Source organism: Lactuca saligna, chromosome 2, assembly GCF_052625555.1.
Source record: "Lactuca saligna cultivar CGN05327 chromosome 2, ASM5262555v1, whole genome shotgun sequence".
In the NCBI taxonomy this organism is placed as follows: Eukaryota; Viridiplantae; Streptophyta; class Magnoliopsida; order Asterales; family Asteraceae; genus Lactuca; species Lactuca saligna.
In genome coordinates this window covers 42346679-42418767 of record NC_136418.1, presented here as the reverse complement: position 1 = coordinate 42418767, position 72089 = coordinate 42346679, and positions in this window count along the sequence as shown.

Here is a 72089-nt window from a genome sequence, read left to right as displayed (position 1 = left end):
TGGCGGTCATGCACCTTTGAAATGTCGCAGGTGCATTGCATAGTCCAAATGGCATGCGTCTATAGGCGAAGGTCCCACTGGGGCATGTAAAGGTGGTCTTTTCTTGGTCCATTGGGTCTATAGGTATTTGGAAATACCCGGAAAACCCATCTAAGAAGCAATAGTAGCTATGGCCCGATAGTCTCTCTAACATTTGATCTATGAAAGGAAGGGGAAAATGGTCTTTGCGAGTAGCATCGTTTAGCTTGCGATAATCGATGCACACTCGCCAACCGGTTACCGTTCGCGTTGGAATTAACTCGTTCTTCTCGTTGGTAATGACCGTTCTGTCCCATGAGATAAGGATTCGTCTTTTAAAGATATCCCAAAACAGAGGGTACTCGGCGAGTAGCAGAAACAACTCGCCGAGTAGATCAATATTTATCCGTCTTTAGATTAGCAGTCGTATTTATCTTCTGGCATATCATCGTGTACTCGCCGAGTATGGTCGATCTACTCGCCGAGTAGGTCAGTCTTTTCACTCTTTAATCTTCACTTGCTTTCCCTTTTCTCCTCTTTGCCTCCAAGCATATCTTCTGGACTGAAAACACAATTCAAAGCATTTTAAGTACCTTTTGTCCATATTATTTTCATAATTAACCAAAAATAACTAAGAATATATGTTAAATAACTAACTAATTATGCACATATCACCATCACTCGACGGGTTACCACTAATCACGAATTGCGGGGCAACCCGATCCAACTCGTTGAGTCCTCTTATGGACTCGGCGAGTTTTCTCCATGGCAACACTCATTTGACCTTCCAAGGTCAAATCTGATTCTCTAACCTATAGATTTGACCTTTTAACACCCAAAAGTCATGTAAAGGTTCAATATTTATTTCCATGCACCACACATCAAGCTCTATTTGATGGAATTACTCTTAAAATGAAAACCTAGATTTGAAACCCCAATGGTACTGCACAAAGCTAGATGATTGGGACTCTCTGGAACTCTCAAGGTCCAGATCCAAAGTGTATTCCTTAATGGGACTTTACATGCTCCAACACTCGATTAAAAAGGGGGTAAGGAAACCCTAGATTCATGGAATATACTATACATACGAGAATAGGCCTTAATTTATACCTCAAACAAAAACCCTTGATGAAATGATAGCAGCTCCGAGCCCCCCTCCAATCAGCCTAGCTTGAATCTCCTTTCCTTCCTTAAAAATGGTGTAATTAGCTCCCTTCTTCTTTCTCTGTGCTCTCAGGTTCAATAAGGTCTCTCAAGTGTGTGTGTGTGTGTGGCCGCCAGTGAAGGCCATAAGGACACTTAAATAGGGCACATGCCCAAAGATTTAGGGTTTCTGTCCACAACGCGGACTTGTCGAGTCGACTTGCCGACTTGTTGAGTCCATTCATTAATCTGAATCATTAGTCGTGATCCTACTCGATGAGTTTTGGCATCAACTCATCGAGTCCCTCTTCTTAAGTCAAAAGTAAATACTTAAATTATGATACCTGGAATCCGGATGTTACAATTCTCCCCCACTAGAATCAGACTCGCCCTCAAAGTCTCACTCTGCAAACAACTATGGATGCTGCTCCCGCATCTCCGTCTCCGGCTCCCAAGTCTGCTTGGTCCCTCTCCGATGTTGCCACTGGACCTGAACCAGGGGCACCTCTTTGTTCTTCAAAACCTTGATCTTTCGATCCAAGATCGCGATCGGCCTCTCAGTGTAATTCAGGCTCGTAGCCACCTGAAATCCTCTAGCGGCACTACCGCCATCTCATCGGCTATACACTTCCTTTACTGGGATACATCAAAGGTATCATGGATCTGACGTAACTCCTCGGGTAGCTCTAAAGGATATGCTACCTTGCCCAATCTGGCGATCACCCTAAAATACCGATGTATCGGGGCCCCAGTTTACCCCTCTTCCTTAATTGGATCACTCCTTTCCAGTGAGATACCTTCAGGAGTAAAAAGTCTCCAACCTGGAACTCAAGCTTGAATCACCACCTACATGTATAACTCTTATGGCGGCTCTAGGATGTCAGTAACCTGTATCTGACTTGTTGTATATGCTCACTCATCTTAAGCACTATCTTAGTCATACCCTATAAGGTCCTGGGGATGCATCTTACCAGTGATTAATAGGAAACACAATCACAGAAACAAGAATAAGAGTAGAAAAGAAAAGAAATCAATCTTGCACACGTTCTATTACTAAAAACATCTGGTACAACTCAATATACGACCGTGAACTATTGGGCATCAACAACAAAACACGACTGGCTAACCCTTTATATATAGGGAACTACGAACGAAAAGAGTTTACGGTCGTAAGGTGTTTAGGACCGTAAACTCATTACAGACGCGTAAACACACAGTAAACCTACCCACCATACTCTATCAATACGCAACCACTATTACAATGCAAAGCCTAGACCAAAACACCAATTGGTCCTTTCAATCTCCCCCTTGGTTTGGTGCTAGCTTGAAGTTAACCTTTATTGACTACCATAATGTCTTCTTTCCCCATCGCCCCATTCCACATACGCTTATTAAGAATCTCAGCAATCATGGTTGTATATACTTTTGCAGCATCCTCAAAAATATCCTCCGCAACCAATATCTGAAAATTGCTCAGGTGATGAATGTCCTACTTTCGGAATTGTAACAAGTCCCTTCGGTCATAAAGATGGATGCATCCATTCTTGAGCTTGATTACAGCAGCTGATGTAATCTCATCGAAGACCCAACACTCCATTGAGCCATGAGATCCATCTTGATAGTTCTGAAGCACAGGGAACTGTTTAACCTGTTTAGTTGCAGGCCACATCACAACTTGCAAAGGTTTGTCAGTTTTAGGATCAATAATATCAGGATGCTCGAACATGATGGACTCAACAGTTTTCATGGTAGGAAAACCCTTTTTAACCTGATCCTTAAGGAAGTTCTTGAACTGGGTCACATGTGGATTGTATGTGAGATTCGAAAAAGGAGCTCGTGACAATTCTGTCAAATCTACCCTAGTCCATGAGTTGAAATCATGACTATCTTTGTAAAGCTCAGAGTTGCCACTCTTTCTTAGCACAACACACATATGGAAAGGATCATGAAATCCCTAAGAAAAAATTCCAGATCTATCACCAAATGTATCGCTGAATTGAACAACCTCAAGATCAGTAACTATAATTGTAGGTTCACCCCATGAAGCATTCTGATTAGGGTTTCTTTTAGACAACAGTTTTCCCTCCTTAGCTGGTTCTTCCTGCACATCACGTATTATTGCTGAAACATAAGGAGCTTTGGAAGGCTCCTCCTTAGCGCGATTAACAACCCCTGATGTCTGACCAGTTGGCATGGTAACCGGAAAGGCTTGAGTATGTAGATTAATTTTGTATTCATCAGGAGACGTTTGATATTTTCCACCGAAGGCTTCCTCAAGCTTCTTCTTCAGCTTAAAATAACTTGAAGTCAACAGATTGAAATACTCTTGCAGGTCAGAAATCTGCTTTGACTTTAGAGCTTTGTCCTTAAGAAGATCAGCTACTTGCACACCGAGCTTTGAATTCTCAGATTGAAGTTCAAATACTTGAGCACTAAGCTTTGTATTTTCCACTTGAAGATCCGAAACACAAATATCAAGCTCAATATTCTTCTGACTGAGCACTGAGATCTCCTTCTGCAACCCAGGGATAGTGAGATTGTCTCCTCCAGATCCGTCATCACCAATAGAAATACCTTTACCATGAGGGGGAGGCATCAAAAATTGCTCCTCAGCCAAATGCATGGCTAACCTTGCGGAAGCAACATCCTGATCAGGTCAAGGAGGAGAAAACCTTGGTGGAAAGGAAGATCCACCAACTTCAAAAGTGGTGTCTGGTCCTACAGTAAAGAGCTTGTTTGTAGTAAGACTAGGAGTTGTGGTAGGTGGTACTGGAAGGCCACTAACAAGATTTGCAATTAGATCACTCTGCCTTGGATCCCTTCTTCTTCTTTTCAATCGGGGTTGACCAGTCTCCATTATTTAAGATCACTCACAAATGGCTCTATAGTAGGAGGAACAGAAACAGGAGCAGGAAATCCAATAACCGTCTCCATTGGAGTGGATGTATTCACCATTTGATTTGTGGTAAGAGGTGTAGTTTCAAGAACTTCATAAGCATCCTTTGTCTATGTTGTTGGAGGAACAACTTCCTCGACGTTGTTGAAAATCGTGTCAAGGTTCTCATTTGTCACAAAATTAGAACTACTTGCAAAAGATGCAGAAATATTATCATTGTCAAATCCAGTAAGATCAAGATCATCAAAAGAATCATTTTTATCTCCCTTAGCTTCCGTCTCAGTTTCCACATTCATTCTTCATAATCATTTTGAGCATGAGCAGACACTAAGCCATGTTCTTCCGCCACATGAGCTTCAGGAGTCGGAATCTCTTCTTTTTCGATATTCTCATCATCAGATACTGTAATAACATCATCGTTTGGAGATGATTTCTCAGAAGATGCAGGCTCAGAAGATGCCTTGTCAGAGGTTCCATAAGATTCTGAGGACTCATTCAGTTTGGCAAACTTTCCAGACTTCTCCAGAGGATATTTTCCTTGAAAAATAACTTTTCCTTTCCGGTTCTTCTTGATGAGCCCTACAGTGTGAGGACCCAAAGATTTCATATCAAGAGTATCGCCTTCCTTCGCCATATCCGGAAATTATGTATTGATAAACAGTTGAATGATCCTGGGATACAATAAGAAAGTATCCCGGGTTGAGGCTCTGATGTTTACAACACACTTATCCAAGATAAATCTTGAAAAGTTGAACTTTACTCCAGCAGCAAGGGAAACAATCGCTCTAGTATTCCTCAGAGAAATTTCATCAGCTCCTGATCTTCTTCCTGCAATGCAACTAACAAACACATGTGCCAAAAATCTCCAATATGGAGGTAAGAGCTTCTTCAAAGTTGGAGGTGAAGTGCCATCATATCCCATCCTCCTTAGAATTTTCTGAGCATCCTCAATTCCAATCTCTGTGGGAAAATTTGGTTGATCGTTAATCAGCAACACATCTCTGATAAAGCTCTCACTGATTACAATCTCGTGTCCTTTTATAGCAACTTTAATAACAACAACACCAACATCTTCCATTTCTATCTTAGCAGTCGCCTAGAACTCTCTGAACAAATTCTAGTAAACAACTGGATTCACAGCTATAGTTGATGCCAAACAAGATTCCATAAGTCTGTGGATCATCGACTTGAGGTCCGAGTGAACTGCTGGAGGATCCGCCAAAACAATAGCTAGATTATGCATGTCCGCAAATTTGAGGTTCGCCATTGACCTGCACTAACCATGCCAAGTAAGACAAGAAAAACCAAACAAGCAACAAAAGTTTTAAATGATTTAATTTTGATCCTAACAATGAAACAACAATTTTAAAATTAGGTCAAAGTCAAATTTTTCCGTCAACATCGGAGTTTGCGGTCAGCAATAATGTTTACGGTCAACACATAAGTTTGCGGTCAACAAGGGCTTATGGCCGTAAACCATTGACCGTGTACCATTGACCATCTGTGGAGTTTACAGTCTCAAGCATCTTACAACCATAAGCTTCGGCCGTAAGCTTGGGCCACAAGCTCCGACAACCTTCTTTTTTCGATTTCTGCCTCAAAAACGCGGTGAATCATGCAACAAAGATACATATTCCTGGTCTAAAACTCATTACCTTCGAGACTATTGGATTAATTTCGCAAGATTTGAAGAAAAAAATTTCGAAGACAGAGAGAATGGGAGGGTGTTTGCGGCTGAAATCAGGAAACTGATGAAGATTCCGACGGTAAACTCTTATTTATACCCCTTTTACATTTACCTGATAGCCACACAGTATAAAGCAGGGTCCAACACAGTCCAAAAATTTTAAAAATTTAAAAAACAATTCTTTTAGAGGATTAATATTAAAACTAAAATTAAAAATAAAATAAAATAAAGTTAAGTTTGCAAAATTTAAAATTAAAATAGTTTGTAAATTTTTAACAGTTAATAAAATAAAATAAAAAATAAAAAATAAAAAATAAAAAATAAAAATAAAAATAAAAGTTAAATTAATATAAAATAATTTAACTCCGACTAAAATGCACATCTTAAAATTTAATTACTAAGAATGTATTTGTGACACTGAGATCAAAGTTGTTGGACATCCTTATTCCACTTGTCGGTATCCTTCTCTTCACATCTTTGTCTGATCGATAGCAAGTATTGTGGTCCACTTACACACGAATAATTTGTGACGATTTTAGGACAATTTACCAATGACATGACACATACTCATATAGATGATTATAATTCTTTACTATTATGATTGACCCTAATTCTTAAATAAAATTTTCTTATGACCATTTAACTTACTACGACCAGGGATATTATTGTCCACATAAATTGAGCAGCGAGATCTACAGACAACCTGTATGTGTTCAATTTTAATTGTAGTAGAATGTGTTTTCCACTTCCTGGCATGCCCCAACCATCAAGGACTTCCAAAATACTCCTTACACCGGGTGATCAGACAATTACTAAGAGAGAAGATAGATTTAGAATGCATATGTTGTACATCCAGGTCGGATCTCTTCCAATCACGCAAAGGATGAAACATCTGGCTAACTGAAGTTTCAGAGGGATTGAGAAGAGAACATTGCATATACTGTGTACCAGGTCGGATTTTGAGTCACGCAGAGGAGACAGTATATGGCTAACAGATGGAAAGAATTGCATAGATAGAAGATGCAGAGAGATAGAGTTGCATATGCTACCGTCCAGGTCGGATCTCTCTATCACGCAAAGGAGGCAACATATGTCTAACAGACAGAGAGAAAGAAAATAACCTTCTACAGACCTAGTTTATCGGAATTCCCCAGTCACCCCATCCAACTGGAATTAAGGACAAAATCCGCACATCGAGGAAAAGTGAATCCACAGTTTTAGATACGGGTTATTTAGTGTGACCGATAGATTCCCATGTATATCTCCTGCTCAACTTATCTGAGCATCGTGGTGTCAGGCTAAACGGATCTAACTAGGTCAAAGTTTGTCAAGTCCTTAAATTCATTAGGTTCAACTTTCCCTAGTCAAGTCCATTTAAAAATTTTCGTGCCTACCAGCGCATCGAGCACAGATCGTAGACGATTCAACTTGGATACGTTATAAAGATTCAGATTGCCCGTTATCACTTGCTAATTTCATTTCCCATCACAACACCTGCAAACAAGACTAACAACAACATTTTTAATTTTCTAGATTTTTTAATGTTTTTGGATTTTTTTTTAAATTTTTTTCTATTGTTTTTGGATTTTTTATTATTTCTCCCCCTAAATTTGTGCATGGGTGAGAATAAAATAAAATAAAATAAAATGAAAATAACATGCACAAATTTAATCTATCCTACCAAAAAAAATTAAAAAAATGAAGAATTAAGAAAAAAAAACAAAACAAAAAAAACTTAATCCTCAAAACGAATCATTTTCAGAAAACCCACAAGCACATCGAAATGAGCTTTGTTAAATGGCTTTTTGAACAAATCCACAACATTATTAGTAGTAGGGACATGTTGCAGTCGGATTAGTGAACGTTCATAATAGTCTCTGATAAAATGAATTATAATGTCGATGTGCTTGGTTTTAGAGTGTTGGACTGGATTTTTGGCAATTTGAATAACGGCATCATTATCACAGTAAATAGGGGTTTCTAAATAATTCAAACCGTAATCTAACAGCTGATGTTGGATCTAGATAACATCAGAACAGCAGGCCGATGCAACAATGTATTCTGCCTCCGCTGTGGAAGTTGAGATAGTGTGTTGCTTCTTGTATTGCCACGAAACTAGTTTGTCACCTAGGTATTGACACCCTCCTGAGGTTGATTTCCTGTCAAGCTCACAGCCTCTATAATTACTATCAGCAAAAGCATATAGATCAAATTTAGAATTCTTCGGATACCAAAGACCCAATTTTGGGCTCCCTTTGATATACCGAAAAATTCTTTTGACAACAATAAGATGTGAAAGTTTAGGATTAGCCTGATAACGTGCGCATTGACAAACTACAAACATGATGTCAGGTCGGCTTGCAGCAAGATACATCAGCGATCTGATCATTGATCGATAGTGGGTCTAATCTATGGTTTTCCGTCAGCATCTGGAGTTAGAAGAGGTCTTTCAAACATTGGTGTTGAAGCAGATTTAGCATCGTGAAACCTGAACTTCTAAAGAATATCCTCCACATACTTAGCTTCATGTAGTAGGATTCCGGTTGAATTCTATTTAACCTGAAGCCCCAAAAACATAGTCATTTCTCCCAACAAACTCATTTCGAACCGCTTCTTCATTACACCTTTGAATTCTTTGCAGAGTTGCAGACTAGTCGACCTAAATATAATGTCATCAACATAGATTCGCACAAGTATCTGATCATTGCCGACATGCTTGATAAACAAAGTCTGATCGATAGTGCGACGAGAGTAACCATGCTCGATCAAACGCTTTGTTAGAGTTATGTACCACGCTCGAGGAGCGTGATATGACCCATATAATGCCTTGTCCAACTTGTAGACATGATTAGGAAATTTTGAGTCAACGAACCTAGGAGGTTGATCAACGTAGATTTCTTCCTTCACCTTGCCATACAAGAAGGTAGTCTTGACGTGCATTTCATACACGGTAAAGTTCATGTAAGAAGCATATGCTAGGAAGATACGAATGGCCTCCAGGCGAGCTACTAGAGCATAAACTTCAGTATAATCAAGGACCTCGACTTGTCGAAACCGCGAACCACCAATCGAGATTTATTTCGCACAATAACCCCTGAATCGTCCTGCTTATTGCGATAAACCTATCGTGTGCCAAGAGACTTCTTGCCCTTTGGTAACTCAACTAACTTCCAAACACCGAGTTTTTCAAATTGATGCAGTTCCTCATGCATTGCATCTACCCAACTGGGCTCATTCGGATCCATTTCAACATTCGTGGGCTTTATTTGAGAGATAAAGCAAGAGTAAAGACAAGTATTAACATCTCCACTCTGACTCTTGATTTTAACACCATCGCCCAACTGACCAATGATGTTATCGATCGGATGATCGTGTTGAATCCTTGAAGGTATCTCTTGGCTGATATCATTGAGAGAGACAGGAAGAGTGTGAATGTTGATACCTCCTTCATCTGCTGATTGAGCCGCTCCCGAAGGCTTTGCTACAAACTCATTTGAGATAAGTTCAGGAAAGAGTAGTTCCATAAAGGTTGAAGAGGCTGCGGAAGCGTCATTAGGCATGAACTCTCTTTCCATAGGAGTAGATGGCGTAGCTTCAGCATCAGGAGTATCATTTTGGGCTGGAGATTTAGGACTATCATGTTGCACAGATGACTCCCCCTCAGGTATAGCAGAGGACTTCCACTCAGGAATAGTAGAGGACTCCCCTCTGACGAAACACGGGGCTTCCCCTTGGATGATGAAGAGGATACAAATAGAGGGTTGTAGACAACTTCTTCGTCTTCATCTTCATAAATATTCTTCAAACCATAAACAGATCGAGATGAGCCACTCAAAGACACATTTATTGATTTGAACAACAATGTGTAATCAAACAACCAATTCGGACCCACTCTAGCATCCGTCTCATTTTCTTCCAACTAATGCATGTCATAAGATTCCACAATCTGTTTTGTCTTCTTATTGTAGACCCTACAGGCAGTGCGAGCAACATACCCTACAAAGTAATAGTCATTGACATTGGCATTAAACTTCGGGTTGGTATCGAAGTGAAGAAGGGTGCAAGGAGAGCCAAATACACATAAATGACTGACTGATGGCTTATGACTAGATAAAATTTCATACGGGGTCTTCATCAACACGTGATTCTGAACATAGCAGGCAGTGTTTATCGCCTCAACCCAAAAGAAAACTGGCAGTTTTGAATCACACAGCATTGTCCTTGCGGCGTCTTTTAACGCTATGTTTCTCCTTTCGGCAACACCATTTCGTTGGGGTGTGTGAGCATAGCTGTGTTAATGCATGATACCCTTTTCTGCGCAAAAGTGATCGACCACAAAATTCTTGAACTCTGTTCCGTTGTCGGTACGAAGCACCTTCACCCGATTGTTAGTCTACTTCTCAATTAATACTATGAGTTTCTTAATCAAATCAACAACTCCAGCTTTGTTGGATAGAAAGAAAACCCACGTAAACCGAGAGAAATCATCAGTCACAACCAGGCAATAAGAATTTCTGCTGATGCTGAGAACATTTACTGGTCCAAACAAATCCATATGTAGCAATTGAAGCACCTGGCTAATTGAGTTGACCTGTTTTGGTAGGTGTGGTTTTTTATGATGCTTTTCTTGGGCACATGACACACACTTTTCTAAAGTGATGAAGCCTTTGACAGGCAATCCACGGACAATCTCATTTTTCTCAAGACGATTCAAGTTCTTGGCATTGGCATGACCTAGTCTTCTGTGCCACAACATTGCAGTTTGTTCGGAGATCTTGGAGAAAATGCACGTAACTTGTTTTGGAAGATTGCTATTCATATCGATGATATAGGCATTCCCATCCCTTTTAGATTTTACAAGTATCCACTCTTCTGGGATGAAAAATCCTGGCTTGAGAATCATGCATTCCTTATCAGGGAAATGCGTAGAATAGCCCTTGTCATAGATCTGAGATACACTTAACAGACTATGCTTTAGTTCGGGAGCAATATTAACATTTTTGAAACTTAAAACCCCATTTGTGACAGTTCCTCTTTGAGTGATCTTTCCACCTTCTCCACCCGCAAAGGAGATGTATCCCCCATTAAATGATTGAATGTTGTGCAGTTGGGCGATATCTTGTGTCATATACCGGGAACAACCACTGTCGACGAACCAGGGTCTGACGACATTCCCCCATAACTCTCCATGCAAAATGTGCAGGTTTAATTAGATTTGGGAACCCAGGTCATTATTTTCTTGGGTGGTCCCGATGCTTTTTCAGATTGATAATTTTCAGATTTTTCAAAGGACACAAAAGATGAATTGGAAGCCAGTTTGGGCAGCCATTGATAATTGGATTTTCTAATAGTCCCGGGTGATTTTAAGATTGAATGTTTTTCAGTTTGCTTGAAGCATGTGGGTTTTATACCAGAGTTGGTTGAAGACCCACTGTTCTTCTTGACGAAACCGACCTTGGCTTGACCATGCTCGGTTTTGGCAAACTTCCTGGGACTTTGTGATGAAAAACCTTTTTATGTTTTTGAAAAACGGCCCGTTTTCTACTCCGATCATCTTTCCAAACATCGTTCCGGGAACGATTTCTAGAGGAATTTCTAGTTAAAGACCTTCCTCTGAATTCGTTTTCTCTTCTTGGAAATTCAAAATGTACAAACATACGATTTTGATAGTTTCTAGCTATATGGTCACCAACTCCACAATTGAAACAAATTTGTTTGTTATTGTTATAACTTGTACTACATTGATCAGATTTGTTTTCCATCCCAACATCCTTAGTTCTCTCATATGAACATGAAAAAAGAATTAGTTTGTGAGGCAAGTGAGGGTACATTGGATGGAGAAGATTGTGAAACTGGTGGTTCTTCAAACTTATTATCACACACATCAGAATTGTCAACCAAATTGTTCAAAGTAGACACTTTCAATCCATTCAAAACAGTAGCAGAAACAATCGAAACACCACCACAAAAAGCATTGTCATTTGAAACATCAGAAAAATATTGTCTTTATTCAAAACTAAAGCTTCAGGTTTAGACTTGATTTTATTTTCGGAAACAGATCCTTCAACTTCATGCTTTGACTAATTCAAGGATTGATCTGCATGAGAAGTAGAAATGTTAGTACTTGCAACATTAATAAGTCCTCCCGAAACAAAACCAAATGGCTTGCCATAAACCATGAACAGTTCATTGGCAATCTCTTCTTTGGACAATGGCATATGTTGATATGAATGAGTGAAAGGAGGAGGCACTTGATTATAACCTATACCCTTTGATTGATGTCGTTTAAATTGGATGCAGTGGTCTATCATATTTGCAACTACCTCAATCGAGACATCAAATTTCCTAAAATCAAAATCAACGGTTTCAAATTTGCCATTTAAAGATTCAATTTCAGCCACTAGTTCAACGTTCTCTTTCATTAAATAATCATAATTTTCGCATTTATTACTGTAGTCTTCCTAAAGTCTCCTAAAGTCTTTTATTTTAGATTCCAATTGGGCTTTAAGTGGTTTTTGAACTTTTCTGGGTTGGTAACCTTCATATCTAAGGTCTTCTACTTCCCTTTTTAGTGAGTCGTTAAGTTCACGGAGAATCTTAAGGCTTTCTACTTCACTAACTCATGTCTCAATTTTCTCATGCAGAGTTTTAACATAATCAATACAGGCTTGAGAGCATGATGGTAAACTTACCTCGGTTGTATTAGGTTCTTGAGAAGAAGATACCATCAATGCAAACTGCAGCTCCAACATTTTATCTCCAGCTACCACAATCTCTGCCAAAGCATCATCACTAACCTGTGCCAGGTGGGCATTTTCAGGACCAGACGAGTTTAGGGCATGCATCTGATCCTGCCAATCGAATGACTGTGCAACCATAGCCTTCTCGTTGTTTATTTGAGCACCACTTCGATTGTTCCCAACTGCAACTATTATCCTATCATTATTTAATCTTCTATCTGGCTGTGGACAATATCGAGCAAATTGCCCTGGCTCGTGGCAGTTGAAACATCACAAATTTTCTTTGTTGAACCTAACTTTCTTGTCAGCACTCATCCCCCAGTTGTTCTTTCCAGTCTTTCTGGAAAACTGTTTCACCTTAAAAACTGCCATGGCAATTTGCCATGTAATATCCATCTCCTCAACGTATTAAGGGTGAATCTGATCAAGATCGGCAAATGATAGTTGGGATGGAAGATCCCCGGCTACGAGTTCATTGTAGCAATTGACAAGCCCTGAAGCAAGCGCGAGATTTTCATCACCCTCCTTTCCTCTTGAAGAAAAGGCCACATTTGAGGACGAAGCAGCTTGAGTAGCCACGAATGATTGGTTTTGTGAAAAAGGCATGGCTGATGCAGAGGAAGCTGATGGAGTAGGAAAAGTCTGAATCTGAGATTGCGGAGTAGTAAATGATTGACCTACAGAAGGAAGAGAAAAAGATGAAAGAGCATTGTTAGTAGAGATTCCAAGGTTCGCAACTGAGTATGAGTTCACATGGTTGATATCTCGCTACTTGTCATCAATATCACTGGCCTTGATGACAGTCATCACTTCAGCAAGAGAGACACGGCTAAGATCCTTACTCTTCTTGATGAAAGCTACATTCATGTCGCAATATTTTAGGATAGCACTCAATAGATTCTTGTTTATCTCCAACTTTGTGTAGAAAATCCCAGCTACAGTCATTTCAGTTTTAAGAGATGTGAACCGCTGCAGCTGTGCTTTAAGAGTCTCTCTAGGAACATAGTTGAACATATTGAACCGTTGTCGCAGCATATCTTGGTGACTCTCCCGCATGTATTCATTCCCTTCATAGACCTCTATTAGGGCTTCCCACAAGACCTTAGCAGAAGTATACTCCCTGAAACCTTGAATAATATCAGGAGATAGTGCCATGGTCAAGGTAGCCAAAGCCTTTTCTTACTCTTCAACATGCTCGAAGTCTTCATCAGTGTAGTTTTCCATCTTCTTGTCAACCACTTGCCCTGCAACTGTAGTGGTTATTCTGACTGGATCTTTGATTATGCATTTCCAGATTTTGAAGTCTTTCATTTTTATGTATTTCTTAATTTTTTACTTCCATTATAGGAAGCCTTCAACGGATAAAAGTCTAGGAATTCGGGTGGTTGTGCCCATAACTGAATCTAGCTCGTGATGATTTGTTTGACTTTGAGAATCCATTACTTTTATTTAATTAATATGAGATAGAAATTAAATTGTTTATGATTTAATTAAGTTCTGGTCAAACACAGCTAAAAAACAATTTACTGTCGTAAATGTTGTTTATGGTCAGATGACAGTTTACAGCCGTAAACTCCGAGTTTACGATCGAAAGGAGTTCACAGTCTTAAGCTTACGGTCCAAGAATAATCAGTTTTCGGTTTATGAATATTCCTTATTCACAGCTCAATAATGCGATTTACAGCCCAAGAATCTTAAAGAGTTTGCGGTCGTAAATAATGATTACGGCCGTATACTCTGGCCGAAAGCTTGAATTTTGCAGTTTTTTGACTAGACTAAAAACCCTTTTTGCAGAAATCATGAACTTTAGTCTTAAACCAATGAAAAATCGCTCCAAGATCGATTGTAGAGTGCATTTGACGCTTGTTCCTCTCTGATACCCATTGTAAGGTCCTAGGAATGGATCTTACAAGTGATCAATAGCAAACACAATCACAGAAACGAGAATAAGAGTAGAAAAGAAAAGAAATCAAGCTTTCACACGTTTTATTGCTGAGAACATCTGGTACAACTCAATATACGACCGTGAACTATTGAGCATCAACTAAAAAACAAGACTGGCTAACCCTCTATGTACAGGGAACTACGGCCGAAAAGAGTTTACGATCGTAAGGTGTTTACAGTCGTAAACTCATTACAGATGTGTAAACACACAATAAAACTACCCACAATACTCTATCAATACGCAACCACTATTACAAAGCAAAGCCTAGACCAAACCACCAATTGGGCCTTTCATACCCATCACTCGCTACCCTACCTCTCCCTAACATATGGGAGTCCGAAACCTCCTCCCATATAAAAGCTCAAAGAGAGGCATACCAATACTCGAATGGTGGCTGTTGTTGTAAGAAAACTCAGCCAAAGGTAGGAATGTGTCCCAACTTCCCCCGAAGTCCATAACACATGCTCAAAGCATGTCTCAAGCGTCTGTATCGTTCATTCACTCTGCCTATCCGTCTGTGGGTGGTAAGCAGTATTGAAGTGAAATCTCGTACCCAACTCCTCATGGAACTTCTTCCAGAACCTGGAAATGAAACATGCATCTCGGTCTAACAAAATTGAGATTAGAACTCCATGCCGTGACACCACCTCTCTCACATATATCTCTATCGGCCTCTCCACTGAAGAGCTCTCACTGATAGCAAGAAAGTGAGCGTTCTTCATCAGCCGATCCTCAATCACCTAAATTGCATCAACACTCCTCACGGTCATCGGCAATTTGGTGATGAAGTCCATAGAAATATCTTCCCAATTCCAGTGGGGAACGTCTAGTGGCTGCAACTTGCCATGCGGACGCTGGTGTTCGGCCTTAACCTAACGACATGTCAAGCACCTCTCTACTACCCACGCAACATCCGTGTTCATACAGGGCTACCAATAATCTCTCTTCAGGTCCATATACATCTTAGTGGCCCCGGGATGGATCGAGAACCTCGATCTTTGTGCCTCCTCCATCAGTATGCTATGTGCCCCACCCATAAATGACACCCAAATCCGACCATGAAAGGTCATAAGCCCTTGAATATCGATAAAAACTCGGATACCTGCCCAATCATCTGCTCTCTCTTGTGGTTCTCCGGTGTCACAGTCTTTGTCTGGGTCTCTCGAATGGTGTCCAACACCGAAGTCATCACCGTCATCCTCATACCTATATCTCGAATCGGCGCACTCTCCCCCCTGTGACTCAGAGCATCAGCTACCATGTTAGCCTTGCCCGGGTGGTACAGGATATCGCAGTCGTAATCATTTACCACATCCAACCATCTCCTCTGGCACATATTCAGGATGGGATGATCAATTAGATACTTCAAACTCTTGTGGTCCGTGTATATCGTACACTAAACCCCATACAAATAATGACGCCATATATAAAGGGCGAACACCACTGCCCCCAACTCTAAATTGTGGGTGAGATACCTCGTCTCATGAGGCTTCAGCTGCCTCGACGCGTATCATATCATGTGCCCTCTCTACATAAGCACCGCACCCAACCACGATATAGATGCATCTCAATACACCACGAAATCCTCCTTTCCATCCGAAAGGGCAAACACCCGGGTTTCACATACTCTATGGTGAAGAGTCTTAAAGGAGGTCTGCTGCTAAGGACCCAGAGTAAAAGCAACGCCCTTCCAGGTCAATTTGGTGAGGGGAGCAGCAATCTTAGAGAAATCTATGATAAATCTCCGATAGTAGCCGACCAACCCTAGAAAACTCCCGATCTCAGTGGGGGAACTCGGCACCACCCAACTCATGACAACCTCAATATTGGCCGGATCCACCAATATCCCATTCTGATTAATGAGATGCCCCAAGAACTGGATCTCTTGTAACTAGATTTCACACTTGGAGAATTTGGCATAAAGCCTCTCCGATCTCAACAATCCAAGGATCTCCCTCGGATGCTCCTCATGCTACTCTCTGGATCTCGAATACACTAGAGTATGTTGATGAACACAATCACTGATCGATCCAACATCGACCTGCATACTCGGTTCATGAGATCCATGAATGTTGCTGGTGTCACCACAAACTCGTAATGCCCATAACAAGTCCTGAACGTCGTCTTCTGGATATCATCATTACGCACCGTCATCTGGTGATATCCATACCTCAAGTCTATCTTGGAAAACCAAGACGCTCCCTACAACTGAACAAACAGATTGTCGATCCTCGGTAGAGGATAACAGTTTTTGACCGTCAACTTGTTCAACTCCTGGTAATCAATGCCCATCCGGTGTGAACCATCCTTTTTGTTAACGAAAATGATCAGCGCTCGCCATGGCGAGATACTTGGTCAAATGAATCCCTTCCCCAATTGCTCTTGAAGCTATGAGGATAACTCCTACATCTCCGGTGGCGCAATGTGATAGGGTGCCTTGGCAATAAGCGCTGTCCTAGGAAACAAATCGATGCGGAAATCCACCTGCCTCTTGGGAGGCACACTCGACAACTCGTCGGGGGAAAACATCCCGAAACTCTCACACTATTGGTACCTCACTGACAGAACTCGGCCTCTCTACGATAACTCGTGTATCCATCACATAGCCTACAAATCCTCTATAGCCCTGTTGTAGACTTTGTCTCGCTCTGGCAGCCGAACAAAATGCTTACCCAGACCGGGTACCCTCTCCATACACCGTAAGTATACCCCCACTAGGGTATTGTATGCTCACCAACTATCGCTCGCAGTCTATAACAGCTCCAAATCGGCTCAACCAGTCCATGCCCATGATGAAACAGACATCCCCCATCGAAATCGACACCAGATATATCGGGAACTCAACACTGAAAATCTCAAGTACACATCCTCAAATCACATTAGTAGCATAAACTGCTTTCTCGTCAACTATAGAAACTCGTAGTGTTCGACTCAACGCCTCTTGTCGGATACTGATGTGCCGGCTAAACGCTAATGAAATGAAAGATTGACTCACACCAAAGTCAAATAACACCAAAGCAGGTACCAAATTCACAATAAAAGTACCTCTGCATACCACAATATAAGCACAATATCTCAGTAATACTAAATAAAAGAATACATACCAGCCACGACATCAGGCGCTGCGTGGACCTCCTCCGCTATCAACTAAAAGGCTCTCCCGTGAGCCTTCGGTGCCTCGGCCTTTGCTGACCGGGCCTCAGTAGCTCTAGCAGAAGGTGCAAACGAAGCTGGTTCAGAGTGAACCATACTCTCAGATGCTCTGGACAAGAGCAGGTGTAGAAGCATCCCTCAATGTTAGAGATCCACCTCATCGCGGCTATTGGATCCTGAGTCCCATTAAACTCTAGTGGCTTTGTGTTGCTGAACTCTCAGTACAACAACGAGTCTCCCTCCTATGGCCTCGTGGCAGTGGCAGCTGCAGTGGTTGCAGCAGCAACCGCCTCATTAATGGCATCACATCTCTCGTCAAACGTCTCAATCAGCATGGTCTTGATAGACCCAAACATCTCCAAGATGGCCTCCCGGATCGCCGCGGCCACCTCATCGTGAATCATCCAATAAATCTCCTCTTCGCTAACGTTGCTGTCCCCTGGTGACTCGCTCGAGTATACTCGCACTTGATACTCAACCCTACTTGTTCCTTAGTACCCTTAGGATTCTTACTTGGGTTGCTTAACGATCCGGTGTTTCCAGTAGTACGGACCCTATACTACCTTCCACACCGCATTATTAGTCACCCTAAGTCCTCCTCCCAGGATCCAAGATCATAAGTACACTATATCTCACTGAACACAGGCTACCCTCCAGTAGGCCACTTATAATCGCCTCGCTGCTACCTACTCACTCTCGAAGTAACTAATAGCAGAAGTAATCTTCTAGGCTAAGCCATCATAAATCAATCCACTCTAGTCCTAGATATGAATTCCTAGCCTACTCTAACATGCATAGCATATCACATAATATCTCGTAACACATAATGTAAGGGTATTTTGGGAAATCACCATTCGGGCGTTGACTGATCGTACACACTGCTCCATTCTGCTTTTCTCAAAAATCTTTTACTCATTTAGTAAAATTGTTTCTTTTATGAAATTTTTTCTCAAATACTCAGTTTGAGTTCAGATACGCCTGAAGGTGCATCCGACTCCCTCAAACCAAGGTTCTGATACCAACTTGTAATGACATGAATTTTCAAAAGAATTTTTCATTTTTAAAACATAACATATCTAATAAAGTAATACATAATGATGATATCTTTAAAAACATGTCCAGAATGTCAAATACATAATACATAATACTCTACCAGTGTGTACAGATCATGCCGACGCCTTCCCGCGATCCTCGCTGGTACCTGAAACACATATCACATAACACGGTAAGCATAAATGCTTAGTGAGTTCCCCAAAATACCACATACAACACATAACCCACTTGAGGCTATAATTCGGTATGACCCTCCGGTCAACGTGTCTCAGTCCCGTAGCTCGTTGGACCTTCCAGTCTGGTCTAGCTTGTTGGATGCTCCAGTCTGGTCTAATCGAGGACCCTCTGGCCTCATAAGTCATTGGACACTCTTGACCGGTCTATATAACACATAACATATATTTAATACATTGCAGATAATCTTATACACATAACGCATAAGACCGTCTGGTCTACACATAAATACCACTCTAGGTAATGTGTAGTGATAAGACTCACCTCGTATGATGTCTAGTATGCTCTCATTCTCAATATCACTGATCTAGCCTCCTCCTATCAAAATGATGATATCTTTAATCAATACTCTCTTTATGTTCTCATCTCTAAAGAATTGGTATAAAACCATTCTACCCCTCCATGGCCTCTCTTGAATTAATTTGACCAAAACCCTCCAATCAACAATCCAACTTTGACCAGACTCGTCGAGTGCACTCGGCTGACTCGGTGAGTCCATGTGTATTCTATGAATCCTTCTAAGGCCTTACTCAACTCACAGAGTTAATCTTTCACTGGATGCATTACCACTGATCACGAATCGCGGGGCAACCCGATCCGACTCGTCGTGTCCTCGGATTCTCTAACCTATAGATCTTACCTTCTAACACCCAAAAGTCACGTAAAGGTTCAATCTTTTATGTCCATACATCACACATCAAGCTCTATTTGATGGAATAACTCTTTAAATGACAGCCTAGATTCAAAACCCCAATGGGAATGCATAAAGATGGATGATTGGGATTCTCTGGACCTTTGAAGGTCCAGATCCAAAGTTTATTCTCAATGGGACTTCACAAGCTCTAATACTCGGTTAAAAAGGGGGTAAGGAAACCCTAGATTCAAGGAATATACTATACATACGAGAATAGGCCCAAAATCATACCTCAAACAACAACCCTTGATGAAATGATAGCAGCTCTGAGCCCCCCCTCCAATCAGCCTAGCTTGAATCTCCTTTCGTTCCTTGCAAGAATGCACTAAAATGGTGTAATTAACTCCCTTCTTCTCTCTCTATACTCTCAGGTTCAATATGGTCTCTCAAGTGTGTGTGTGTGTGGCCGCTAATGAAGCCCATAAGGACCCTTAAATATGAAACAGGCCTAAAGATTTAGGGTTTCTGTCCACAGCGTAGACTCGTCGAGTTGACTCGCCGACTCATCGAGTCCATTCATTAATACGAGTCATCAGTCACGATCCTACTCGATGAGTTTTGGCATCAATTCGTCAAGTCCCTCTTCTTAACTCAAAGGTAAATACTTAAATTATGATACCTGGAAATCCGGATGTTACACGTGTCAGGGAGATCATCTGCGAAGGTGGTCGAGATTGTCCAGGGTCAGATTTCGAAGATGTTTGGGTTTATTAAGACCGCCATGTTGGGTTATTTTGATGACATTTATGCAACCGTAGCTGAGACGGCTGCCACAATAGTTGTAACAATGGCAGGGGGAGGATCTGGCCGAGCTTTTCAGTACCTAGACTTCAATAACACAAAGCCCCCGACATTTGATGGGGCTCAGGATCCGATCAGAGCCAGGAGGCAGATGTCTGGTGTAAAGGGCTGTTTCTTCACGTGTTCATGTCCTACTAACTAAAATGTCAGATGTGCTCTGAACTTGCTGAGGTCTGGGGTAAAGGACTGGTGGAGGTCGATAAATGGGTCGTATTTGGATGACCAGTGAGCTACATTTACTTGGGAGAAATTCAGGGATATGTTCTGTGCTCGTTACATTCCATGGGACGAGCGGGAATGGTTAGCTCAGGAGGTTTTGGAGTTAAGACAAGATGGTGAGATGGTGATAGAGATCACACATATGTTCACAAATATGGCGATGTTCTGCCTGGAGTTTACCTCTGAGCAGCTTCAGATGACACGTTATCTAAGCATGCTCAAGATAGGCATTCTTCAGTTTGTTGCTACCCAGCGATGTGATACCTTGTTGGAGTTACAAGAGGCCGCTAGGTGGCGGCAACTTAGGATTAAGTTGTAGGTGAGAGACCATATGCAGGCCCCAATAAAGTCACAGCCAATGCCAAAGAGGTTTAAGACCGCTGAGTCTAGGTCAAGGGGATAGCAGGGGCACACTTGTGGGAAGTGCAGAAAGGTTCATTTGGGGGTTTGTTGAGCAAGGAGAGGGTGCCACAAATATGGAAAATAGGGCCATCTTGCGATGGATTGTAGGTAGCAGACTCTAGATCCTAGAGTCCAAATTTGTTACCATTATGAGTAGGTGGGCCATCTGAAGGCCCAATGTCCTCTAATAGCTTCCTAGCCAGCGCAGGCTCCCGTGCCGGCTACACTAAGGATTATTGACTAGCGACAGTGTAGAGCGGAGCCCCCCGAGAGCTTAAGGACACACCTTCCAGATCGTAACAGAGGAGGTCAGGGCAGCGCTAGACGTGGTTGCTGGTATGTTTCTATCCCTAATCTTACTGATTATGTCTGTTTTATGCTTATGTATTTGTACCTATGACTAGGTACGTTTTTAGTGAACTCCTTACCTGCCTTGTTATTATTTAACTCGGGGGTGAGTTGGTCATTTGTCTCTCAAACATTTAGTAGGGAGTTCAGGGTGTCAGTAGGAGAGCTAGAGTGTCCGTTGTGAGTCTCTATCGCCAACAAACATGAGGTTTTCACTTCTTTAGTATATTGGGATTGTGAGTTAGAGATATTCGGGATGTTCTTCCTGATAGACTTGATTCTGATTGCCAAGGTGGATGTGTGTATGTTCGTGGGTATGGACTAGCTTAGTCGCTGCGGTGCCATGATCGATTGTGAGGGTCAACGAGTGGTGGTTTGAACCCCAAGTGGGGGAGAATTGATTGTCTAGGGCCAGGGCACCAGATTGGGATCAGGGTTTTCTTCCACTTCCAGGGCTCGACAATACATATAGCACGGGTGTGCGGGTTATCTAGAGTATGTGGTGGATATGCGGGTCAGAGATCAAATTTCGATTTCACAGTTACTGGTTGTTAGGGTGGTTGTCAACGTGTTCCTGGAAGAGTTACAAGGAGTGCCTCCGGAGAGGTAGGTCAAGTTTAGGATCGACCTAGTGCTAGGTACGGCCCCTATTGCCAAGACATTGTACCGTTCGGCACCACCGGAGATGCAGGAGCTATTATCATAGTTGTATCAACTATTGGGCAAGCAGTTCATTCGTCTGAGCAGTTCTCCATGGGGAGCACCGATCTTCCTCGTCGGGAAGAAGGATGGTTCACACCGGATGTGCATTAAGTATTGTGAATGGAACAAGTTGATGGTGAAGAACCATTATCTATTTACAAGGATAGATGATCTTTTCTATTAGTTGCGGGGGGAAACTTGGTTCTCCAAGATAGACCTGAGGTTCGAGTACCATCAAGTCAGGGTTAAGGAGGAGAATGTGGAGAAGAGTGTGTTTCAGAATCGTTATGGACATTACAAGTTTGTGGTGATGCCATTTGGGCTCACCAACGCACCAACAATATTTACAGATCGGATGAATTCGGTCTGCAGATCGATGATCGATCACTCGATCATTGTATTCATAGACAATATCTTGGTGTACTCCAAGACCCGAGAGCAATACGAAGAGCATCTACGGGAACTATTAGGAGTTTTGAGGTGAGAATAGTTGTATGCCAAGTTCTCGAAGTATGAGTTTTGGTTACGATTGGTTCATTTCCTTGGATACCTCGTTAACCAAGAGGGAATTTTGGTCGACCCGGCCAAAATTGAGGCGGTTATGCAGTGGGAGGTTCCGAAATCTTCCTCGGATATCAAGAGCTTCTTAGGAGAATTGGCTGGGTACTACCGGAGATTCATACAAGATTTCTCCAAGATTTCAGTACCCCTCACTCGTCTGAAAAGGAAGGGGGTCGATTTCCGGTGGGACCCCAAGCAGCAGAGGACGTTTGAGACCCTCCGATGGAGACTATGTGAGGCTCCTATCTTGAATCTCCTAGAGGGAGTTGAGGATTTTGTGTTGTTCAGTGATGCATTCATCATGTGACTGGGAGAGGTCCTCAGGCTGAGTGGATGGGTGATAGCCTATGCATCGAGTAAGCTGAGGTTGCACAAGACAAGATACCTTATGCATGATTTGGAGTTCGGAGCGGTGGTATTCACTCTCAATATTTGGAGACATTACCTCTATGGGTTCTGTTGTACCATATACACAAACCACAAAAGCCTGAGACACATCATGGATTAGCCGAACCTGAAGAAGAGACAACGTAGGTGGTTGGATGTAGTCAAGGACTACGATTGTGAGATCTTTAACCACCGAAGTAAACCGAATGTGGTTGCGGATACTCTGAGTCACAATTCAGCTGTGCCTTTGACTCTAGTGACCTGTATAAGGATATCAGTGGATTCTCCACTTGTGATTTTGATCAGAGAAACTCAAGCTGAGGGTATGCGTCAGGAGAATTGAAAGCTGGAGAAGATTAGGGGTGAGAGCACCGGGTTTGTGCATGATAGGCGGGGGCTATTGACCCGCTATGGTCGGGTCTAGGCTCCAATGTCTAGTGGGGTAAGAAAGACAGTATTGGAGGAGACTCATAAGTCTTGCTTCTCTATTCACCCAGGGGCCAAAAAAATGTATTGGGATTTACGTTTGAGCTATTGGTAGCTACGCATGAAAAGGGAGATTGCATGGTACATTGAGAGGTTCTAGACCTACCGGATGGTCAAGGCCGAGCATCAGAGGCCACATGGTCAGCTATACCCCCTGAAGATTCCCATATGGAAGTGGGAACATATCACGATGGATTTCATCATTAATCTTCCGAGGATGGCGAGGGGCTTCGATGCTATTTGGTTCATGGTGGATCTATTGACCAAGATCGCCCACTTTTTAGTGATACGGGATAGTTCATCGGTCGAGAAGCTGGACGCCTTGTATATCAGTGAGATCGTTGCTTGCCATGGGGTGCCGATCTCTATTGTATCAGACCGCGATGTTCGGTGCACCTCCAGTTTCTGGAAGAAGTTCCACGAGGAACTGGGCACTCAATTGCACTTCAATACAACCTACCATCCACAGACAGATGGCCAGAGTGAGTGGACCATACACACTCTCGAGGATATGTTGAGAGCCTGTGTCCTTTTCTTCGGTGGGAGCTGGGACTCCTACCTACCTCTTGTAGAGTTCTCCTACAAGAACAACTCTCATTCCATTATTGGTGCCCCACTATATGAGTTGTTGTATTGTAACATCTCAAAAATACAGGGCAAAAATTTCATTTTTAATTACGTTATTATAAACCAACAGTATAATAAATCATCCATAATATCATGTCATGTCAAAACCAAAGTAGAAGTAATTAAAACATGTTATCATAAAACAATATCAGAGTGTAATCCCAAAGATCTCATGTACGCAAAACCATAGTGTGATGCACTGCAATCAGGCCGGCTCCTTTCCTTTAAAAACGAGTACCTGAAACCAAAGCTGAAAACCTTAAGCACAAACTTAGTGAGTTCCCCCATCGTACCACATACCAGATCACTTTGGGCCTAGAAACCCTAATTGGGTTCTAATTGGACCCACACAAAAAAAAAACTTAACATTTTGGGCCATAATGAGCCTAAAATGGATTAGTTTACCCTAATGGGCCTTATTGGACCATAACAACTCCAATTAACCCTAATGGACCTAAAACCCATCCCTTTATCTTATGTTGGGCCATAAGGACTTCCATGGGCCCAATGGATAGAAAATTTATAGTTAGACATCATAAAAACCGAGCAAGGCCAAGGTTGGGCTCAAAACCATTTCTCACCTTCACAGACTGGTCCGAAATTGTTTCATGTAAAACAGTTTTAAAGGTAGAAAAATTGTATGAAAATGTGAGAGTAGTCATTTTAAAGGTAGAAACCTTAAATTGTTTCATGTAAAACAGTTTTGAAAAATATTATCATTTAGGAGGTCAAAACAGTTCGCGATTGGCCTAAAACGTTTCTGTCAAAAGCTGATTTTTTAGTTTAGTTCATAGATCTTGGAACACAACACTTGTTTCTGCTATTTTAAGTGTATAAATCCCAGATCTACAAGCTTACATGTATTATATGTGATAACACATATTTTTCTCAAAGTTCTTATGAAGATCCAAGTGGTAAACTTCATATTCTTAACATATTCTTAGACTTAGGAAGTAAGCAACACATAATCACCAAATGCTTCAAGAAAACACACATAAGCATGCATATACACATAAATCTACACAAAGCAACTTGTATTCTCCCACAAAACTAAGTAAAAATCGAAAATACGGGGTGTGAACTCACCTTTGCTTTGATGTTTTGGTTTTTGATGAAGAAGTGAAGAGATTTCGATCCTAGATGTGTTATTGAGTTTATTTTCGAGCGCTAATGTGCTCTAAGAGTATGATTCACGAACACATGCATCTAAGAGGAGTAAATGAGTTTAAAGATGAACTATGACACTTGGATTGCAAGATTTTACCACAAAATGAAGCTTGAAGTGATTCTCTTGGAGATCTTCCTTATACTCATGGTTTTCTTGAGGAAAGATGGATGGAGGAGTTTTAGATGATCTAGAGAAGTATTGTTGAGTTTGAAAAGAGAGAGGTTGGAGAAAATGAGAGTGTGGCCAAGAATTACAATGAGATATGGGAGGGAGATAAGTTGACTCTTTAAGGAGTGTGATGTGAGAGGTGCATGGATACATGCACTCTTGCATGGATATCCAACAATTATGTATGAGGTATCACCCCATTTTCTCTCACTAGTTTTTTTTTAATTGATGTTAGGTCAAGAATTGCGCCAAGATTAAAAATTATGAGAAAAATTTGTGAACAAAGTAGACAAAAATTCCAAATTCCAGGATTTACGGATCCAAATTTCGACTTACGATGATTTTTCTACAAATTTTCCAACAACTAGGTCAGAAAAGCCCAAAACCATAAAAATGTGTGTTTTCACAAAAATCAAGCCAAAGATGATATTTTTGACAAAAATCGGTTTAAAATGTTATTTTTACCACAAACTAGTCATCAACACAAGTTTTGAACAAAATGGAGACTAAAGTGTTATGCTTACAAAAACTGGGCCTTAATTGTAAATTTTTGGCTTATTGGGTCAAGAACGTCATTTTTAAAACGTGGGCTTTTATGCTATTTTAGTGAATACCTGAACGAAAACCAATGATAAACTAACAAACGTATTAATTTGATCATTCTCTAGGTTATTCGGCCTTAGTGGCCCATCTTTATGTGTGATAGGTCATGTATACTATTTATATGTTTATTGGGCCTCATTGACCCATTAACATGTGTGACGGACCTTGGATACTATTTTTGTGTTATTTGGGCCTGTAAATACCTTACATGTGAAATGGGCCTTAGTTGTCCTTTCATATATATTTCGGGCCCATATTATATAATCTTATTCCAATTGGGACTTCAAATGATTTACATGTTTAGCGATGCCTTAGTGATTCACTTACATGGTTCATTGGGTCTGGAAGGAGTTTATACTTTTCTTCGCGTAAATTCGATTAAGGATCTAGTGAGTTTTGTCGGATGGCACGTATTAAGTGTATGATCGTAGGTTGTAGTTTTAACCAGAGTCTCTTGGGGGGAGATCGGGGATTTGTGTATAGATCTATACGGGGATGACACCCCACACCTGAGTTGTTTGCTACAGTTAGACTAACGCAGTCTACCGTGACGAAAACCTTATAATCAAAAATCAAAACCGGCGTCCAACAATGCCAAGATAGGCGAAATTGTCATTATTTAGTATGGTTATGACGACTCAAATAGAGGAATTAACGTTATGAAGTGTATGGGAGACCATTCTCTTTTCTCTTGGATTACTCGGAAACATTCTCGTACTGGTGCTGAACCTCGGCGGTTGGTATGGCAGCTTTCTCTTTTACAGACAACATCGGGTTGTCTGGAAACATTCTCTTTACATTCTCATTACATTCCCTCAACATTCTCTTTACCTCTTTTAGTCAAATAAACAAAAAACATACATGCATTAATACAAGATCTGATACAAACATACTAAACAGTTTGCAGAAAATATCAGTTTTTTTGGTGGTTTTCAAAGTTATACAAATCATTTTCACAAACATGCTTATGAACTCACCAACATTATATATGTTGATGTTTTTCAAAATAACTTGTATTATGAGGAAACCGTTGAAGCTGGATGAACGAAACAAACTAACAAATATTGTGTTATATTTTGTCTTATCATACTCTTACTATTTTGGCATGTAATATTCAAATACAATACTCGATGTAAACAATAAATGTTGTTATATTGCATGTGTGATGATGACGTAGTTATGTTTAAATTATATAATCTGTAATGATACTACAACAATGAAGTCAAGCTCAATCCCCTAGACGTTTCGGCCGTCTGGTTTGGGGGTGTGACAAATCCTTAGAAAACAAATCATTTTAAACAGTGAGTTTAAACTAATGATATTCCTAGTATTTTGATTCGAGTTAATCAATACTTGTAATTGTGGCTAATTAAATTATTAATTCAATCAACATCTTGTATAGTTGTTCATCACACAAGCTCACACATAATTTACTTATTTTCTAATTAACCCTAGGTTAATATTCACTAATACTAGGCATGCAATATTGTTTTCATATAAATCATATGAAGCAAGCAATTAAGAGGATGTTCGTGCAACTTAATAGACTTGACAATTAACGGAAAATAGTTATTGTTAACACATAAGGATCGTTTACAAGCTTAACAAAACAATTTCACCAAATCAAAAAATCCATGCCATAAAATCAATCCATATTAACATGCTAATCTACCCCAAACAGAAGTGATGCGTTTTTAGCTCATATCTATAGCATCTAACATCTCAAAAACGAAATCTAATGATAAATACATAAGGTAAAAAATAGATTAAGAAAAGAAAATGTGTTTTGCCTTTTGATCTCTTACAAATTGGTCTCTAGGGTTGATCTTTGAGTTCCAGAGGTCCAATAAACCTTTTATTCGCCAATTAGTCGCAGAGAGGTCAACGAAAAGGTTCTTGTTTGGTGAATTAGTGCCCATTATATAGATTTCGGAAAACAGGGGCAACTCACAGAATCTATAAACCAACTCGATGAGTCCATCACGTAATATCCATGTATGGAAAGTCTTGATTGGTTCGCGAATTTTCCTGAGTACTCAACGAGTTGAGGGACCAACTCGCCGAGTCCTTCACCTTTTTTAGCTCAATTTCTTCTTTCTTCAATTCCCGAGCTTCCGATTGCTAATCCCGATTCCTTTTTAACTTGAGCATGTCTTTTAAGCTGAAAATACAATTTAAACGTAATTAAGTACCTTTTGTCCAATAATCAAGACAAAATAGCCAAAAAGTATTAAGATATTAGAAAAAATATATAACTAAATATGCACATATCACAGTAATAAGTCCAAACATTGCTAGGGAACTTCAGCAGTTGAGATAGACGATCTCAAGCGTACACGGGGTGATTCAACCCATACCAAAAGCATCTTCAACAAGTCATAGGATCTCGAGATTTTCTCCTGTGATAGCGAATACCGACATTCCTAAGCCCTTTCAGACTCCTAGCATGAAGCCTTACGATGGAACTATAGATCCTAATGAGCATGTAGCACTAAACCGAGAAAGCATGGAGATCATTCCCATACCACTGCACTTGAAGGAAGCATGCATATGCAAAGGCTTTGGTTCAACCCTCGCATGGTCAACTCTTAAATGGTTGCTAAATGTTCTGTCACACCACTAAACCGGACCGATGGAAATGTTCGGGGGTGGAGGACATCATCTACAATATCATAATAATGAATAATAGTAATGAAAGCAACAACAACCATTTCATTAATAATAAAGTGTTTAAATTGTATTCGAATTACAACTTAATTGACTCCAAAAGTAAACAGTAAAACAAAAACTTGAAGCTACTATGCTCCATCTTCTTGAACACCGTGTTTGTACCTATCGACTATTTTCCTAAGAATACAAGTAGTTTTGAAAAGGTGTTAACGTATACGTTGCTGATTTCATAAGTATTCGGTATGTAAAAGTATGTTATTTTACTCTTTGTAAACATAAGTGTGTTTATCTAGAAAATCCAATATTTTCTGTAAAATTGAATTGTGAGTTGTTTATTTGTAAAGTAATTATGTTTATCCAAGAAAATCCTATATTTTCAATAAAACTGAATTATGAGAAGTTTGTTTGTAAAGTAATTACGTGTATCCTGGAAAATCCTATATTTTCCATAAAATTAAACTATGAAGCCTAAATTAAATTGAAAACTGTAAAGTGAAATATGAACTGTAATCTAAACTGAAAACTATAAACCGAACTAAAAACTATAAACCGAACTGAAAACTATAAGCCGAGCTGTAAGCCGTAAACCAAACTGAAAACTGAGTTACAGTATAATATAATCCAAGACTGAAAAGAACATGTATTATCAATACTTAAAATAGTTATAACTAGTTTTAGTTATAAATAAAATAATTTGAAGACCTGTGTTTTCTTGTAAAAATTCATGTATAGTCATTTATCATGTGAGTTTTCATAACCGTGCTATTACTGAATTGCCTGCCTCGACATTTTTCAGGCGTCGAAAAGGTATGACATTTGTCACCCATAACCTGGAGGTCGTACTATAGCTAATAGCCAGGGTGCGGGATCATCAGTCCTGTATAGATATATACATAAGTATCACGCTCCCCATTAGGAGACTCGGGTTATAAAGTTGACTTCCATGGATACCTAGATAGGTATGACGAAGTAAAGGTCTCACAAATTTCCAACGAGTTATGTGTTTTTGTAATGAACTGTAAAACCCTTTTTGTTGTAATGTATGTATTATCCTTTCATTGTGTTTGTAAAATATAAAAATAAACTTATTTTCATATAATCATTTCTTTGTTCCGAAAATGATAAGATAATGAAAATGTTTATGAAACTATACCTACTATAGTTTAAATTATATGTTTTTACGAAATAAAAACCGTTACGTTTTAACCTAATTTACATGTAATTATTTGCACTGTTTGGTGTTGACGTTGTTTTGCATATTAGTAATCTTTATGTAAAATGCATAAAAAAGCAAGAAATATAAATAATATTTTGTATAATTACACAAGTTTCCTTTTGTTTGACTTGTTTCCCCCCTTAAAACATAGAAAACTTATCGAAAAGTGTAGGGGTATGAACTCACCTTGAGTGTGATAGTTAACGGGCTTGAAATGGAGACTTCAATTACGATAGACGTATCCTAATGTTTAAACACATATTAATGTGCGAATGTTTGATAACAATCATAAGAGGTGATGAAAAATACATAGATTTTAATGGAAGCTGACCCAAAATTTATACTTGTTAGGAAGGAGGAAAATGTCTCCCGGAGTAGTTTACACCTTGTAAATGAAAGGTAATGTGTTGATACTTTGAGATGGTGTAACAACCCGAAATTTCCGTACCACTTCTTGTAACTCTTTCGTAGGTCAATTCAAGAAACCAACCGTCGTTTTCAAATTCGATTCCGATTTTCTTAATTAATTAAGTCATTAACTTGTACGTATCTAAAATGACTTAATGGGCATCTTAATACATTTAGAAACCATTTTAACACCCCATATTAGTGATCGGAATATTAGTGATCGGAATACCATTTAGAAACCATTTTAACAGACTATGCTTTAGTTTGGGAGCAATATTAACATTTTTGAAACTTAAAACCCCATTTGTGACAGTTCCTCTTTGAGTGATCTTTCCACCTTCTCCACCCGCAAAGGAGATGTATCCCCCATTAAATGATTGAATGTTGTGCAGTTGGGCGATATCTTGTGTCATATACCGGGAACAACCACTGTCGACGAACCAGGGTCTGACGACATTCCCCCATAACTCTCCATGCAAAATGTGCAGGTTTAATTAGATTTGGGAACCCAGGTCATTATTTTCATGGGTGGTCCCGATGCTTTTTCAGATTGATAATTTTCATATTTTTCAAAGGACACAAAAGATGAATTGGAAGCCAGTTTGGGCAGCCATTGATAATTGGGTTTTCTAATAGTCCCGGGTGATTTTAAGATTGAATGTTTTTCCGTTTGCTTGAAGCATGTGGGTTTTATACCAGAGTTGGTTGAAGACCCACTGTTCTTCTTGACGAAACCGACCTTGGCTTGACCATGCTCGGTTTTGGCAAACTTCCTGGGACTTTGTGATGAAAAACCTTTTTATGTTTTTGAAAAACAGCCCGTTTTCTACTCCGATCATCTTTCCAAACATCGTTCCGGGAACGATTTCTAGAGGAATTTCTAGTTAAAGACCTTCCTCTGAATTCGTTTTCTCTTCTTGGAAATTCAAAATGTACAAACATACGATTTTGATAGTTTCTAGCTATATGGTCACCAACTCCACAATTGAAACAAATTTGTTTGTTATTGTTATAACTTGTACTACATTGATCAGATTTGTTTTCCATCCCAACATCCTTAGTTCTCTCATATGAACATGAAAAAAGAATTAGTTTGTGAGGCAAGTGAGGGTACATTGGATGGAGAAGATTGTGAAACTGGTGGTTCTTCAAACTTATTATCACACACATCAGAATTGTCAACCAAATTGTTCAAAGTAGACACTTTCAATCCATTCAAAACAGTAGCAGAAACAATCGAAACACCACCACAAAAAGCATTGTCATTTGAAACATCAGAAAAATATTGTCTTTATTCAAAACTAAAGCTTCAGGTTTAGACTTGATTTTATTTTCGGAAACAGATCCTTCAACTTCATGCTTTGACTAATTCAAGGATTGATCTGCATGAGAAGTAGAAATGTTAGTACTTTCAACATTAATAAGTCCTCCCGAAACAAAACCAAATGGCTTGCCATAAACCATGAACAGTTCATTGGCAATCTCTTCTTTGGACAATGGCATATGTTGATATGAATGAGTGAAAGGAGGAGGCACTTGATTATAACCTATACCCTTTGATTGATGTCGTTTAAATTGGATGCAGTGGTCTATCATATTTGCAACTACCTCAATCGAGACATCAAATTTCCTAAAATCAAAATCAACGGTTTCAAATTTGCCATTTAAAGATTCAATTTCAGCCACTAGTTCAACGTTCTCTTTCATTAAATAATCATAATTTTCGCATTTATTACTGTAGTCTTCCTAAAGTCTCCTAAAGTCTTTTATTTTAGATTCCAATTGGGCTTTAAGTGGTTTTTGAACTTTTCTGGGTTGGTAACCTTCATATCTAAGGTCTTCTACTTCCCTTTTTAGTGAGTCGTTAAGTTCACGGAGAATCTTAAGGCTTTCTACTTCACTAACTCATGTCTCAATTTTCTCATGCAGAGTTTTAACATAATCAATACAGGCTTGAGAGCATGATGGTAAACTTACCTCGGTTGTATTAGGTTCTTGAGAAGAAGATACCATCAATGCAAACTGCAGCTCCAACATTTTATCTCCAGCTACCACAATCTCTGCCAAAGCATCATCACTAACCTGTGCCAGGTGGGCATTTTCAGGACCACACGAGTTTAGGGCATGCATCTGATCCTGCCAATCGAATGACTGTGCAACCATAGCCTTCTCGTTGTTTATTTGAGCACCACTTCGATTGTTCCCAACTGCAACTATTATCCTATCATTATTTAATCTTCTATCTGGCTGTGGACAATATCGAGCAAATTGCCCTGGCTCGTGGCAGTTGAAACATCACAAATTTTCTTTGTTGAACCTAACTTTCTTGTCAGCACTCATCCCCCAGTTGTTCTTTCCAGTCTTTCTGGAAAACTGTTTCACCTTAAAAACTGCCATGGCAATTTGCCATGTAATATCCATCTCCTCAACGTATTAAGGGTGAATCTGATCAAGATCGGCAAATGATAGTTGGGATGGAAGATCCCCGGCTACGAGTGCATTGTAGCAATTGACAAGCCCTGAAGCAAGTGCGAGATTTTCATCACCCTCCTTTCCTCTTGAAGAAAAGGCCACATTTGAGGACGAAGCAGCTTGAGTAGCCACGAATGATTGGTTTTGTGAAAAAGGCATGGCTGATGCAGAGGAAGCTGATGGAGTAGGAAAAGTCTGAATCTGAGATTGCGGAGTAGTAAATGATTGACCTACAGAAGGAAGAGAAAAAGATGAAAGAGCATTGTTATTAGAGATTCCAAGGTTCGCAACTGAGTATGAGTTCACATGGTTGATATCTCGCTACTTGTCATCAATATCACTGGCCTTGATGACAGTCATCACTTCAGCAAGAGAGACACGGCTAAGATCCTTAGTCTTCTTGATGAAAGCTACATTCATGTCGCAATATTTTAGGATAGCACTCAATAGATTCTTGTTTATCTCCAACTTTGTGTAGAAAATCCCAGCTACAGTTATTTCAGTTTTAAGAGATGTGAACCGCTGCAGCTGTGCTCTAAGAGTCTCTCTAGGAACATAGTTGAACATATTGAACCGTTGTCGTAGCATATCTTGGTGACTCTCCCGCATGTATTCATTCCCTTCATAGACCTCTATTAGGGCTTCCCACAAGACCTTAGCAGAAGTATACTCCCTGAAACCTTGAGCAATATCTGGAGATAGTGCCATGGTCATGGTAGCCAAAGCCTTTTCTTACTCTTCAACATGCTCGAAGTCTTCATCAGTGTAGTTTTCCATCTTCTTGTCAACCACTTGCCCTGCAACTGTAGTGGTTATTCTGACTGGATCTTTGATTATGCATTTCCAGATTTTGAAGTCTTTCATTTTTATGTATTTCTTAATTTTTTACTTCCATTATAGGAAGCCTTCAACGGATAAAAGTCTAGGAATTCGGGTGGTTGTGCCCATAACTGAATCTAGCTCGTGATGATTTGTTTGACTTTGAGAATCCATTACTTTTATTTAATTAATATGAGATAGAAATTAAATTGTTTATGATTTAATTAAGTTCTAGTCAAACACAGCTAAAAAACAATTTACTGTCATAAATGTTGTTTATGGTCAGATGACACTTTACAGCCGTAAACTCCGAGTTTACGATCGAAAGGAGTTCACAGTCTTAAGCTTACGGTCCAAGAATAATCAGTTTTCGGTTTATGAATATTCCTTATTCACAGCTCAATAATGCGATTTACAGCCCAAGAATCTTAAAGAGTTTGCGGTCGTAAATAGTGATTACGGCCGTATAATCAGGCCGAAAGCTTGAATTTTGCAGTTTTTTGACTAGACTAAAAACCCTTTTTGCAGAAATCATGAACTTTAGTCTTAAACCAATGAAAAATCGCTCCAAGATCGATTGTAGAGTGCATTTGACGCTTGTTCCTCTCTGATACCCATTGTAAGGTCCTAGGAATGGATCTTACAAGTGATCAATAGCAAACACAATCACAGAAACGAGAATAAGAGTAGAAAAGAAAAGAAATCAAGCTTTCACACGCTTTATTGCTGAGAACATCTGGTACAACTCAATATACGACCGTGAACTATTGAGCATCAACTAAAAAACAAGACTGGCTAACCCTCTATGTACAGGGAACTACGGCCGAAAAGAGTTTACGATCGTAAGGTGTTTACAGTCGTAAACTCATTACAGATTTGTAAACACACAATAAAACTACCCACAATACTCTATCAATACGCAACCACTATTACAAAGCAAAGCCTAGACCAAACCACCAATTGGGCCTTTCATACCCATCACTCGCTACCCTACCTCTCCCTAACATATGGGAGTCCGAAACCTCCTCCCATATAAAAGCTCAAAGAGAGGCATACCAATACTCGAATGGTGGCTGTTGTTGTAAGAAAACTCAGCCAAAGGTAGGAATGTGTCCCAACTTCCCCCGAAGTCCATAACACATGCTCAAAGCATGTCTCAAGCGTCTGTATCGTTCATTCACTCTGCCTATCCGTCTGTGGGTGGTAAGCAGTATTGAAGTGAAATCTCGTACCCAACTCCTCATGGAACTTCTTCCAGAACCTGGAAATGAAACATGCATCTCGGTCTAACAAAATTGAGATCAGAACTCCATGCCGTGACACCACCTCTCTCACATATATCTCTATCGGCCTCTCCACTGAAGAGCTCTCACTGATAGCAAGAAAGTGAGCGTTCTTCATCAGCCGATCCTCAATCACCTAAATTGCATCAACACTCCTCACGGTCATCGGCAATTTGGTGATGAAGTCCATAGAAATATCTTCCCAATTCCAGTGGGGAACGTCTAGTGGCTGCAACTTGCCATGCGGACGCTGGTGTTCGGCCTTAACCTAACGACATGTCAAGCACCTCTCTACTACCCACGCAACATCCGTGTTCATACAAGGCTACCAATAATCTCTCTTCAGGTCCAAATACATCTTAGTGGCCCCGGGATGGATCGAGAACCTCGATCTTTGTGCCTCCTCCATCAGTATGCTATGTGCCCCACCCATAAATGACACCCAAATCCGACCATGAAAGGTCATAAGCCCTTGAATATCGATAAAAACTCGGATACCTGCCCAATCATCTGCTCTCTCTTGTGGTTCTCCGGTCTCACAGTCTTTGTCTGGGTCTCTCGAATGGTGTCCAACACCGAAGTCATCACCGTCATCCTCATACCTATATCTCGAATCGGCGCACTCTCCCCCCTGTGACTCAGAGCATCAGCTACCATGTTAGCCTTGCCCGGGTGGTACAGGATATCGCAATCGTAATCATTTACCACATCCAACCATCTCCTCTGGCACATATTCAGGTTGGGATGATCGATTAGATACTTCAAACTCTTGTGGTCCGTGTATATCGTACACTAAACCCCATACAAATAATGACGCCATATATAAAGGGCGAACACCACTGCCCCCAACTCTAAATCGTGGGTGAGATACCTCGTCTCATGAGGCTTCAGCTGCCTCGACGCGTATCATATCATGTGCCCTCTCTACATAAGCACTGCACCCAACCACGATATAGATGCATCTCAATACACCACGAAATCCTCCTTTCCATCCGAAAGGGCAAACACCCGGGTTTCACATACTCTATGGTGAAGAGTCTTAAAGGAGGTCTGCTGCTAAGGACCCAGAGTAAAAGCAACGCCCTTCCAGGTCAATTTGGTGAGGGGAGCAGCAATCTTAGAGAAATCTATGATAAATCTCCGATAGTAGCCGACCAACCCTAGAAAACTCCCGATCTCAGTGGGGGAACTCGGCACCACCCAACTCATGACAACCTCAATATTGGCCGGATCCACCAATATCCCATTCTGATTAATGAGATGCCCCAAGAATTGGATCTCTTGTAACCAGATTTCACACTTGGAGAATTTGGCATAAAGCCTCTCCGATCTCAACAATCCAAGGATCTCCCTCGGATGCTCCTCATGCTACTCTCTGGATCTCGAATACACTAGAGTATGTTGATGAACACAATCACTGATCGATCCAACATCGACCTGCATACTCGGTTCATGAGATCCATGAATGTTGCTGGTGTCACCACAAACTCGTAATGCCCATAACAAGTCCTGAACGTCGTCTTCTGGATATCATCATTACGCACCGTCATCTGGTGATATCCAGACCTCAAGTCTATCTTGGAAAACCAAGACGCTCCCTACAACTGAACAAACAGATTGTCGATCCTCGGTAGAGGATAACAGTTTTTGACCGTTAACTTGTTCAACTCCTGGTAATCAATGCCCATCCGGTGTGAGCCATCCTTTTTGTTAACGAAAATGATCAGCGCTCGCCATGGCGAGATACTTGGTCAAATGAATCCCTTCCCCAATTGCTCTTGAAGCTATGAGGATAACTCCTACATCTCCGGTGGCGCAATGTGATAGGGTGCCTTGGCAATAAGCGCTGTCCTAGGAAACAAATCGATGCGGAAATCCACCTGCCTCTTGGGAGGCACACTCGACAACTCGTCGGGGGAAAACATCCCGAAACTCTCACACTATTGGTACCTCACTGACAGAACTCGGCCTCTCTACGACAACTCGTGTATCCATCACATAGCCTACAAATCCTCTATAGCCCTGTTGTAGACTTTGTCTCGCTCTGGCAGCCGAACAAAATGCTTACCCAGACCGGGTACCCTCTCCATACACCGTAAGTATACCCCCACTAGGGTATTGTATGCTCACCAACTATCGCTCGCAGTCTATAACAGCTCCAAATCGGCTCAACCAGTCCATGCCCATGATGAAACAGACATCCCCCATCAAAATCGACACCAGATATATCGGGAACTCAACACTGAAAATCTCAAGTACACATCCTCAAATCACATTAGTAGCATAAACTGCTTTCTCGTCAACTATAGAAACTCGTAGTGTTCGACTCAACGCCTCTTGTCGGATACTGATGTGCCGGCTAAACGCTAATGAAACGAAAGATTGACTCACACCAAAGTCAAATAACACCAAAGCAGGTACCAAATTCACAAGAAAAGTACCTCTGCATACCACAATATAAGCACAATATCTCAGTAATACTAAATAAAAGAATACATACCAGCCACGACATCAGGCGCTGCGTGGACCTCCTCCGCTATCAACTGAAAGGCTCTCCCGTGAGCCTTCGGTGCCTCGGCCTTTGCTGACCGGGCCTCAGTAGCTCTAGCAGAAGGTGCAAACGAAGCTGGTTCAGAGTGAACCATATTCTCAGATGCTCTGGACAAGAGCAGGTGTAGAAGCATCCCTTAATGTTAGAGATCCACCTCATCGCGGCTATTGGATCCTGAGTCCCATTAAACTCTAGTGGCTTTGTGTTGCTGAACTCTCAGTACAACAACGAGTCTCCCTCCTATGGCCTCGTGGCAGTGGCAGCTGCAGTGGTTGCAGCAGCAGCCGCCTCATTAATGGCATCACATCTCTCGTCAAACGTCTCAATCAGCATGGTCTTGATAGACCCAAACATCTCCAGGATGGCCTCCCGGATCGCCGCGGCCACCTCATCGTGAATCATCCAACAAATCTCCTCTTCACTAACGTTGCTGTCCCCTGGTGACTCGCTCGAGTATACTCGCACTTGATACTCAACCCTACTTGTTCCTTAGTACCCTTAGGATTCTTACTTGGGTTGCTTAACGATCCGGTGTTTCCAGTAGTACGGACCCTATACTACCTTCCACACCGCATTATTAGTCACCCTAAGTCCTCCTCCCAGGATCCAAGATCATAAGTACACTATATCTCACTGAACACAGGCTACCCTCCAGTAGGCCACTTATAATCGCCTTGCTGCTACCTACTCACTCTCGAAGTAACTAATAGCAGAAGTAATCTTCTAGGCTAAGCCATCATAAATCAATCCACTCTAGTCCTAGATATGAATTCCTAGCCTACTCTAACATGCATATCATATCACATAATATCTCGTAACACATAATGTAAGGGTATTTTGGGAAATCACCATTCGGGCGTTGACTGATCGTACACACTGCTCCATTCTGCTTTTCTCAAAAATCTTTTACTCATTTAGTAAAATTGTTTCTTTTATGAAATTTTTTCTCAAATACTCAGTTTGAGTTCAGATACGCCTGAAGGTGCATCCGACTCCCTCAAACCAAGGTTCTGATACCAACTTGTAATGACATGAATTTTCAAAAGAATTTTTCATTTTTAAAACATAACATATCTAATAAAGTAATACATAATGATGATATCTTTAAAAACATGTCCAGAATGTCAAATACATAATACATAATACTCTACCAGTGTGTACAGATCATGCCGACGCCTTCCCGCGATCCTCGCTGGTACCTGAAACACATATCACATAACACGGTAAGCATAAATGCTTAGTGAGTTCCCCAAAATACCACATACAACACATAACCCACTTGAGGCTATAATTCGGTATGACCCTCCGGTCAACGTGTCTCAGTCCCGTAGCTCGTTGGACCTTCCAGTCTGGTCTAGCTTGTTGGATGCTCCAGTCTGGTCTAATCGAGGACCCTCTGGCCTCATAAGTCATTGGACACTCTTGACCGGTCTATATAACACATAACATATATTTAATACATTGCAGATAATCTTATACACATAACGCATAAGACCGTCTGGTCTACACATAAATACCACTCTAGGTAATGTGTAGTGATAAGACTCACCTCGTATGATGTCTAGTATGCTCTCATTCTCAATATCACTGATCTAGCCTCCTCCTATCAAAATGATGATATCTTTAATCAATACTCTCTTTATGTTCTCATCTCTAAAGAATTGGTATAAAACCATTCTACCCCTCCATGGCCTCTCTTGAATTAATTTGACCAAAACCCTCCAATCAACAATGCAACTTTGACCAGACTCGTCGAGTGCACTCGGCTGACTCAGTGAGTCCATGTGTATTCTATGAATCCTTCTAAGGCCTTACTCAACTCACAGAGTTAATCTTTCACTGGATGCATTACCACTGATCACGAATCGCGGGGCAACCCGATCCGACTCGTCGTGTCCTCGGATTCTCTAACCTATAGATCTTACCTTCTAACACCCAAAAGTCACGTAAAGGTTCAATCTTTTATGTCCATACATCACACATCAAGCTCTATTTGATGGAATAACTCTTTAAATGACAACCTAGATTCAAAACCCCAATGGGAATGCATAAAGATGGATGATTGGGATTCTCTGGACCTTTGAAGGTCCAGATCCAAAGTTTATTCTCAATGGGACTTCACAAGCTCTAATACTCGGTTAAAAAGGGGGTAAGGAAACCCTAGATTCAAGGAATATACTATACATACGAGAATAGGCCTAAAATCATACCTCAAACAACAACCCTTGATGAAATGATAGCAGCTCTGAGCCCCCCCTCCAATCAGCCTAGCTTGAATCTCCTTTCGTTCCTTGCAAGAATGCACTAAAATGGTGTAATTAACTCCCTTCTTCTCTCTCTATACTCTCAGGTTCAATATGGTCTCTCAAGTGTGTGTGTGTGTGGCCGCTAATGAAGCCCATAAGGACCCTTAAATATGAAACAGGCCTAAAGATTTAGGGTTTCTGTCCACAGCGTAGACTCGTCGAGTTGACTCGCCGACTCATCGAGTCCATTCATTAATACGAGTCATCAGTCACGATCCTACTCGATGAGTTTTGGTGTCAATTCGTCAAGTCCCTCTTCTTAACTCAAAGGTAAATACTTAAATTATGATACCTGGAAATCCGGATGTTACATGTGTCAGGGAGATCATCTGCGAAGGTGGTCGAGATTGTCCAGGGTCAGATTTCGAAGATGTTTGGGTTTATTAAGACCGCCATGTTGGGTTATTTTGATGACATTTATGCAACCGTAGCTGAGACGGCTGCCACAATAGTTGTAACAATGGCAGGGGGAGGATCTGGCCGAGCTTTTCAGTACCTAGACTTCAATAACACAAAGCCCCCGACATTTGATGGGGCTCAGGATCCGATCAGAGCCAGGAGGCAGCTGTCTGGTGTAAAGGGCTGTTTCTTCACGTGTTCATGTCCTACTAACTAAAATGTCAGATGTGCTCTGAACTTGCTGAGGTCTGGGGTAAAGGACTGGTGGAGGTCGATAAATGGGTCGTATTTGGATGACCAGTGAGCTACATTTACTTGGGAGAAATTCAGGGATATGTTCTGTGCTCGTTACATTCCATGGGACGAGCGGGAATGGTTAGCTCAGGAGGTTTTGGAGTTAAGACAAGATGGTGAGATGGTGATAGAGATCACACATATGTTCACAAATATGGCGATGTTCTGCCTGGAGTTTACCTCTGAGCAGCTTCAGATGACACGTTATCTAAGCATGCTCAAGATAGGCATTCTTCAGTTTGTTGCTACCCAGCGATGTGATACCTTGTTGGAGTTACAAGAGGCCGCTAGGTGGCGGCAACTTAAGATTAAGTTGTAGGTGAGAGACCATATGCAGGCCCCAATAAAGTCACAGCCAATGCCAAAGAGGTTTAAGACCGCTGAGTCTAGGTCAAGGGGATAGCAGGGGCACACTTGTGGGAAGTGCAGAAAGGCTCATTTGGGGGTTTGTTGAGCAAGGAGAGGGTGCCATAAATATGGAAAACAGGGCCATCTTGCGATGGATTGTAGGTAGCAGACTCTAGATCCTAGAGTCCAAATTTGTTACCATTATGAGTAGGTGGGCCATCTGAAGGCCCAATGTCCTCTAATAGCTTCCTAGCCAGCGCAGGCTCCCGTGCCGGCTACACTGAGGATTATTGACTAGCGACAGTGTAGAGCGGAGCCCCCCGAGAGCTTAAGGACACACCTTCCAGATCGTAACAGAGGAGGTCAGGGCAGCGCTAGACGTGGTTGCTGGTATGTTTCTATCCCTAATCTTACTGATTATGTCTGTTTTATGCTTATGTATTTGTACCTATGACTAGGTACGTTTTTAGTGAACTCCTTACCTGCCTTGTTATTATTTAACTCGGGGGTGAGTTGGTCATTTGTCTCTCAAACATTTAGTAGGGAGTTCAGGGTGTCAGTAGGAGAGCTAGAGTGTCCGTTGTGAGTCTCTATCGCCAACAAACATGAGGTTTTCACTTCTTTAGTATATTGGGATTGTGAGTTAGAGATATTCGGGATGTTCTTCCTGATAGACTTGATTCTGATTGCCAAGGTGGATGTGTGTATGTTCGTGGGTATGGACTAGCTTAGTCGCTGCGGTGCCATGATCGATTGTGAGGGTCAACGAGTGGTGGTTTGAACCCCAAGTGGGGGAGAATTGATTGTCTAGGGCCAGGGCACCAGATTGGGATCAGGGTTTTCTTCCACTTCCAGGGCTCGACAATACATATAGCACGGGTGTGCGGGTTATCTAGAGTATGTGGTGGATATGCGGGTCAGAGATCAAATTTCGATTTCACAGTTACTGGTTGTTAGGGTGGTTGTCAACGTGTTCCTGGAAGAGTTACAAGGAGTGCCTCCGGAGAGGTAGGTCAAGTTTAGGATCGACCTAGTGCTAGGTACGGCCCCTATTGCCAAGACATTGTACCGTTCGGCACCACCGGAGATGCAGGAGCTATTATCATAGTTGTATCAACTATTGGGCAAGCAGTTCATTCGTCTGAGCAGTTCTCCATGGGGAGCACCGATCTTCCTCGTCGGGAAGAAGGATGGTTCACACCGGATGTGCATTAAGTATTATGAATGGAACAAGTTGATGGTGAAGAACCATTATCTATTTACAAGGATAGATGATCTTTTCTATTAGTTGCGGGGGGCAACTTGGTTCTCCAAGATAGACCTGAGGTTCGAGTACCATCAAGTCAGGGTTAAGGAGGAGAATGTGGAGAAGAGTGTGTTTCAGAATCGTTATGGACATTACAAGTTTGTGGTGATGCCATTTGGGCTCACCAACGCACCAACAATATTTACAGATCGGATGAATTCGGTCTGCAGATCGATGATCGATCACTCGATCATTGTATTCATAGACAATATCTTGGTGTACTCCAAGACCCGACAGCAATACAAAGAGCATCTACGGGAACTATTAGGAGTTTTGAGGTGAGAATAGTTGTATGCCAAGTTCTCGAAGTATGAGTTTTGGTTACGATTGGTTCATTTCCTTGGATACCTCGTTAACCAAGAGGGAATTTTGGTCGACCCGGCCAAAATTGAGGCGGTTATGCAGTGGGAGGTTCCGAAATCTTCCTCGGATATCAAGAGCTTCTTAGGAGAATTGGCTGGGTACTACCGGAGATTCATACAAGATTTCTCCAAGATTTCAGTACCCCTCACTCGTCTGAAAAGGAAGGGGGTCGATTTCCGGTGGGACCCCAAGCAGCAGAGGACGTTTGAGACCCTCCGATGGAGACTATGTGAGGCTCCTATCTTGAATCTCCTAGAGGGAGTTGAGGATTTTGTGTTGTTCAGTGATGCATTCATCATGTGACTGGGAGAGGTCCTCATGCTGAGTGGATGGGTGATAGCCTATGCATCGAGTAAGCTGAGGCTGCACAAGACAAGATACCTTATGCATGATTTGGAGTTCGGAGCGGTGGTATTCACTCTCAATATTTGGAGACATTACCTCTATGGGTTCTGTTGTACCATATACACAAACCACAAAAGCCTGAGACACATCATGGATTAGCCGAACCTGAAGAAGAGACAACGTAGGTGGTTGGATGTAGTCAAGGACTACGACTGTGAGATCTTTAACCACCGAAGTAAACCGAATGTGGCTGCGGATACTCTGAGTCACAATTCAGCTGTGCCTTTGACTCCAGTGACCTGTATAAGGATATCAGTGGATTCTCCACTTGTGATTTTGATAAGAGAAACTCAAGCTGAGGGTATGCGTCAGGAGAATTGAAAGCTGGAGAAGATTAGGGGTGAGAGCACCGGGTTTGTGCATGATAGGCGGGGGCTATTGACCCGCTATGGTCGGGTCTAGGCTCCAATGTCTAGTGGGGTAAGAAAGACAGTATTGGAGGAGACTCATAAGTCTTGCTTCTCTATTCACCCAGGGGCCAAAAAAATGTATTGGGATTTACGTTTGAGCTATTGGTAGCTACGCATGAAAAGGGAGATTGCATGGTACATTGAGAGGTTCTAGACCTACCGGATGGTCAAGGCCGAGCATCAGAGGCCACATGGTCAGCTATACCCCCTGAAGATTCCCATATGGAAGTGGGAACATATCACGATGGATTTCATCATTAATCTTCCGAGGATGGCGAGGGCTTCGATGCTATTTGGTTCATGGTGGATCTATTGACCAAGATCGCCCACTTTTTAGTGATACGGGATAGTTCATCGGTCGAGAAGCTGGACGCCTTGTATATCAGTGAGATCGTTGCTTTCCATGGGGTGCCGATCTCTATTGTATCAGACCGCGATGTTCGGTGCACCTCCAGTTTCTGGAAGAAGTTCCACGAGGAACTGGGCACTCAATTGCACTTCAATACAACCTACCATCCACAGACAGATGGCCAGAGTGAGTGGACCATACACACTCTCGAGGATATGTTGAGAGCCTGTGTCCTTTTCTTCGGTGGGAGCTGGGACTCCTACCTACCTCTTGTAGAGTTCTCCTACAAGAACAACTCTCATTCCATTATTGGTGCCCCACTATATGAGTTGTTGTATTGTAACATCTCAAAAATACAGGGCAAAAATTTCATTTTTAATTACGTTATTATAAACCAACAGTATAATAAATCATCCATAATATCATGTCATGTCAAAACCAAAGTAGAAGTAATTAAAACATGTTATCATAAAACAATATCAGAGTGTAATCCCAAAGATCTCATGTACGCAAAACCATAGTGTGATGCACTGCAATCAGGCCGGCTCCTTTCCTTTAAAAACGAGTACCTGAAACCAAAGCTGAAAACCTTAAGCACAAACTTAGTGAGTTCCCCCATCGTACCACATACCAGATCACTTTGGGCCTAGAAACCCTAATTGGGTTCTAATTGGACCCACACAAAAAAAAAAAAAAACTTAACATTTTGGGCCATAATGAGCCTAAAATGGATTAGTTTACCCTAATGGGCCTTATTGGACCATAACAACTCCAATTAACCCTAATGGACCTAAAACCCATCCCTTTATCTTATGTTGGGCCATAAGGACTTCCATGGGCCCAATGGATAGAAAATTTATAGTTAGACATCATAAAAACCGAGCAAGGCCAAGGTTGGGCTCAAAACCATTTCTCACCTTCACAGACTGGTCCGAAATTGTTTCATGTAAAACAGTTTTAAAGGTAGAAAAATCGTATGAAAACGTGAGAGTAGTCATTTTAAAGGTAGAAACCTTAAATTGTTTCATGTAAAACAGTTTTGAAAAATATTATCATTTAGGAGGTCAAAACAGTTCGCGATTGGCCTAAAACGTTTATGTCAAAAGCTGATTTTTTAGTTTAGTTCATAGATCTTGGAACACAACACTTGTTTCTGCTATTTTAAGTGTATAAATCCCAGATCTACAAGCTTACATGTATTATATGTGATAACACATATTTTTCTCAAAGTTCTTATGAAGATCCAAGTGGTAAACTTCATATTCTTAACATATTCTTAGACTTAGGAAGTAAGCAACACATAATCACCAAATGATTCAAGAAAACACACATAAGCATGCATATACACATAAATCTACACAAAGCAACTTGTATTCTCCCACAAAACTAAGTAAAAATCGAAAATACGGGGTGTGAACTCACCTTTGCTTTGATGTTTTGGTTTTTGATGAAGAAGTGAAGAGATTTCGATCCTAGATGTGTTATTGAGTTTATTTTCGAGCGCTAATGTGCTCTAAGAGTATGATTCACGAACACATGCATCTAAGAGGAGTAAATGAGTTTAAAGATGAACTATGACACTTGGATTGCAAGATTTTACCACAAAATGAAGCTTGAAGTGATTCTCTTGGAGATCTTCCTTATACTCATGGTTTTCTTGAGGAAAGATGGATGGAGGAGTTTTAGATGATCTAGAGAAGTATTGTTGAGTTTGAAAAGAGAGAGGTTGGAGAAAATGAGAGTGTGGCCAAGAATTACAATGAGATATGGGAGGGAGATAAGTTGACTCTTTAAGGAGTGTGATGTGAGAGGTGCATGGATACATGCACTCTTGCATGGATATCCAACAATTATGTATGAGGTATCACCCCATTTTCTCTCACTAGTTTTTTTTTAATTTATGTTAGGTCAAGAATTGCGCCAAGATTAAAAATTATGAGAAAAATTGTGAACAAAGTAGACAAAATTTCCAAATTCCAGGATTTACGGATCCAAATTTCGACTTACGATGATTTTTCTACAAATTTTCCAACAACTAGGTCAGAAAAGCCCAAAACCATAAAAATGTGTGTTTTCACAAAAATCAAGCCAAAGATGATATTTTTGACAAAAATCGGTTTAAAATGTTATTTTTACCACAAACTAGTCATCAACACAAGTTTTGAACAAAATGGAGACTAAAGTGTTATGCTTACAAAAACTGGGCCTTAATTGTAAATTTTTGGCTTATTGGGTCAAGAACGTCATTTTTAAAACGTGGGCTTTTATGCTATTTTAGTGAATACCTGAACGAAAACCAATGATAAACTAACAAACGTATTAATTTGATCATTCTCTAGGTTATTCGGCCTTAGTGGCCCATCTTTATGTGTGATAGGTCATGTATACTATTTATATGTTTATTGGGCCTCATTGATCCATTAACATGTGTGACGGACCTTGGATACTATTTTTGTGTTATTTGGGCCTGTAAATACCTTACATGTGAAATGGGCCTTAGTTGTCCTTTCATATATATTTCGGGCCCATATTATATAATCTTATTCCAATTGGGACTTGAAATGATTTACATGTTTAGCGATGCCTTAGTGATTCACTTACATGGTTCATTGGGTCTGGAAGGAGTTTATACTTTTCTTCGCGTAAATTCGATTAAGGATCTAGTGAGTTTTGTCGGATGGCACCTATTAAGTGTATGATCGTAGGTTGTAGTTTTAACCAGAGTCTCTTGGGGGGAGAGCGGGGATTTGTGTATAGATCTATACGGGGATGACACCCCACACCTGAGTTGTTTGCTACAGTTAGACTAACGCAGTCTACCGTGACGAAAACCTTATAATCAAAAATCAAAACCGGCGTCCAACAATGCCAAGATAGGTGAAATTGTCATTATTTAGTATGGTTATGACGACTCAAATAGAGGAATTAACGTTATGAAGTGTATGGGAGACCATTCTCTTTTCTCTTGGATTACTCGGAAACATTCTCGTACTGGTGCTGAACCTCGGCGGTTGGTATGGCAGCTTTCTCTTTTACAGACAACATCGGGTTGTCTGGAAACATTCTCTTTACATTCTCGTTACATTCCCTCAACATTCTCTTTACCTCTTTTAGTCAAATAAACAAAAAAATACATGCATTAATACAAGATCTGATACAAACATACTAAACAGTTTGCAGAAAATATCAGTTTTTTTGGTGGTTTTCAAAGTTATACAAATCATTTTCACAAACATGCTTATGAACTCACCAACATTATATATGTTGATGTTTTTCAAAATAACTTGTATTATGAGGAAACCGTTGAAGCTGGATGAACGAAACAAACTAACAAATATTGTGTTATATTTTGTCTTATCATACTCTTACTATTTTGGCATGTAATATTCAAATACAATACTCGATGTAAACAATAAATGTTGTTATATTGCATGTGTGATGATGAAGTAGTTATGTTTAAATTATATAATCTGTAATGATACTACAACAATGAAGTCAAGCTCAAGCCCCTAGACGTTTCTGCCGTCTGGTTTGGGGGTGTGACAAATCCTTAGAAAACAAATCATTTTAAACAGTGAGTTTAAACTAATGATATTCCTAGTATTTTGATTCGAGTTAATCAATACTTGTAATTGTGGCTAATTAAATTATTAATTCAATCAACATCTTGTATAGTTGTTCATCACACAAGCTCACACATAATTTACTTATTTTCTAATTAACCCTAGGTTAATATTCACTAATACTAGGCATGCAATATTGTTTTCATATAAATCATATGAAGCAAGCAATTAAGAGGATGTTCGTGCAACTTAATAGACTTGACGATTAACGGAAAATAGTATTTGTTAACACATAAGGATCGTTTACAAGCTTAACAAAACAATTTCACCAAATCAAAAAATCCATGCCATAAAATCAATCCATATTAACACGCTAATCTACCCCAAACAGAAGTGATGCGTTTTTAGCTCATATCTATAGCATCTAACATCTCAAAAACGAAATCTAATGATAAATACATAAGGTAAAAAATAGATTAAGAAAAGAAAATGTGTTTTGCCTTTTGATCTCTTACAAATTGGTCTCTAGGATTGATCTTTGAGTTCCAGAGGTCCAATAAACCTTTTATTCGCCAATTAGTCGCAGAGAGGTCAACGAAAAGGTTCTTGTTTGGTGAATTAGTGCCCATTATATAGATTTCGGAAAACAGGGGCAACTCACAGAATCTATAAACCAACTCGATGAGTCCATCACGTAATATCCATGTATGGAAAGTCTTGATTGGTTCGCGAATTTTCCTGAGTACTCAACGAGTTGAGGGACCAACTCGCCGAGTCCTTCACCTTTTTTAGCTCAATTTCTTCTTTCTTCAATTCCCGAGCTTCCGATTGCTAATCCCGATTCCTTTTTAACTTGAGCATGTCTTTTAAGCTGAAAATACAATTTAAACGTAATTAAGTACCTTTTATCCGATAATCAAGACAAAATAGCCAAAAAGTATTAAGATATTAGAAAAAATATATAACTAAATATGCACATATCACAGTAATAAGTCCAAACATTGCTAGGGAACTTCAGCAGTTGAGATAGACGATCTCAAGCGTACACGGGGTGATTCAACCCATACCAAAAGCATCTTCAACAAGTCATAGGATCTCGAGATTTTCTCCTGTGATAGCGAATACCGACATTCCTAAGCCCTTTCAGACTCCTAGCATGAAGCCTTACGATGGAACTATAGATCCTAATGAGCATGTAGCACTAAACCGAGAAAGCATGGAGATCATTCCCATACCACTGCACTTGAAGGAAGCTTGCATATGCAAAGGCTTTGGTTCAACCCTCGCATGGTCAACTCTTAAATGGTTGCTAAATGTTCTATCACACCACTAAACCGGACCGATGGAAATGTTCGGGGGTGGAGGACATCATCTACAATATCATAATAATGAATAATAGTAATGAAAGCAACAACAACCATTTCATTAATAATAAAGTGTTTAAATTGTATTGAATTACAACTTAATTGACTCCAAAAGTAAACAGTAAAACAAAAACTTGAAGCTACTATGCTCCATCTTCTTGAACACCGTGTTTGTACCTATCGACTATTTTCCTAAGAATACAAGTAGTTTTGAAAAGGTGTCAACGTATACGTTGCTGATTTCATAAGTATTCGGTATGTAAAAGTATGTTATTTTACTCTTTGTAAACATAAGTGTGTTTATCTAGAAAATCCAATATTTTCTGTAAAATTGAATTGTGAGTTGTTTATTTGTAAAGTAATTATGTTTATCCAAGAAAATCCTATATTTTCAATAAAACTGAATTATGAGAAGTTTGTTTGTAAAGTAATTACGTGTATCCTGGAAAATCCTATATTTTCCATAAAATTAAACTATGAAGCCTAAATTAAATTGAAAACTATAAAGTGAAATATGAACTGTAATCCAAACTGAAAACTATAAACCGAACTAAAAACTATAAACCGAACTGAAAACTATAAGCCGAGCTGTAAACCGTAAACCGAACTGAAAATTGAGTTACAGTATAATATAATCCAAGACTGAAAAGAACATGTATTATCAATACTTAAAATAGTTATAACTAGTTTTAGTTATAAATAAAATAATTTGAAGACCTGTGTTTTCTTGTAAAAATTCATGTATAGTCATTTATCATGTGAGTTTTCATAACCGTGCTATTACTGAATTGCCTGCCTCGACATTTTTCAGGCGTCGAAAAGGTATGACATTTGTCACCCATAACCTGGAGGTCGTGCTATAGCTAATAGCCAGGGTGCGGGATCATCAGTCCTGTATAGATATATACATAAGTATCACGCTCCCCATTAGGAGACTCGGGTTATAAAGTTGACTTCCATGGATACCTAGATAGGTATGACGAAGTAAAGGTCTCACAAATTTCCAACGAGTTATGTGTTTTTGTAATGAACTGTAAAACCCTTTTTGTTGTAATGTATGTATTATCCTTTCATTGTGTTTGTAAAATATAAAAATAAACTTATTTTCATATAATCATTTCTTTGTTCCGAAAATGATAAGATAATGAAAATGTTTATGAAACTATACCTACTATAGTTTAAATTATATGTTTTTACGAAATAAAAACCGTTACGTTTTAACCTAATTTACATGTAATTATTTGCACTGTTTGGTGTTGACGTTGTTTTGCATATTAGTAATCTTTATGTAAAATGCATAAAAAAGCAAGAAATATAAATAATAGTTTGTATAATTACACAAGTTTCCTTTTGTTTGACTTGTTTCCCCCCTTAAAACATAGAAAACTTATCGAAAAGTGTAGGGGTATGAACTCACCTTGAGTGTGATAGTTAACGGGCTTGAAATGGAGACTTCAATTACGATAGACGTATCCTAATGTTTAAACACATATTAATGTGCGAATGTTTGATAACAATCGTAAGAGGTGATGAAAAATACATAGATTTTAATGGAAGCTTACCCAAAATTTATACTTGTTAGGAAGGAGGAAAATGTCTCCCGGAGTAGTTTACACCTTGTAAATGAAAGGAAATGTGTTGATACTTTGAGATGGTGTAACAACCCGAAATTTTCGTACCACTTCTTGTAACTCTTTCGTAGGTCAATTCAAGAAACCAATCGTCGTTTTCAAATTCAATTCCGATTTTCTTAATTAATTAAGTCATTAACTTGTACGTATCTAAAATGACTTAATGGGCATCTTAATACATTTATAAACCATTTTAACACCCCATATTAGTGATCGGAATATTTCTAGAATCAACCATACCGGGTTACGGCAACTTAATCGGGTACGACCAAAAGCCTCGCCTAATGCCGATATCAGGTAGAATTCCTCCGTGTCCAAAACTTAGACACCATATAAAGTGTTCTAGGCCTTCATTTGAAGCTTTTGGCTTCATCTCACTACTCTCTCTCTAACCTCTCTCCTCACTCTAAATTAAGGTCCAAAATCAAAGAATTAAGGCTCCAAATCATAGAGGTAACCTTCCTAGCTTGTTATTCAACCTCTTAGGCCTTCAAATCCGAGTTCAAAATGAGATTTAGAACCTGGAACATGTGTTTACGGCCAAGGAATAAGCTTGGGCCATAAACACACAATAAAGGGGTTTTTGAGCGATATAACCCTTCCAAATCATTATTGGGACTTAGATACGACCATAAGGCTTGCAAATCGGGATTTGAAACATTTAAAACATGAATTTTGTGGGAAAAAGGAGTGTTTACGGCCAAGGCTCCTTCTTGGGCCGTAAACTCCTCAAAAATGGGGATTAAACACCTTAAATCATGTTAGAATGCCTTGAAACTTAACTAATAGCCTTGGAATAAATCATAGAACCACCTAAAAATAGTTTGGAGGCCTTAAACATATTAAAACACCACATTTAGGAGTTTACGGCCATAGCACATACTCTTAGTCCGTAAACTCATAAAAGTGTGTCAAATGACGCCCTTAAACTACCCCAAGGCTTGGAAAAATTACTAGAATCACATGTGATTGCTTTAAGTGCTTCAAATCAATTATCCTTGACCATAGGAGAGTTTATGGCTGTAAACTCCAAGTTTACAGCCATGAACTCCCTTTTAAATGCTATAAATCCAAAGCAAATTAGTCCGAGGCATTTTAGAAGTTCATTCCAACATCCCCTTGTCTATTTAAGCCATTTTAACACTCAAAACCACACCAACATGAGTTTACGGCTGTAAACTCATGTATGTGTGCGTTTTATGGCTGTAAACTCACTCAAATGTTTACTCTTGGGGAGTAAATTAAAGTCCCAAGTCCCTAGTACCAATACATGTCCATAGATATCATCCAGGTCACTCCAAACGCTTGTTTTGAGGTGTTTAACCTCGTCGGAGTGTAATGTTACATATAATTAGTGAATGTATCCCTAATTAAATATATATGGACATTATTTCATTTTTACATAGGGACATCGCGAGTAATCAAACCCCGAACCAACGTATAGTGTTCGAAACCGTCGCATTCCCGAGTCTGGTGAGTTCATACCCCTACCATTTTTCACTGTTTTCAATGCTTTCAGGGGGAACACAAGCAAAGTACAAGCGATTACTTGTACTCAAAAACATGTTTTCATATGTGTATTTCACATTTTATATGCTTTTAACACTGATTATTACAACTGATAACCGTTTGAACATACAGATCACATAACATATAAATGTGAAATGGGTTATAAACTGTTATGTTTTACATATATTTCACAAATGGCTTTCCACATTTTATCAGTTAAAAGCATGACATTAGACATTTGAACATAATACATGTACACTGTTTTGTCCTCGATAACACTCCACATATATACGCGAGTGGAGGACTATCATATTATTACTAGTAAATTTGTTAATCCTGTATGATTGGAGACACATCCTCGGCAAACACTCCACAAAGATACGCGAGTGGAGGACTACACCCGTAACCAGAATCTCTGGGATTTAGAGAGCGTGACTTGAGTGTATAGATCTATACGGGGTTGACTACCCCACACCTGGCTGCTAGCTACAGCCGAACCGAAATGGTTCAAGGGTGACGAAAGTCATAAGTATGTGGACTACTTATTGCCACAGGTTTAGTCCATCGTATGGTTTTGGAACTCGCAATTAGGATAACATAGATTTACTTATGGTAATAATGAACAACCTCATACAATTCACAAGATAACTAGTTCTCTAGTATACATCTTTCACATTGGAAACCAACATTCAGGAAAGTATGGGATTTTCCTGGGGAAACATTGAACATAACCACGTATTCGGAAAAACATCTTTTACATATAGTAACTAACATTCAGGAAAGTATGGGACTTTCCTGGGAAACCTTGTACATAACCAGGTCTAACAAGAACACATCATTTACATATGGTAACCAACATTTAGGAAAGTACAGGACTTTCATGGGGAAAACATTACATAACCAGAAAGGGTAACAAATCAGATAACCTTACTTTACATCTTTTACAATTGATAACATACAAATCAGGAAAGTATGGGACTTTCCTAGGAATACACTGGTACATAACCAGAATAGTATGTCAATCCAGATAAGTTAACTATACATCTTTACAAGAGAAAACATGTTTTTCAGTGTACAACTTTACTTTACATGTTGACAAACGATAACCAACCTTTATTAAGAAAATATGAGATATTCTTGGTGTGCGTAGCATTTCAGAAACAGAAAGGAAACTTGAACAATTTCACAATCAAAACCGCTTATGAACTCACCAGCATTATGCTGATTTTCAAACCACTTGTGTTCTCAGGTCAGCATTAGAACAGGTACCCGAAGATCCTTTTTGCTTGAAGACGGAGTACTCAGAAGACCCGTTTCATTTTGTTCATATTTATATGTTATGTATCACATCAGTAAAAATTTTACTTTTTAAACAACTGTAAAACTTTTCTTATGTAATGTAATTGTTGTTTTACCTTACTTACTATGTGCATTGGATTTGATACTCAACGTGGAGTCAACCCCGGAAATGTTTCTGCCTTCAGTTTTCGGGGTGTGACAGATGGAATTGAGAGTTTTAGTTTATAGGTTGTAAAAATGAGAATTTATCCCAAGTTGCGATTTATATAAGAAGGAAGGGATAAGAGGTGGATTTGACGTTTGCATTGGTAAATGCAATTTTCATCTACGGAAGTTGAATTAGGATAATATATTAGATATTAGAAGTTTTTTCGGATGAATATATATATATATATATATATATATACACACACACAAACACACACACACACACACACACACACATATATATATATATATATATATATACTAGTAGCGTACCCGCGCAATGCGGCGGCGGCGATTTGTTTCATTCCGGCGATTAGTTTACGAATGAAAATTAGTGTCATTTCGGCGGTCGTCCAACTGTTTCATTTCGATGTGTTTAATTCTGTCGATTTGTTCCTTTTAACGATTAGTTGTCTCTAGACGGACAACAAATAGTAGTTTTCATCTATTACTTTTTATCTGGCAACGACGCCATATAGTTTTAATGTGTCAGTTAGTTACATTTTTGTGTTTGATTGTTCAATTTCAACCCTCTGGCGAATTGTTTCTTCGGCGATTAGAATTCTTTGGGCATGTTGTTTCACGATAAAAAGAAAAGTATGTTCTTAATTTGCAATGTGATATGGTGCTAAGGCGGTGAATTGTTTATTTTCGGTAAGTAGTTTGGTTTCTACGATTATGGTTTGGGATGGGAGTAACAAGCGTACGTATGTTGTTTTGGTTTAACAATATAAATATACTATGATTTTACGATAAAAATAAAATTTTGTTATCTTTGAGATAAAAACAGTAGTACTTTCTATTTAGGACTAAAAATTGTTGATGTCCCCACTAATTTAAAGAGGTACCCATGGAGGACGATGAATGGAAATATTTTTTATTTTCAAAAAATAATTTCACTATGGCAATTAGATTCCATTCAAAATTCGAGGCTAATAGGTTTCTTTTTGCACAAGGTCTTATTTCAATAAAATGGAAAAAATGACAATATCATACTAAAAAGATTGTAATCTTTAGGTTCTCCGAATACACAAAACATATATTCACAATATACCAAACAACACAACATAAACGATTCAAATTTGAAATAAATTACTACAAAAAATTAAGACAGTTAATGTTAAAAATGTAAAATATAGACCATATTCAAAGTTTACCAAGCCATAAGAATGAAAAAGTACTTAACATTACTATGAGACTCTCACAAGTCTAAAATATGGAGTTTGCATTAAAAATACGAACATTGATTAGATACTTCGTTACCTAAAATTGAGAATTAAGGTTGATTTTCACAAATAAACTTTATAAAGCGTTTTCTTATATTATATTAAGGAATGGTGACCAAAAATTGAGGTTTGGACTTTGGAATATTAATGTTTAACTTAAGCATACTTGGAGTTGTACTAAGGCCACATCGTCCCTTTAAGTGGATGATGCAAAGCTTAATCCCATTCCAACCATAAGTCATCTTTAAGTTAAAACTAACAAATAATTCAATATAAATAATAACACATTATACCAAGTAACATCCACCTATGATTAAATATGATTAAATAGGTATTATTTGATCAAAATCATGTTATAATGATTAATATTTTAAGGTGTGCATCATACTTTATAGAAGCTAAATTTGAATCAGGAAGTGTAATAATTAATACAAGAGAAGTAACCAAATTAATGAAAAGTTAAATATTGCAGACAGAACAGTAGGCTCCTAAGTTCATGCTCCTTTGTAATGTCCTCTATAGGTAAAGCTTAACATCTCCAAGTACCGCATAGCTGAGAGGTGTTATATCAACTGCAATATTGAATTTGTAATACGGTAAAGTTTTACAAAGTATATTATTATAACAGGAATAGTAAAAGCAACAAAAATACATTGCCATTTTTAGTGATGTGCAGAACATCCAAAAAACGAAATACTTTAAAACATAATAATATTTTATTTACACATATATAATTTACATTATCCATCATTTTGACCTGGTTCCCTAATTATTTTCACTGTACATAAATTAATGGCAACTGAGAAAAACAAAAGCCAGACACAAAATCATTTAGGAAATATATCAGCTCATATGCATACGGATTCAATGAGATAAATATACACTTTTTTCTTATTAGAGACACAAAGATGTCAAGCGTTAAAGAAGATGGAACATCTATAGTTGCACCTAGTATCAATAAAGTAAGACCACATACCATGATAATTACATGATTTTATAAGTTTTCATCTCATAACCACTTGGTACCATAAATAGTTTGGAAATCGAACCTTGAGACGATCAGTACCATAAGGCATAAACACACTTATAATCCTAAGTTCCATGAGTCTCTTGATGAGCTTTCCAATCGACATGTTTATTTATCCCGGATAACATGAATAGTAACATAATTCAAGGAAACATAGATCCTAAACCATTTTGTCCCCCAATATGTTGTTTTGCTCCTTGTATAACTGTACATAGAGAAGCAGGGGCGGAGACCTGAAAGCATAAGAGAGAGTGAGAGATTAGGATTTTCATTTTTTCACCTAGTATTTTGAAACTCACTTATGTTCATTCAGAATAAAGAGGAAAAAAATGTTATAAGCACTATCTCCAATCATTATCAATAAAATCAGTAATCAAAACTTAAATAGAGACCAGAGAATCCACAAAGTAAATAAACATAAAAGCACTTAAATTTCCCGTTTAAATTACCAAACTGTGACATCCCCAAAATCACGGCCAGAAAAGACCGATTTTGTTTATGCTTTATGAAAATCAGAGTACTTCATTTTATAAAAAGGTTGCGGAATTTGTTCCCAGAAAAACACGATAAATACGTTATTAAAACATTTTCGAAGAAACGTATTTTTATTCATCTTAAAACGTTTGGGATGTCATCGTTAATACAGAAACATAAGCATAAACAGAACTTACAATTGTTTACACTAGTGATCTACATCTCTTTAAATCTCTCAGTGTAATGTCACTTCATTTCATCACCTGTGATATACATAAACTGAGTGGGTCAGGTTGGGAAACCTGGTGAGTACATAGGGTTTTCAACCCACAATAATATAATTATTATGTTTAAACAATCAAACAATCAACCCAATTACCCATCCCCATTATCTTCTTTAGTCTGAAGGATCTACCCTAAGAACCCGCTATTCCTCGTTTATTTATTCCTAAGGATCATCCTAAGGAATCGACACGAAGTCCATCATTACCAAGGCTTATAGAATATATCTGGTGAACACGTAGTCCGAAACATCTTGTAAACACTTAGTTAAAAAGTAACTAGTGAACACACTTAGTTCAAAATACCTAGTGAACACACTCAGTTCAAAGATACGTAGTGAACACACTCAGTTCAAAAATACCTAATGAGCACCTAGTTCAAAAATACCTACATGTTACGAAACTGCTATCGTTCCACTGGACCGTCTAGTATCGTCCATAGTCGTCATCTATACTCCACTAGATGACTGGATCACTGACAACACTGATGTCTCCCATCGTGTTATCACAAAACAACTATTTCATCTACCCATGTTTTTCCCAACACGTTTTGTAGATATAAAATACGTATACAGTTTAAATCATTTAAAACATGTATAAAAATCTTTTACTCAGCATAGACAGCAAGTATTCAGACAATATGTACACATAGCACGTAATTTATATTAAAATACTTCATATCTAAGTGTAAGATGAAAGAGACTATGCACTCACAACACGTAAATTATATAATAAATACTTCATATCTATGTGTAAGATGAAAGGGACCATGCACTCACCTGAGAAGGTGGTGACTCGGTACTCGGACAGCGCTTCGTTTACTTTAAAATAATTTCCTTCGACGAAACCTAGTATTATCACCAATAGATTTTAGTCTATTATTCGCCGAGACTAATTAATAGTCTAGCTATTATTACTATTATATAAGCGTTAAAAGAAATTATATAACCCATAATAATAGCCCAAGTATTTATTATATGTTCTTAATAACGTTTATATAATTAAATAAAAACTATATTAAAAATAGCGTAGGCGTAGCTCACTTACAGCGGGTTTTATAGAAAACCAGGCTTTGCTTGGAGCAGTGTTTCCGAGCCGGAAATCTCTTCTTCTCGGAGCCGTCGAGCACTCCGGGGCTTCCGCCTCGTGCTAGGGAGGTTCCCTAGACTTTTCGGGGGATTTCGGGGCTAGAGAGAGGTTTTAGAGAGAGAGTAAAGAGAAGAAAGAATGGGAAAGGTGTGAAGAAAATGAGGGGGGGAGAGGTGGTATTTATAGGGTGAAAATGGCTGAAGTTGGTGCCACATGTCACCATCTAGTGGCAAGACTTGGGGAGAAAGCAATGGCCAAGATTGTGCCACATCAACCATTTTGGCACAGCACACTTCCGACTTCTAAAATTTGTAACTTTCACATACGACCTCCGTTTTTGACGTTCTTTATATCCACGCGTAGGTAAAAATAATATCTACAACTTTCATTTTGACTCCGTCGGCTAATTCTTGACCGATCTTAAATTTAACAGTACGAGGCGTTTAGACTGTTAAATGACCGCGAAGAATCTATAACTCCTTCATACGGACTCTGTTTTTGTCTGTCTTTTTACCGTTGAGTTCCTACTAATGAGATCTTCAACTCTCATTTAGGTCGCATAAGCCAAAAACCGCTCGAACTAAAATTCAAGTTTCGGGCTGTACACTGCTAAGCCGAATCTTAGAAAAATCATAACTTCTTTATACGAAGTCAGATTTGGGCGTTCTTTTTATGGATTTTCTCGGTTTAACATATTCTATGACTTTCGTTTAGATCACTAAGGCTAAATATCGCTCTGTTGTAAATTCACTTTTTACGCTTCCCGGTGCCGTGCCGGTTCCGTCGCGAAACTTCGACGGGTCATAACTTCTTTGTTATAACTCGGATTTCGGCGTTCTTTATATGTACGGAAATCTTGTGACATATACTACAACTTGATTCAAATTATTTATTCTAAATAATATTTTGTCAAAAAGTCATTTTCGACCCCTATTATCTCTAAATTGACTAGCCCGGATCTACGGGCGTTACAATTATCTCCCCCTTAGGATGATTACGTCCCGGAATCATCAACGAAACAGGGCAGTGTAATGACTCCATACATTATCTCTTCATCCTAGGTAATAACTGTAACTTCTATGTTGCTTCGAACGGGTATCTAACTCTTGGACTCCTTGATTGCAGGTGGTGCTTAGTCTTGCACCTGCTCGTTAGACTTTCAATCATGAACTTCATGTCACAAGCTCATTCTTTATCAGAGACACCTTCTTCTTCTTAGGATAAGTTAATTTGATTTCTACAATTGATCGAGGTGTCATATTCTAATGACCTATTATCGTACGTAACAACGCGTAGACTCAGGTCTCTTAGAGTCAAATTCCGGAATGAAATATGTCTTCCTTCATGGTCTAATGTGATATAATCACATTTTAACATGTAGAATTTCTAGCTACCAACTTTTTTTAACAACGAGCGCGATACTTCTATTGATCGCTTTGATTTCAATCGTTTGGTTTAAGTCGGACACTACATCAAACTTGGTTCTCTGAACCACGTAACCTACTCATCGTAGTCGAACTCAATGTGATATGACCACTAGGGTCGGGATAACAACAATTTTCTTAGTTATTACCGAAACAATGGTAATGGCATACTTGAATAAAACGAAATCAATTACTAGCTTCTTGGTAACCTTGTGACTTTCCCTGATCCAAGCGTGAGTCCTGTGCTTCCGGTAGTATATGCATCTACTACCTTTCACACGTACTCATACTCGTCCCAAGTATTGTCTCGTAGTTTTCCAAGTCATCATTCAAGAAAATCACATAACAGTTTAACACACCAGGTAACAAAACGAAGATTTTATTATTTCTTGAAACTATTACATAGGTGTTCAAGTTCACCCTAGACTATGCCTCTAATAGGCTACATCATATGGTTCTATCTCTTTGGCTACCTCATAGCTTGATCTTCGGGTACGAATTCCTCATCCTTGGTTCCTTGCATTGTTTTCTGCTTCGTCGAGGATCATGTGGAATGCCCTTGGCCTCGGTGGCGTTTCTGGTCTTGCTACTTTATTTTTCTTTGGGCAATTCCTTGAAATATGCCCCCCTTCTTTACAATCATAACACAACCTCTTGTTGGATGTACACTCATTGGCGTAATGCCCAGATTTTCCACACTTGAAACATGTCACCTCTTCGCTGCATTTTCCAAAGTGTTTCTTCTTGCATTTATCACACAATCTTGCTTCACCTCCTCCTCCAGGCTTCGAGAATTTTCTCTCCTGGTTGGACCTTGAAGATCCTTCAAACTTCCGCTTCTCTCCTGCCTTATCTTTTTCTAGACCCTTTTCCCTTATCTGGGCCTCTACATTCTTAGCTGCCCTAACAGCTGTTTTCAAGGTAGTTGCCATTTTGACCATTGGGCCAAAGTCAGTGGGTAATCCGTTAGCAAACCTATCAATCTTGGAGATTTCAGTAGGCACCAAGTAGGGGAATAGCTTCATCCTCTCGGTGAATGCGGTGGCATACTCATCAACACTCATCTTCCCTTTCTTTAGGTTCTGAAACTCATTGTTTAGGTCTATTAGATCTATCTCTGAGCAGTACTGCATTTTCAACTGTTCCAAGAACTCTTCCCATGACATCCTTAAGGCTTCTCCTCGTGGCATCGTATCTGCCAATAGCTTCCACCAGCTCAAAACTCCAGTTTTTAGTTGTCTTACAGCGAAGATGGTCTTCTGTTTCTCGCTACAGTCACAGCTCTCAAACACCATCTCCATCTTGGAGATCCAATCCATAATCTCAACAGGCTTTGGGCTTCCTGAGAGACTTGGTGGTTTCGCACCTAAGAAATTTTTGTACATTCGCCCATCCTTGTCGTTTCTCCTCTCCGGGCCATCCCTTTGATCACCTTGAGTCCCCACTTGACTCACTTGGCGGCTGTAGTTTCCTTCCTCCGATTGCTCGGGAATCAGCTCGTGTTGCTCAGTGGGCATAGTTGGTTCGTCCCTATTCAACATCCGCCTCATTTCTTCCCTTTGTTCAGCTAGCATAACCCGAATCATGGCTTGAACTCCAGCCATGGTGACTGGCTCAGGTGCAACTTCTTCTACAACAGGTATTTGCTGAACCACTGGGGGTTGGTTCCTATTCTCATTTGCATTCACGTTTCCGCTACGGGTCCTTGCCATCTTGATCTATACACCGAATAAGGTGAATCTAGACCCTTACATAGGATTGACGTTTAAATCATCCTTATCGCTCCGAAACGTTTATATGCTAGTTCTAATATCGTATTCGTACGTTTAGAATCCTAAACACATAAGGTTTCCAGATCCAGTCGGCAACAGACCATAGATCCGATCAAACTATAGCATAACAAATCATTTAGCACATAAAAGTAATTTAGGCATCATTCCTAAATTAAGCAAGTGCTCACACCTCACAATCATCGCTTAGCATACTAAGTTTAAGTCTAGAAATAAATCCATATTCCTAGTTCGCTTAAACTAATGCTCTGATACCAACTGTGACATCCCCAAAATCACGGCCAGAAAAGACCGATTTTGTTTATGCTTTATGAAAATCAGAGTACTTCATTTTATAAAAAGGTTGCGGAATTTGTTCCCAGAAAAACACGATAAATACGTTATTAAAACATTTTCGAAGAAACGTATTTTTATTCATCTTAAAACGTTTGGGATGTCATCGTTAATACAGAAACATAAGCATAAACAGAACTTACAATTGTTTACACTAGTGATCTACATCTCTTTAAATCTCTCAGTGTAATGTCACTTCATTTCATCACCTGTGATATACATAAACTGAGTGGGTCAGGTTGGGAAACCTGGTGAGTACATAGGGTTTTCAACCCACAATAATATAATTATTATGTTTAAACAATCAAACAATCAACCCAATTACCCATCCCCATTATCTTCTTTAGTCTGAAGGATCTACCCTAAGAACCCGCTATTCCTCGTTTATTTATTCCTAAGGATCATCCTAAGGAATCGACACGAAGTCCATCATTACCAAGGCTTATAGAATATATCTGGTGAACACGTAGTCCGAAACATCTTGTAAACACTTAGTTAAAAAGTAACTAGTGAACACACTTAGTTCAAAATACCTAGTGAACACACTCAGTTCAAAGATACGTAGTGAACACACTCAGTTAAAAAATACCTAATGAGCACCTAGTTCAAAAATACCTACATGTTACGAAACTGCTATCGTTCCACTGGACCGTCTAGTATCGTCCATAGTCGTCATCTATACTCCACTAGATGACTGGATCACTGACAACACTGATGTCTCCCATCGTGTTATCACAAAACAACTATTTCATCTACCCATGTTTTTCCCAACACGTTTTGTAGATATAAAATACGTATACAGTTTAAATCATTTAAAACATGTATAAAAATCTTTTACTCAGCATAGACAGCAAGTATTCAGACAATATGTACACATAGCACGTAATTTATATTAAAATACTTCATATCTAAGTGTAAGATGAAAGAGACTATGCACTCACAACACGTAAATTATATAATAAATACTTCATATCTATGTGTAAGATGAAAGGGACCATGCACTCACCTGAGAAGGTGGTGACTCGGTACTCGGACAACGCTTCGTTTACTTTAAAATAATTTCCTTCGACGAAACCTAGTATTATCACCAATAGATTTTAGTCTATTATTCGCCGAGACTAATTAATAGTCTAGCTATTATTACTATTATATAAGCGTTAAAAAAAATTATATAACCCATAATAATAGCCCATGTATTTATTATATGTTCTTAATAACGTTAATATAATTAAATAAAAACTATATTAAAAATAGCGTAGGCGTAGCTCACTTACAGCGGGTTTTATAGAAAACCAGGCTTTGCTTGGAGCAGCGTTTCCGAGCCGGAAATCTCTTCTTCTCGGAGCCGTCGAGCACTCCGGGGCTTCCGCCTCGTGCTAGGGAGGTTCCCTAGACTTTTCGGGGGATTTCGGGGCTAGAGAGAGGTTTTAGAGAGAGAGTAAAGAGAAGAAAGAATGGGAAAGGTGTGAAGAAAATGAGGGGGGGAGAGGTGGTATTTATAGGGTGAAAATGGCTGAAGTTGGTGCCACATGTCACCATCTAGTGGCAAGACTTGGGGAGAAAGCAATGGCCAAGATTGTGCCACATCAACCATTTTGGCACAGCACACTTCCGACTTCTAAAATTTGTAACTTTCACATACGACCTCCGTTTTTGACGTTATTTATATCCACGCGTAGGTAAAAATAATATCTACAACTTTCATTTTGACTCCGTCGGCTAATTCTTGACCGATCTTAAATTTAACAGTACGAGGCGTTTAGACTGTTAAATGACCGCGAAGAATCTATAACTCCTTCATACGGACTCTGTTTTTGTCTGTCTTTTTACCGTTGAGTTCCTATTAATGAGATCTTCAACTCTCATTTAGGTCGCATAAGCCAAAAACCGCTCGAACTAAAATTCAAGTTTCGGGCTGTACACTGCTAAGCCGAATCTTAGAAAAATCATAACTTCTTTATACGAAGTCAGATTTGGGCGTTCTTTTTATGGATTTTCTCGGTTTAACATATTCTATGACTTTCGTTTAGATCACTAAGGCTAAATATCGCTCTGTTGTAAATTCACTTTTTACGCTTCCCGGTGCCGTGCCGGTTCCGTCGCGAAACTTCGACGGGTCATAACTTCTTTGTTATAACTCGGATTTCGGCGTTCTTTATATGTACGGAAATCTTGTGACATATACTACAACTTGGTTCAAATTATTTATTCTAAATAATATTTTGTCAAAAAGTCATTTTCGACCCCTATTATCTCTAAATTGACTAGCCCGGATCTACGGGCGTTACACAAACCTCTCAATTTTCATTATCATTTAAAATCTGAACATATATTTAAAATGATATTAAACAGTTATCATAAATAACAAGAAGGAGCTGATCTTTATTTTAAAGAGAGAATGTTACACCATTTTTTTATCAATGGGAAGAGAATCTGAATAGTTTCTTACCTTTTTTCACCAGATGGATGCCAAAACAGATGTAGGTTTACCCAAAAATAGGATTGGGTCTTCAAGCCGATACTGAAGGCAGATTGTAGAAATCCTAAGAAAACTCAACCGACATCAAATAAAAACTATCAGTTGATCTCCTTAGCAGTCAAATCAAAAACACTAAAAATGTAATTTTAATGAAAACATAATAAGTTATGAATAGTCTGTACATAAACCAATAACTAACCCTTGTGAGTCTTTACAGAAACAAATAACTAAATGTAATAAGTTATGAATAGTCTTTAGAGAAACAAATTGGTATAAGTTCATTACAGCCATTTTATCAAGCTTACATGTGTACTGATAGTTACTTCTTTTCTACTGCCATTCCAACATGAGCAACTATGAGTACCTGATGTGATTCTTAATAAAAAATAATCAAAAAATAAGAAAGATGGCAAATAGAGGTTCAAAATTGTAAAATCAAGGTAGAGTGAGCAATCACCTTTCTAGTTTCTCCACCATGATATGGATTAACCTGTTGTAAAAAACCAACACCATATGCAAATTCAAAATAGTGCTCATTGACCTGGCATGCATATAAAGGTATAAAACTATCAAATTTATGAATCAGATACTCCCCACAATTGGTTAAAAGTTAGATTTCATGTCATTTTCTCTAACGTCCTTTAACTCCTTTCTTTTAAACCTCAATCAACTTCTCATTTTCTGTTATTTTTTTCTTGTTTTAAACCTACAAATGACAAAGTTGTTTCTAACAGCTATCAAAAGATCAGAATTTAGATCCAAATGCTATTAGATCATGCATACAGTTTGTCAATCATTTTTTAGTGATCATGTTCAAGATACTACCATTTCTCTTGAATCCACATGTAAATAGGCGAATAATTGAGCTCAACCAAGTCCACAAATCTTTCGAAACATAAGGGATTCTTGTCGATGCATTTTATACCACCGACAACCCCAAAGGAATCCTACTCTCCAGCCCTTCAACCAATGAATTCAGATCCAGGTATCAGAATTATAACCTATTAAAGATCTAAAACACCAAGAGACAAAAGCAACGATGGTTCGTTCAAGGTTCTCTGGGATGTTACGTTCCAGATTTTTTGAAATGTAAATCAAACGAAGTCATAAAACCAAACCTTTCGCTTGCTTAATCGGTACACTCTTAGAAGACTTCAAGATTGTTTGATCCCTAGTAGATGAAATCAAAAGCCATTACAAAATCGATGGACATACACGATAAAGGGAATTACAATTTGATGATTCGACAAAAGAAGTTTGTAGGTGGTTGGCTATAGTGGCTTCGTGAGGAAGGGTGAAAGAACGATGGATTCAATGGCTTTCGAGTTCCGATTTCTGTGGGTTCAATGCCTTCCGAGAGGAGGAGAAGAAATTGGGGATGAATGTGTAACGGCGGATTGAGAGGTAAATGTAAATTAGGGCAACCGGGATTTATTTTTTACTTTATATGTGTTTGTTTGAGAGTAAAAATTACATTCTTTATTGTGATTGGTTGAAATCATTTCTCATGGATTACCAATAACAATATCATAGCCATTCATCTTAGATCCAATGGTCCAATTTTAGTCTCCTTGTTTTTAAGATAAATGTCTTAAAAGTTAAGGGACCCACAAACATATACTCTTTATAAGATGGTATAGATATAAATATATATATAGTAAAGGGTGTTTTTGGATTTAACGCTAAGGTAAAAAAGGTTTTCAGCCACATGATGTGTTTACACCAATAAATGAGTTTACTCCCCAACCATGAAGTGTTCACGGCCAAGAGAATGTGTTTTCACCCACCATGAAGTGTTTATGGTCAAAGGAATGGGGTTCACGGTCCTATGCAAACCGTGAACACCCTTTTGATGTCATTTAAGATCCGTAAACCCCTTTAAATTGTTTATATTAGGCAAAAACTCATTCATGAGGGTTGGTTATGGTTTAAACCCTTAGTCTTTGAACCTGTTTTTATTTATAACACTCTAATTTAGCTTAGTTTTTAATACAAACTTCTTTGTTTGCTTTTTAACCAAGCCTTAAGGCTGTAGATACTAAAATACAATAAGGGTTGCAATATAATTTCACTTATAGTTTACAATTTTATTAACTCAAAACAACGGGTTGTTACATCATTCACTCATAAGAGGGAATTTCGTCCCGAAATTTAAACTTTATGTGGGACTTCGTGTTTTGGGGGAAAAGGTGTGGGTACTTATGTTTCATTTGATTTCCTTGTTTTGAAGTGAATTTAAGTCCTTGCTTGGAATTCCAGTGGACTTTCACTATTGGTTTGTGGTTTTGTTTTGCTCTCTTCATTTTCCCTATGTATGTTCTCTTATTGGTTTTTTTTTAAAAGTGCATACTCTTATTTACATCGACTTCATCGAGTAGAATTACTAGAGCCTTTTTGGCTGGATGTTGTTTCAAATTGGGCATGGAAGATAGGGCGTATGTCACATAATTCTTATGGTAGTTGGGGTTTACAGGTCAACAAGCCGATCAGGCAATGTTTGTAGTTGCTCATAGATTCGAATGGTCTTCAATGTTACTTCTTTTATGATCTTTGGGTCGGTGAGGGTGTTTTTGGTCAATTGACCCGTTTTTCATGTTGGGAGTTCCTATCTTCATTTCAACCTATTGGTGATTGTGTTGGTGTATAATTCTTCATTCGGGGTGGTATAGGTGTTGGGGGTAGGTACTGTTTGTAAGAGGGCTCAACCAGTGATAGGTGAGTGTCTCAAACGTGAAACATAACTTCTAATGTTTGAATGTTTCACTCACACTGACTAGTTGTTTAGGGATTTTAACCTAAATTGAAGATGAGTTGGGTGTTTTTATTTACTAGTATGGTACTGTCTTGTGTGAATCATTTACTATTGTTTCATTTTGCATGTTTTTACTTCCTGAATAAATTTATTATTCAAACTATCCACAGTTGATCATACTTTGGATGTAGGTATTAAAATAAGACTGTCATGAATTGGGTTTGTAGATTTTTCTGAATTGTATTAGACATAGCAATTGTTGCTGCAACATTCATGAGTGCTCATAAGTTCGTAGTATTGGAATCAACCCACACTCACTTGTATCACTTCATGGAATTTATCTCGAGTGATCGTGAAACGGTAATATAATGTAAGTCTTCAAACCAAGAGATATGAGTTGTTGACTATGATTTGGTTGTACATTGATAGTACGAAAATGCATCAGTAACTTGATGTTATAAAACGTGTTATTGTGTATAATTTGAGCATTAGTTAGTACAAGCATATGAGTCGAAGTTTATCTGTTCATTTTAGTCCTTGGAGGATTAAAAGCAATATATTGGGCCCCTCAATGATTTTGTTTTGACTTATGTATCGGGATTGATCAAAACTGAATTGATGTGTTCAATTAAGTTTTATGTCAAACAAAATTAGAAATTGGGAAACAAACTACTGGACAATAAGTACGAAGTTGTTCTATGTATTTTTTCGGCTGATATCTTGAGAATAGTGGATTATATGATCACTTATCTAATATGGCACGACTTAGTTCCGCGAGACTTTTAAGAGCTACGATTGTTGGTCGGATCCTGAAGTCATACTTGCAGCTATAGTTATTAGACTTATCCAAGTGGGAGACTGTTGGAAAAGGTGTCTAAGTCCATAAATATATTTGGTATGTACTTGACCCAATTTAACATGATCCTTTTGGGTTGCATGGCATCATAACAATTTAGATAGACTTTTATGAGAAGAGGATATTTATGATTTGTTAATATAATATAAGTTCTAATTGGTATTGATCAAGAATTAGTTTGGAATTAATTTTGTGATCAAAAGAGACTAATTAAATAAATTAGGATTGATTTCGTAAATCATTCATTCTTATAAAGTGGGGTTATGATCCATAGTTATTCATGATGGGCTAAACCAATGTGGTGACCCATGGATACTCCATGGAGGTTAAACCCCATGGATCTTGAAGAATGTGGAAAGTCATGAGTTACATGGTGTAATCCTAATGAGCACACTATATAAAAAAGCCTCATACTAGCAAAATTGGCACTTAAGATACACAAGTGAGGGCTAGTCGATTTTGATGCAATATAAGCTTCTCTCAAGTTATTCCAATTATTGGTGGTGTTGTGTGAAGCATTTGAGGCATCACATTTTAGGTTCTAGGCTCACAAGGTCTTAAGGAATCGAAGCTACAAGAAAGCCATGTCATTCTACTAGAGTTTTGTATTACATATACCCCATCATATGGCAGTTAGGATGAAACAACTGAAAAATGAAAGTTTCCATGTATAATAAAGAAAACATAGATCCAAGGTTTCTAAGGTTGCATGCACACCATAGGAGTGTTAGAATGCACAAAACCCAACATACCCGACCGCAGCGGGTCAACAATCCTTGACTATCCTATACGAATCTAGTGATCTTGCCCCTAATCCTCTTCAACTTCTAGTTTTCCTATCGTACACCCTCAGCATGGTCCTCTCTAATCAGTCCCACAAGTGGAGAATCCACTAATATCCTAATATATGCAAATGGAACACAAGATCCAGCCGACTTTCACCTCAGGGTGTTCGTAACCACATTCTCTTCACCTAGATAGTAAAGGATCTCACAGTCCCAATCAATGACTATGTCCAGCCACCTAGGCTACCTCATGTTCTAGTTCGGATGTTGCATGACGTGTCTCAAACTCTTGTGGTTTGTGTATATGGTACAGTGGACCCCATAGAGATAATATTTCGAAATAATGAGAGCAAAAACCACTGCTCCCAACTCCAGATCGTGTGTGGGATATCTCGTATCATGTGGCTTTAGCTACCGCAAAGCATAGGTTATCACACGTCCTCTCTGCATACAGGCTGCTCCCATTCTTGTGATCGATGCATCACAAAACACCACGAAATCCTGTACTCCCTCAGGGAGTGTCAATACTAGCACCTCGCATAGTCGCTGTCCAGAGTCTCAAATGCATTCTGCTGCTCAGGGCCCCACCGGAAATTCACCCCCTTCCTCGTCAGACGAGTGAGGGGTACTACAATCATGTAGAAATCCTATATGAATCTCTGGTAGAACCCTTCCAATCACAAGAAGCCCCTGATATCCGAGGGATATTTCAGAACCTCCCATTGCATAACTGCCTCGATATATGTCGGATCGGTCAAAATCCCTCCTAGTTAACGAGATGTCCAAGGAAATGAACCTATCGCAACCAAAACCCACATTTCAAGACCTTAGCATAAAGCCGCTCTCGCTTCAAAAGTGCAAGTAACTCATATAGATGCTCCTCATGCTACTCCCTGGTCTTGGAATACACCAAGATGTCATCTATAAACACAATGACTTAGCGGTCGAGTATCGGTCTACACAGTAGATTCATCCAGTCCATAAATACTATTGGAACGTTGGTGAGCCCAAACGGCATCACCACGATCTCGTAATATCTATAATGAGTTTGGAACATGGTCTTCTCCACATCCTCCTCCCTAACCCTGACATAAAAGTATCCAGACCTCAGGTTTATCTTGGAGAACTAGGATGCTCCCTACAACCGATCGAAAAGATCATCTGTCCTCGGGAGTGGACAATTGTTCTTCGATGTTAAGTTGTTCAACTCTCGGTAATCGATGCGCATCCAATGTGAACCATCCTTCTTCCTGATGAAGAGAATCAGTGCTCCCCATGGAGAAGTGCTCGGACGGATGAACTGCTTGCCTAGTAGTTCTTGTAACTGAGATGACAGCTCCTGCATCTCGGGTGGTGCCAATCGGTATGACACCTTAGTGATGTGAGTCGCACATGGCACTAGATCAATCCTGAACTAGACCAACCTCTCCAGAGGCACTCTGGGTAACTCCTCCGAAAATATATCAACAAACTCTTTGTCAACCGGAAGATCTGAAATTGAAACCTGATCCCTCACTCACGTATCCATCACATACGCCAAATACCCTGCACACCCGTGTTGAATATACTATCGAGCCCTGAAAGGTGAGCAAAACCTTGAACCCAATCTGGTGCCCTCACCGTAGATGGCTAGTTATCACCAACTTGGTGTTCGAACTACCACCCGCTGACCCTCACAGTCAATGATGGCACTGAAGCGACTCAACCAGTCCATACCCACAATCCCACATACATCTCCCATAGGAATCAGAATCAAGTCTATTGAGAACGATACCCCAAAGATCTTTAGGACACTACCCCAAAAAACTGATGAAGCAGAAATTTCGTGTTCGTTAGCGATGGAGACTCACAATGGACACTCTATCTCAACTAAGGGGATATTGAACTCCCTACTAAATCATTGAGAGACAAATGACCGACTTGCCCTGGAAACAAATAATACCATGCAGTTAAGGAGTTCCCTAAGAACGTACCTAACGTAGGAACAAACGTACATGAGCAAAATAAATTTAATCCACAAGGTAAAGCATAGAAACATACCAGCCAAAAAATTCGGTGCTTCCCTAGCCTCCTCGGCTGTAAGCTGGAAGGCCTATTCCTGAGCCCTCAGGGTCTCTGATCTACCATGCCTCTCATCAGTAATCTTCATTGTAGCCGGTGTTGGAGTATGCGCCATCTCAGTATCGAGCAATGGACAATTGGTATTCATGTAACCAACCTGATTTAGGGATGTCTATGACATCCCCATTTCCACGGCCAGAAAAGACCAATTTTGTTTATGCTTTATAAAAATCAGACTACCTCTTTTAATAAAAATGTTACAGAATTTGTTGCTAGTAAAACATGATAAATACGTTATCAAAGCATTTCCGAAAAAAAAGTATTTTTAATTTGTTTTAAAACATTTGGGATGTCATCGTCAATACAGAAACATAAGCATAAAGAGAACTTACATTTATTTACACTAGTGATCTACATATCTTTAATCTCTCAGTGTAATGTGATTTCATCTCAACACCTGTAATATAAATAAACTGACTGGGTCAGGTTGGGAAACCTGGTGAGTACATAGGGTTTTAAACCTACAATAATATAATTATTATGTTTAAAAAATCAAATAGTCGACCCAATTACCCATCCTCGTTATTTTCTTTACTCTTAAGGATCTATCCTAAGAGTCATCTATCCCGCATTCGTTCATTCTGAAGTCCTTTGCTTCCAGAGTTATAGGAATGACACTAAATCCATAGCTGCCAATGCTCGTTCGTAAAGCACTAATTCCATAGCTGTTGGGTACTAAATCCATAGCTACCAGTGTTTATCTAATAGGTACTAAGTCCATAGCTACAAATTCCTAATAGGTACTAAGTCCATAGCTACCAGTGTTTGTCTAATAGGCACTAAGTCCATAGCTGCAGATGTTATTTGTTTGGCACTAAGTCTATAGCTGCCAATGTTTACTCACATCATCTTTTTTCTCTCATCATTCATCTACCCATCTCATACCCAACATAATTGTATATTTAAAATATGTATACAGTTCAAATCATTTAACACATGTATAAAAAAACGTTCATCCAGCATAGACAACAAGTATTCAGATAATATGAACACATAGCACGTAGGTTATATAAAATACTTCATATCTATTTGTAAGATGAAAGTAACTATGCAATCACAACATGTAATTTATATTAAATACTTCATATCTATGTGTAGGATAAAAGGGACCATGCACTCACAACATGTACTTTATATTAAATACTTCATATCTATGTGTACCATGAAAGGGACCATGCACTCACAACACGTAATTTATATTAAATACTGCATATCTATGTGTAAGATGAAAGTAACTATGCACTCACAACACATAATATATATCAAACACTTCATATCTATGTGTAAGATGAAAGTAACTATACACTCACAACACATAATTTATATAAAATACTTCATATCTATGTGTAAGATGAAAGTAATTATGCGCTTACCTGAGAAGGTGGTGACTCGGTACTTGGACAGCGCATCGTTTACTTTAAAATAATTTCCTTCGACGAAACCTAGTATTATTACCACTAGATTTTAGTCTAATATTTACCGTGACTAATTATTAGTCTTATTATTATTATTATTATTATTATTATTATTATTATTATTATTATTATTATTATTATTATTATTATCATTATTATTATTATTATTATTATTATATAAGCGTTTAAACAATACTTTCCAACCACTATGTACAGATAGGGATCAGACATAAAACACCGGATGGGAGGAGCATTTTGACGTATAGCACTTCTGAAATCCAACAACCCTATGCGGCCCTTTAAACTAGATTCCCCGTACCGCGAGTAGTTAAAAAGATATTATAACGACACTTATATAAGTCATAATAATTGATCAAATATTTATGATAAATTTATAATGACAATACTAATTTTAAATATAAACTATATTTAAAATAGGGTAAGCATAACTAACTTACAAGGGGATTTTAGCTAGGAGTCGGGCTCTGCAGGGGCAAAACATCGTTGCTGAATCTTTCTAAGAAAGATTCGTGCAGTGCTTCAATGCTCACCTTACTATACTAAAACTACAGAAAGAGAAGTCGAATCACGAGGGACCGAAATGTTCGGGGGTTAAGGAGAGAAAGACTCTTGAATCAAGAGAATGGTGCAAGAAATATGAGAGTCCAAGGCTCTTATTTATACTAATTAAATTTTCAAAAACTACCCTCCATAATTACTTCATAACCTTTTAGTTATATAAAGAACTAAAAACTCCTTTATAATACTATTTTAAATAGATTTAATGATATTTGTACTAAACTAATGTCAAAAGAACTCAAGATTAGTCT